Raw genomic sequence first — 60948 nt, forward strand, 5'->3', positions numbered from 1 at the left:
TATGGCTGCTGGAAATGAGCTCTTCAGACTTGTTCTTGGACAGACAATAAGCAGATGAAGTGGGGAATGTCACTGATGTAGTTTTATGAGGAGAGTTATACACAACACACTATTAGCAAGAGGTTCTATGAGACTGTATGTCTTGCATGGATGAATAAGTTTTACAGTAATTGCATATTGAGTCATTTGCCTGCAAAGATCAAGTGTTTTCTCAACCAACGCCATCACCATCAGTGTAGCACGGTCATAAAATAGCTTCACACACACAGAAGGGAGGAGGATCATTTCCAGAGAGCAACAGTATTTGGGCGCCATTCAATTTTCACTTTCAACCCCACCTTCTTATGCTGTTACATCGCAGCAAGCCTCCAGGTTCACTGACTGCATAAACTAGACAACACAATTTATTTTCACATCGGACTTCAAAAGAATCTTCCACTAAGGTGTTTATTTTTCTCTTGTTCAGGATTTCCTGCCAGTATTATGAGGCAGATCTTACCAGGTACAAATAATTCTGCCTTTGATGCTTGTTTCACCTTAATGTACTCTGGTGCTATCATTCCTACACTTCACTCTTAAAAATGTAACTGATTGTAAGTAAGTTAGACAGCAATATGGGGAGGGACCGAAAGAGAAAGGAGCAGAGAGGAAAGAAAAGGAGACAAGAAAGTGATAAAGGAACTTAATGAGCCTTTCTGTAGAAGACAGAAGGTCTACACATAAGCAGTGAGAGAATGAGGATAAGCTTCTGAACAGGAGGACCTTTAACTATATGCAAATGATTAATGCTCGGAAAGAAGAAAATGAAAACCTTTCGTGGCTGCTTACAGACATTGTCTTTCCATTGGATGATGTGGAATGTTACTGTAGCTTTGCTGCCTTCAGGATGTATTCAAAAACCTTATCGAGTTACACCAGGACTCAGATTTGCAGTAAAGCACATTTGGCTGCCAAATACAGTTTCCCTGGATACGTCTCTCATCTAGGCACATTTACAGTTCCTTAGTCTCCTTTGGAGAGTCACTGAGGCTCGGTCAAACTGGTTAAGTAATATTTTTGAACAGCTATCATTGTGATGATTGATTTTCAATGACTGCACAAGGGGAGTCTGAACTGCAGCGTGACCACTCAAGGACTTTAATAGCCTATGTCTTTATTGAGCTGTATGCTTTGGATCATTGTTCTAATATAGCATACATGTTTGCATCATTCAGTCTATCCTAATATAATAAATTCCCCATCCCCTGCTGCTGGAGAGAAATCTGCATGATGCTCTACAGAGATGATTGCTTTAGAGGGTGAGGAACTAACCCTCATACATATGTATGAGTCTCTCACGAAATACATGTGACTTGTCTCAGAGGGAAAAGCACCGGTTTAAATAAGAAAATGAATGATTACTGACATCCGTTTATCTGCTTCAGTTTCAGGGTCCTCGTATTGTGCATGTTGGCTTACTATCACAGCTTACTGGGACACTTGAATTGGACAGAGCCATCGTTAATGCTATTTGCAATAGGAAGTAGTCTTTCAGACATTCAAAGGAGGTTTTGTGCCCTAATGGAAGTTTGAGTGCAGAGAGTTTGAATAGGCTCTCAATAAAATCATTTTATCTTAATTTGATAAATGTATTTGACTTTTCTTTGTAGCCATACTAGCAGTATGGCTCTAGGGATGGCCATGGTGATTGCTCAGTCCACCACTTTGGTCCAGAGTGAAATATCTCAACAACAATCACACATTCTACTGACTTTAGTAATCCAGTGACCTTTCCTTAAGCACCATCAGTAGGTTGACATTTTTGGTTCAAACTGAAATATCTGAAATATCTATACTTTGGTGCAGACATTTGGTGCTTGTGAACTCTGGTGATCAGCCAGCTTTTCATTGATTAATTATAATCATAATAATTTCAGTGTGTCCAGTGATTTGGCTTATCTGACACTTTGGTTTTCTTTACAATGAGCATTTAAGCCTCAAAGAGACACTAGCACAAAGCAACAACCTTCAGGGCTGAAAAGTGATGTCAACACAGTGCTAAGTGCCAAAAACTGCAGTTCCTTGAATGGCCACTTGAGGCTGGTTCTAAATGTGAGTCAGTCCCTAGCAACACCCATGTTAAATGCCCGAATTTACAGCAGAAATAAACATGTTTACAGCCTGGTGAGGAAATTTCTTTTGTTCTCCATTGCTTATTTCCCTCTTCATGACAACTGTGTCAGAGGTGAATCTTTTTATAACTCACCAATCAAAATTTTATTAAGGCTTAAAGTCATGCATATTTAAGGATGTGGCTGCTATCAGTGACATGAGTCAGATCCACCCATCTCCCCTCCACAGCTCCACCCTCTCATCCAAATATGATCAACTTGGGTCACTTCTTGCTTAAAAACAAACCCAAGATGGTGACGGCCAAAATGTCATACTTGAGGCTTCAAAATGTGAGTCCACAAACCAGTAGGTGATGTTTTGTTGAATATGTTCACTATGTTTGTACAGTCTATACTTGAGACTCTTAATCTTGTTTTGGTTGGGGTCTATGTGTAAGCCATAACTTGTGTTGTTCCTAGTGTGTCCTAGTGTTTCCTTGTGTTTCACCGTACCTGTTTTCCTGTCTGCCTTTCTCCCCCTGTTTTGTCTGTGTGCTGGTGTGGGCATGGTTCCCTTCCATGGTTTCCCTGGCTCAGCTCATCATATTCACCTGCCTGCCATTAGCTCATTAAGTGGATCCGCCTCATCAGCTCATCAACATACAGTATTTCTATTTTGGCTCTTCAACCACTCTCAGTCAGAGTGTTATTCAACCAAGTGATAGATAACCTCAAGGCCAGCTAAGACATTTTTAGTAACTGCATTCCTTGTATGTTTTTTACGTGTTTGTAACCTGTTTTTTTTCATGTTCAGGATCATCACTCTCCTGCCATCCAGCTTCACATGCACACCATGCCAGCTTCATCCCAGCCGCCTCCACTCCATTCCAGGAACCCCGGACCCTGGATCACTGTCACTGTTAATTTCTTGTGACAATAAACCTTTTCATTATGTGTCCTGCGCTTGGGTTTCCTTTGAGTTTGTAACACTATGGTTCAATGACAGTGACAATGTTTTTGGTGGGCTAGTGTGGGTCACAAAAAAGTGACAGTTTTATTACCATATTGATAGAATAGATTTGAATTGAATCAAATTGCCAGTGTCTCCATCAAAGCAAACTTCAGGAGCCCTTGCTGTAAAGAGCTCGATATAGCAACGGCAGAAATGTGAGCAAAATTCGATTTTCTATAGTAAGCTAAATTTTTTCTGACATTGCAACCCGACCATCCTACATTCAGAAGCAGTAAAGCTCTGACAATGTTAAGATTTTCCTGTATATCCCTTAATAATATGCTGAAGCAACTGTCACAGAAGTCTTTCATGTCAGTGCAGGAATGAAAACATGGTTCTTTATAATGTCATCCGTTTCAGTAGAGTAGACGTGCTGGTGTAAGTCAGCCCAAGGAAAAGGTTTCGAGAGAGAGAGGAAGTCAGTAAGATAGACTTGGGGGACTGGGAGAGCAAGTGCATAAAGACAGAGATAAAGTCAGTCTGAGAACGTCCAAGCAGGGCTTTAATTTCCCAGGGGGAGCCTGCTGGAATCATGTGGTCCCCAGTACACCAGTCTGGGCTGAAGAGAACTCAGTCTGACCAAGCAGGCCAATTAAGGCTCAGCCGATGACCTCTGACAGGTCAGACTGTATATGGGAGGGGAGGGGAACCATGTTGGATGCTACAGCAAGACCCCGTAAAGCTGCATGGAACTATATGCATTTCTGTCCCAATTATAAATCCAGATTGAGAAAATTCTTTTCCATTTAGTGCAGTCAGTGATTATGCATAAAGCACTCTCCCTCTCAGGCCATATGTTTAATTGCAACATTTTGTAAAGAGTCTGAAGCCTGGTGATAAATATATATGTTGACTTGAATAAGCCTCTAAGCTTTAATTAAGCTCATGAAATGCTGTAAGGAGTCCGATCAGCACACAAGCTTTTCTTAATTAACATAATGCCCTGTGCAGAGGGTCCACCTCACATCTAAAGTTCAGCTCCTTTCATAAAGTCTAAAAGGCCGTCCACAGAGAGAGAGTGCAGGCCACTGATTAGTTTTCTTCAGCACCTCAATAAACTGGATAGATTGCCCGAGAAGCAAACACAGAACATATAAATTATCCCCCAAAATAGGACTACCGCTCCCTGTGATCTGTCTTCATTTTTCCTGCCTGGTTGGCAGGATTAATGAAGGGGTTTTAAGCAGATGCTATTGTTGTCTTCGTTTAAAGAAAACATCGGGATGAATTGCTGAGTTATGAAACTCGTAAAGTTTTATAAAAGCACCAATCACCATATGAGTGTCTAGGCACCATTTTTCTTGTTCTCTGTAAAGTGCAGTTTTATTTTTGTATCTTTAGACCGCGTCATAATGCTCAGTTCTGTGTCACTTTCATAAGCGAGAGATTGAAAAGTTGGCAAACACAAAACGCTTTCAGCGTGGTGATTCTGATGATTTAGTTCAGTTCTGCTTAGTAGCGCTAATGTTACAGTGTCTTGATTAACTGTGCCTGAATTTGTCACCTTCAACTCATGAGAAATGTTTAAGCCAAAAACAGTTAAAATGAGATGTAATCATTTCAGTCTTTCTTGAGCCATTTCGCTAATATTACAAACCACTGGAACGGAACCTTGTTTTAATTTAATGGCTAATTTAACAGTTTTATTTCAATACAGGGACAGTGCTCAGCATCTGTAAATCTGAAGATGTCCTGTCCCAAGCCAACTATTTTCCTTCAGTCACCAGGAATAAACAGACTAATCTGAACAAACTTAACAGGTAACATGAAAACGTGAGTCTACCATTCCACTTCACACGTTTGGAAGGTAATGTTGGTCTGTCATTTTACCAATTCGGTCTAAACTGAAATATATCAACTACTGGATGGATTGGAACTGAATTGTATGTAAAAATTGATGGTCCCATGAGAATAAGTCCCAGTGACTTTGGGCATCCTCTGATGCCATACATGACGCAAGTCATGTATGGCATGACGATGGGTCTCCTGTCAAGATATCTCTATGCATTAAAATTGCCATCAGTAAAATGCACCTAAGTTTGTTGTCTGTAAGATATACTTTATTGATTCCCCAGGGGGGAAATTCAAGCCAGCCTACAGCATAACCCCACCACAACCAAGAGGCACACTCAAAGGTGAGTAGTTGCCCACTCAAGTCGTATACAATGAGCTTCCCTGAGATGGTTGTTGACACTGTGGTCAAGTAAGTAATTATTTCATCAGCTGTTCAGTTGGCTGGTCTCAGGTGATCTTGCAAGTGAAGACACTGTATGTGGAGGTCCTAAGTTGGTGTGGTTAAGTGTGGTATGCGGTTGTGTGGCCAGTAGGAAGTACTGTCAAATTCTCAAAAATGATATTGGCGACAGTTTATGTTAATGAAATGAACATTCAGTTCACAAGCAACAGCTTTGGTAGGACGTCCTCCAGTCAGCACGCCGATGGCACGCTCCCTAAAAACTTGCAACATTTGTGCCGTTATGTTGTGTGATCAAACTTACACATTTTAGAGTGGCATTTTATCATGACTAGCCGGAATGTTCTTATTCCAAAGTCGTCAAAAACTGCTGCTTTGTAAGTGATTTTGGCGTCAGACACCTGACACCAAAAGCCACCTTTCGCGGTGAGATGATCCGCAGCCAGTCGGCTGGATGGCACACATCACGGCAGTATGACACGTGAACAGGTGGCATTGGTGCATAACGTGGCCAGACGGTACCTGTTGCGGTGGTATGATACGCCACTGGACGGTGTCAGGTTGAAAAGCTGCCGGTAACGATGTAGTACAAGTTGCTTGACCTATAGGGCAGCTGGTAGGGATGATGGATGGGTCCAACAAACCCCAGATTTTCACCTGGTGGCCCAGTGTTTGCTTCCCGTATGGTTGTAGAGACAAACCTTGATGTTTTTTTTTTAAACCTACCTATGTGCTTTTGTTGACGTCCTGGCGTTGGTAGTGGCATCCCAAAACATCAGCAGCAGACGCAGGAGGATACCTAGCGGGTACTATAAACATGTGAAAGACCACTGGCAATGCAATGTGTGACAACTTAGAATGAGAACGTATTGGACTAGCCCAAGACACACCTGAGCAGTAACTATGCTGATGATATGCCGTAACTATCATGTGAATGTGCTTACAAACACAGATTTCAACGTATCTGTGCACAAATTTAAGACTGAATAAGTCTTAAATAAGAAAGTCTTAGACTTTAACTTCAACTTTTAAGAAATGGGAGAAAAAGTGTGGAAAAAGTGTGGCATTAGAAGTTTAGTTTAGTTTAGTTGCAGACACTTTGGTTTAAGGACAGCATCCACCTTTGCAGTCAAGAAACCATTCTGCAGTGAGACGGAACAAGAAACTCACATATGATCATATAACCTTGAAAGCCAAAGCCAATTGTCTGGCTGATCGGCATCAACCAGACAATTGGTTTGTTGTCAAATGAGACAGATTTATTCTCACTCTATCTGTCTTCACTACATCCAATCACAGTGTCATGTCATAGGGCATCATGAGGAGGACACCATTAGCAGATTTAAAGGGAAACCCATGAATCACAGCATGTTTGTGATCTAACCATCCTCAGCTACATTCCTGAGATTGCATCATCATTACTACACACGTGCAACCGTGTCCAATAACTGTATTCAGGGAGTATGACACATGGCTTCAGGAGTTCACAGAGAGTGAACAGCTAATGTGTTTGCACATTTGTTGTTGTTTAATGTTGTGCTAAACAACGGTTGATGATTAATATTAATAACTTGTCTAACATGTTGCTGAAAGTCATCAGTTACTGTGTGAAGGCTGTTATTTATTATCCTGATTCATTAAGCTGCCAGACTCTCGCCGGCTTTGCTGATTTTGGCTTCTTTTCAAACTGCAGAGGAATGACAAGCGTTGAGCTCCTAAATTAAGAGTCGTGGCTGCATGAATTAAAAGAAAAATTCAGCGAGGAACGGCAATCCATGGAGATGTTTTTCTTTGTTAACTTTTAAGAGACTGTTGACAAGCAGGTGGATTAGTAGTAAATTTGTGCTTGTGGTTTAGGTAAGTTAAAATATGTCTTGTAAACACCTGGCAGTATAAGCTACACCTGTGGTTTGGTTTGTCTCTGTTCTCTATTGGCTTCCCTTTTTTTCTCACAGCCTATGTTTAAACCCTTTATGGATTCATATCTTTCTGTGTTTTCTTATCTTATGTTATTTTGTATTTTTTGTTTGTTTTCCATCTGTCATGTTGTTATCTGGGTCATGGGGTTGCCTCCTGTTGGTTCCTGCTGTAAACAGGTGAGGCCACATCTTTGTTACCTGTTTTTAAAGCCCGAGTGAAGACCACCAATGGTCAAAACATGTTTGCTTTTTCAATGACTAAGGTCCCGTTTATACGACAACGATTTCAACTGAAAACAGTAAACTGTAGTTGCGTTTTGGCCCATCGTTTACACGACAGTGACGTTTTGGGTGCCTGAAAACATAATGTTTTGAAAACGGGTTCCAGAGTGCAATTTTTGGAAACGGCAGCGTCTCCATTGTCATGTAAACTTGCAATATGCAGTTCCTCTGAAAACGTAGACTTTTCGCACATGCTCATTACGGTTCCAGTCATTACGCATGCTGACCGTCACAACAACAATGCCAAGCTCTGTTTGTGCTGCTCACAAACAGTGAAGTGTAGATCTGTTACTGTAGCAACTCCACCTCGTCGTCCATCCAGACAAAGTTATCTGTGCATGCTTTCGCCATTGTGTCTTCTTTGTTTTGGTTTGTAATCACCGCGTTGTAGAGGAAGGCGCTTCAGCGCAGGCGCATGGCGTCATGCCGTGGTGTTGCTTTGCAGTTTTACACTGCCACCCATTGGCCTGGCGTGCATACTACAGCGTTTCCAGTAGATTTTGCGGCTCCGTGTGAACAGAGATCGTTTCAATAACGTTGTCATATAAACGCAGAAGTTTTTTAAAACGCAAAGGACAGACTTTTCTGTTTTTAGAGAAACCGTTGTCGTCTAAACAGGGCCTAAGACACTATAATAAAGGCCTTTTGATATTTCCTTTCTGGTTTGTGTGTTTTTGGAGTGCTTGGATTGCCTTCCTGTTAATTAGAGGTACATTTGTGTTGTTGTTTTGGTAAGTTTAATTCTGTCTCCTGTAATCACCTGGCCGTATAAGAGCATTGGTTTGATTCAGAGCATGCTATCAATATAATGTGAAGGATTTAGAGAGGAAAACGTTTTGTATTAATGCAGCTTACATTATCATTGGAGCTGCTACTCATGGACTCACATTAAAATTGATCACAAAAGTGGAAGACAGTAATGTTAAATCTTTCCGTGTGTGTCAAACGCTGATGTGAGACAAGCTGGAAATAAACATCTGCGGGTTCTCTGACCCTGCCAAAACACAATATTTAAAAAGGTCTCAACAACATGACCTGATGTTTTTTCTTTCTGTATAACATTTCAAAATCTGTTTCAACTTTCCTTTAAATTGTCTTATATCTGTGCCTACGTTTAACAAAATCAAAACATCTGAACTCTGACACTCTCTTTGGTTGTTTTTTTAAATTAAACCACACTCTAGAATAAAGAGAGGCCGCTTCATGAGATCATGAGATTCACGGGGGCAACTGAAAATGACTTGCTGTTCAATGAGCATTTTTGTTGTAGGGAGATATTCATAGCTAAAAGCATGTGCAATGACCCGCTGATATATGTAGACTCTTTTTAAATTCCACCAGTATTTACACCAGTTGACACCCGTTTCATCTGCCTAAACCTCACAGTACATTGATGTTTCAGACAGGTACTTAAAATCTAAAAAAAAATCTATAACGTCCTGTAAATTACTGAAATACATGTCAAATGTAGTAAAAGGACGATCAATTTCAGCATGTACAAACCTGAAACACCATCATTCAGTGAGAAATAGGTCACAGGAACTCGCTGACATGACATGCTGCCGTTATGCTTTCCTCTGAGCTCAGAAGGAGAACAACTAATATTTCAGCAGATGTACACGGATTGATGAGAAAAACGGCTAATCCAGGTCACAGGAGAGGAAAACATGTCATCTAGTTGATTAAGTGTGTTTTGTGTCTTCTGACCAGAAGTGATCTTGTTGCTCAGCTCTAGCGTCTGCACTGTATTTCAACCCATTTCTCATAATAACTATAGACATAAAGTAATGAATTCCAGTAAGAAATTAGAAGACACTGAGCAAGTTGTGACTGTATTGCTCACAAATCAATGAGCCACTTTACTGAGCAAACCTGAGATGGTCCATCCAATCAAATTTGTGCCCGTATGTCAAGGCCGTAACCACCTTTTCAACACTGGAGGGGGGTGGTTTTCATCAACACCTTCTGTGACCTAATTGTTCATGGGGATTGGGGGGTTATTGCCCTTAGGAGAAAATTTCAGAAGCTGAGCAGCTAAACTGACATTTAAGAGCATTTTGAAACAACATTTTAGATCAGGGGTTCTCAAAGTTTTGTTGACTGAGTGCCATTATAGGCCAGCACATAATTGAGGGCTTCACAGGAAAAGTGCACACTGACGTTTTTATGTCAAACTATAATTTGACCTTTTTAAATGGACATGCTGTGACTTTTCATGAGAGTTTTATGACACTTTTATGACGTATCACACTGACATTTTAAAAGATACCGCACTGTGACTTTTTAATAATTTTCTTACTACTATCATTGACAGTGATATAACTTATGTAGCACCCATCTTATATTTTAGTTTTCCACTTTTTAGCCAAGTAACTTTGAAAGTTAGGATTAGAGACAGCACAGTGTTTGACATTGATTATATCTCTCCACAGCAGTCGAACAACGGCTTCTCCTGCAGTAACACAATGCCACAACTGATGAAAATGACATTTGCATTTACATTTTTTCTTTCTTGACAGTGGCAAATAAAGAAAATCTTGGCTTTCAGAATAAAACATCCGCTGGTGACCCACTTGAGGCAGTTCAAAGCAGCTTGGCAATGCATATCACATGTTCATACTCGTAATCGTACTCGTACTCGTACTCGTCGTCCTCCGCTTATCCGGGTCTGGGTCGCGGGGGCAGCAGCCTCAGCAAAGAAGCCCAGACAGTCCCCTCCCCAGCCACTTCCGTCAGCTCTTCCGAGGGAACCACGAGGTGATGTAATCCCTCCAGTGTGTCCTGGGGCGACCCCGAGGTCTCCTCCTGGAAGGCATCCTTACCAGATGCCCGAACCACCTCAACTGGCTCCTCTCGATGTGGAGGAGCAGCGGCTCTACTCCGAGTCCCTCTCGGATGTCCGAGCTCCTCACCCTATCTCTAAGGCTGAGCCCAGCCACCCTGTGGAGGAAACTCATTTCAGCCACTTGTACTCGCGATCTCGTTCTTTCGGTCACTACCCAGAGCTCGTGACCATAGGTGAGGGTTGGAACGTAGATCGACCGGTAAATCGAGAGCATGTTAAATATTTTTTTAAAAATTGGCTAACACATTGTTTGCTCAGTTAGATTCCCTGTAATTTAATTTCTTTGATATATGATATATTTGATATATATCAATATATATGTATATATCAATAGAAACCATGAGCACCAAAGTACGTGGTATTATTAGTATTGTTCAGATTTATAGACATAGTGAACAAGATAGACGAAATGGTAAGTCCCTACTAAAGTCCGAATATTCATTCCTTGATTAACAGATACTTCTTCCTTTAAGGCTGTAAGGGTTCACCGGTCAAAAAATCAAAAGTTTTTTTTCATGAAAAATTGAATCCAACTTGTGAACATCGTCACATGAAGTCCATTGCTAACTGTGCATGTATGCTAACTTTGTTGGTCAAATATTTATCCATCTTCCTGCAGTGTTTTTTGAGTATGCTTGTTTTTGCCACCTGGCTGGCTACAAAATTAAAGTGTCCCAGAGCTTTTCAGTGTCTTTTTCACCAGGGGCAACCCCGGAGCACAGCATGCGCTCCCAGTATAGAAGGCCGATGGGCTCTGTTGTGTATCTTTGCAACTACCAGCCTTTGTCTCAAAACCATGGCTTGGTGAGACATTATATAACGTGACCCTTTTTTGCTTAATACTTGGACTACAAAATAATACTGATATCATTAGACAGCTAAGAATCTTCTCTTCCCTATAGTTGTAAACCTCCAGTTTTAATAGAACGTTTTAGTAGATATACTGGGGGGGACATATTTGAATATTAGGGGGGTGTATCCTCCCCAATACATGCTATAATTTATAATTATGGCCTACATATGTGATTAGAAAAAAAGGTTATTTTCAAATGGTTGCTTATCATCTTCACAACAAACAGAATTTAATTTGCGTCATTGAGAGCTGACCCCCTGTGGTGAGAGCTTAGTGATATTCATGAGCTGTGAATTCACAGTAAAGTAACATTATGGGCAAGTAGGTTAAGCTTGGTATGCACTCAACACATACTACCACATGAAAAATGCATGTATTGAAATACATTTGCATTAGCCTCAATGGGAAGCCTATAAAATGTCATTTATTATGCATGCAAGTTATTTCTATCAGCCTCTCTCCCTCTTGTCTTCAGAAAGCATACTGTCTGTTATCTTCAAGGGTAACAGACAGGTTATCGCTGCTATTATACATGAATGTTTCACAACAGCAGTCCATACTATTACATCTAGAGTAAACACAGAGGGTGGTCAGAGGTTGTAACAATTTGTGTGTGTGTATGTGTGTTTAGATAGACAGAGAGAAAATGAAGGACAGCATGGAAGGTAGAGACGGGGGAAGTTAAAAGCCCCAGGCGGCATACAGAGCGCACAGATGCTTGTCGACGTTTGAAAAATAAATTTCTCATCTGCCTGGTCTTTCTTGTAGGGCGGGATTGACTTTGCTTATTGATTTGCATGCCTGTTCACAAGAAGGCATAACTAAGAAAATTGACCTGAATAAAATAATGACTTTTTTTCTGGAAATTGTTTTAAAACAAGAGGGGATTTTCACAAGGTAGACATCCATGCTTGGATATGGTAGATATGATATAATGGGTGAGGGGGACACAGCCGCCCCCAGTTAGCTCAAAACGCCTCCCAAATATAATGAAAAGAAAAATACTGAAAAGAACAGCTATGCCCTAAAATGACAGTCATCAAAACTTTAAGAAACTCTGATCCAAAATTTTTGTTTCAAAATGCTCTAAAACAGTCAGTTTAGCTGTATCTCTGGAGGGTTGGGTCACAGCAAGTGTAAACTGAATGGTCTCCCCAATGTTAAATAGGTGATTATGGCCATGCATCGATGTGTGTAAGTGCTGTACTGTATTATGGATTGTTTACCATATAGTCTTAATGTTGCTGGGCTGGTTAACTTCAACCTGTCTGTCTAGATTTAGAAAGCAGACTGCTCATATGTTACATGTACATGCATATATCAACAGACCAGACTCATCTTTTGGGTCACTGTGTTATTTTCATAGAGAACGTCCTGTCCTGAACATAAATCAAGGTATGATTTGTGACAGAGAATACAACTGAAACCATAAAACACCCTGTCTGTCTACCTTCAAAGTGGTCTGGGGACTATGTCAATTTCTGTGACATGAATAGAGATGACTCATGACTTTTCTTGGACATTGGACTTTTGACTTAAAGTGACTTTATATAGTCTTGTAATTAAAAAATGTAACACGTTTTCTACTGTCCCCAGGACAAAGGGACACCATTAGTTTCAGGCCCTGCTTTTGTAGTGTACGCAAAATTGATGTGACACAACAGAAAAACATTGTCCACTGCCATCAGTCAGTGTCATCTTATTTGATGATAGGCTGATGGCAGCCAACAAGGCAAATATTGGCTGATGAATTGGTGCATCCCTACAAATTTTGCTATTGTATTTACTGTAGTTCTCACATGCATGTGTTGAATAGGTTTCTATTGTACTTTTTTTTTTTTTTTTTTTTTACACATAAGTATCAACAAATGCGTCATTTCAATTGTGTACTTACCTTCAAATGGGTTTGAAACAGTGAAAATGAGCTATATGGCTTATGGAAATAAGGAACTCCGGACGGCACTCCATCAGAAGACTCCACTCGCAAATATCCGCATGGGACTGAGCTCGATGCGATGATGCAGGTGTGTATTTCCAAAGCGCTGTCAATCACAAAGGGGTTCAGCCTTTTAGACAATTCCTCCAATCATCATACAGACACCGAGCATCCTCTCCTGCCTCCTGCTCCATTAGGTCCCAGGGAAGCTGAGCCTCCCTGGAAGTGACGATTTTGTCACATTTATCCAATGATCATCTCGCTTTGCTGCATGAAAAAAACCTGCTCAGCGCTGTCTCATAGGAATGCTTGGAGGCTCCGCGTCCACCGTGCTGACACGAGAACGTATGACAGGGAAGTCGTGTTTGAAAACTGGTGATAAACACGTTTGAACATCATAGTCATGATGTTCAAACGCATCCTAGCGCACATTTAATGCAATGTAAATTCTTACTGTAATGTAAATTCAATAGTGCATATTTGACCATTTCTTCTATGAAATTTTAGGGGAAGTTCAGCCTCCCTTGTTGTCTCAGAGCAGTCGCAAGACTCTGCCAGGTGTTAGCGTCACACGACACAGCAGGAAGCAATGCAGATACAGGTAGTTACTGCGCTCTGCTTCAGCTACAGGAGGCAGTGGGCCTCTCTTCCTAAATCAGGAGCAACTAACCCCTTGTCCATGTTGTCTTCTTAATCAGCTGCCATGGCAAAACTGCAAAACTGTGAACTTTGCATCCAAGATCGCTAATGTAAATGTTAACCAATAAATAAAAAAATAAATACATAAATAAATAATCTAAAAACATTGAAATACTGCGGGTGATTGCAATAACAGTCAAGCTGTATTTGCTGACCACACAGAAAGAGACATGCAGAAGGCACATGGATATGGATTGAAGATAACAACACACACAAACACACACACACACACACACAAAGGCTAATATCAGGAGGAGACAGAGCCAGACAAAGAGGAACAATGCACAAATCTACAGACAGAAAAACATCTTCATGCTTTTGTCAACAATTTGTATTTCGATGATAAATCATAACAATGAAAGATAATGTCAAACTAAGAGTGTGTAAGAAGGCGAACAGCAGCAAGCTTGATATGGTAATTATGTGAAGTTCTTTGTGAGACTGATCTGTAGACTGTAGTGATTGACAGCTTCACAGTCTCACTCAGTCGTCTTTGTTTAGTTTCACTGCTGAATGGGGATAAAGATGGATTTGAAGTCTTGAAGTTTTTTTTGTATCTAGTGCTGTGCAAATGTCAAAATAATCAGTTAGTTTGACAGTTACTATGCAAATAAGAAAAAACTTAATTAGCAATTGAACAATGGCTTTCAGACCTTTATAAACATTTAAAATAAATTCTGTCTTAATCGCCTCTGCATGAGAAAATCTGCCATCTTGCCCATCTTACTACATATTTCCTCCAGGCTTGATCTCACCTATAATTCTAAAAACCTAGCTTTCCAATTTCCCACCACTGCTGCTGGTGTGGACAAAACTGTTTTAGCTCTTTTGATAAGGCAACAGTGGCGGGTTAGAAATGTTTTTCAGCTCAATCTTTACTGATTATTTCCTCTCACAGCTCATATGTTGTGGTAATTGAATCAAGCGCAGCAAGAGCGCTGCTAGCTTAGCTCAGCCTCCCCCAGACTCCTAACAGTCTCATCAATCAAGCTTAATCACTTCCACTTAAACAAGCCTCTCCTTTATCCCCGTGCTTGGTAGCTCTATAATGCAGCGAGTAAAATAAATGACATCGATGGCGGGATGCTTAGTGATTTGTTTCTGTTTGCTTGATATCTGAAGAGCTTAGTTAAAGGTTTCATCTGTACTCTGTTTGCCAGGCTAGTGCAGGAAATCCATAAAGTGATTGAAGGTGGACAAGTGGTCTGCACAGGCATGAAACTGGTACAGCAGTTCCCAAGCTGATGTTTTAATCTAGTCTACTTCAGTGTGGAGGACACATGTTAGTTTCCATAGACACACTAAGAGGTTTTCTAAGTAACAAGCAAAGTTTATAAAACAATGTCTCAGTAAATTCAATAACCCCAAGTGGCTTAAAATAAACACAAAGATGCACAAGATGCTGTACATGTTAAAGGTCCAGAGTGTTGGATTTAGGGGGATACATCTGCAGAAATTGAATAAAATATTCACAACTATATTTTCATTAGTGTAATCCCATTTCTACCCCTTAAACCTTCCACTTGGTATTGAGTGCCCTCATTTGCGAGATAACCCTTGATGAGGGAAGTGAGAAATATAAGAAATGAGACACCACTTCATACAAATCGGCGTGGCTGTCACGAGTAGTAGCAACGCAAGATACCGGTAGTCATTCAGGTTTGAAAATGCCGGCTCCAGGGCTTGTGTTGTGGTGTGTGCTATGTTTATTCTTCATCTGATGAATCAACGGAGAAGAAATGCTGAAAACAGAAGGCGCCTACTATGTCTTCTAGTTCTGATCGATTTTGTTCGGGGAAGTCAATTTGTTTAAATATTTTGACACTGTGTTTAACTGAGTTACTGATGAGTTTACGCTAGTCCAACCATCTGTTGTTGTTTGTGTAGCCTACATTCCGATCGTACAGTAACAAATTGTTTTCCAAAACTTGCCCAAGTGGCTGATGTCACGAGGTGTTCTGGGAAATTTCATCTTCCACTTCGTTGAAAGTGTGGGTCGGGGCTCCCTTGGAATCTAGGGTGGGTTTGAAGTGTTGGAAACCACTTCCACTACCTCAATTCTGTTTTGGGACACCATAGGCCTAAACGTGAATGCGCACAACTAAGTGCATGTGGGTATTTCTAGGGGAAGTGTGGGTATTGGGACAGGGCCATTGATGTTGTCTAGCTTATCACTAGATGCCACTAAATCCTCTACAAGTCTTTAAGTGACAATAACACCACACAAATTGCTCTAGCAACCACCAGCATCACGCTAAAGACTTGTATAATTAAATATTTATATAATAAGTGATCTGCCTTACCTGTTTATTGATATATAATGCTGTTTGCCATTATAAGCCAGTTAAGTATGGTAACAATTTTTCCCATCTAAATTTGACACCGTCTAAGCCAGAATTATGTAAAAGCCTGTGAAATGGAGGGATTCTATTTAAGCTTGTGACGAAGTGGGTGAGAATGCACCTTCACTCACCACTTGTCTCTTCCATGCTCATTGTACACAGTATACCATGTTACTTTTACATACGTTTATTTTGCTATAATTTGCCATTGCTTTCGTAACATTACACCACTTATTATCCCGGGTTTGTTTGTGTTCTTGTTATGTTACAGTTAACATCAATGTATATGAGTAAATTAAAACAAACACACAGCCATAAGTTGGTTTCAGTTACCTTTATTGTGTTTCAGGTTTGAACTTAGTCGAATTGTTTGTTCCTTTGTCTGTACTTACCTCTGTTCCTTTGTTCAGACCCACCATGCAGGATTGTTTGAAAGGCTGCCACCCAGCACTTCCTGTCTTTTATCGTTTTAGTGATGTCATCAATGACATCATTTGGCTGATCTAAGTGGAGGGGTTTTCTTTTTGTAGGAATATTTCTTTTGTTTGTTTAGTGCAGTTTAAAGTAACCGGTTAGGATTATTTACTTTTAGTAGTTCATTTAGTGATGTAGATGTGCTTGTAAGTTAATCCTAGGTGTTTATTTGATTTCCTTGTGTTAAGGTTACTGTGTATTGCAAACTCCTTTTGTTCTGGTAGGGGCTGAGGCAGTCTAAGTGTGAATCAGTCCCTCTATATAAAGGCAGTTGAGGTTTGGGCTTGAGGCTGAGAGGAGAGGTTGTGCTGCCATGAACATGTGCCCTTATGTTTGATTTATTATGAGTTAATTTTCCTCAGTTATTTGCTTGGCTTTTTGTTTGTTTTTGCCTAATTTGCACATGTAATGGCGAGCACTGTAAATAAATTTACACTTTGGTGGAGTTAAGAAGTCTGCTGAGTCTGCCTACCTACCACCTTCCTTGACACTCGAGCTAAACTATTTCACAAAGCTCCATGCAGGAAATAATGGTGTTGAACACTCTAGACGAAGGTCCAGGAGGACCGAAACGCTGGTGTTGCTAATGAATTGTAAAGCTGAGCAAGAGCAGTGTGTGGGATTTTCAAAGATTCAAGTGATATTTTCCAACGCACCTACATCTGAGACAGTTTGATGTGCGAATACCTTTTCTTCAAACTAATGGTCATAGGTTATAAAAGGTCATGAGGTTCCCACAGTTATGGAGCCTTCCTTCAATCATTGAGCATTTTAAGAAGTTTGCCTTTAGTTATTTTTCCTGATTGGTAACTTTCTGAGCTAATGCAGTCTCAAGTATGAGTAAGGACACAGGCAGAGACAGGTAGGGAGCTTTGGGGTAAAATTGAAGAATTACAAACAATTCTTTATTTGCATTATTTGCTTATACAGATTCCAGCCACCTTAAGACATGTTTAAATCATCAGGAGCAATCCACCTTTTATATGAGGGCAGATATTACAATGGATTGTTGAATGCACAGGGCAAATAATCTGTATGGTAATCACTGAGTAAGTTATGTCTGTGGAGAGATGTTTTTATTGCAAGAAAACCCTGAACTGCCCATTACCATAATATGATGGATACCTTGGTGACAAACCTCCCAGTCTTTCAGTTGGCTGCAGCACTGAGCTGTCAGTGTTTCGACAGTCAAAGTCCTGTTGTTGTACCAAAGATGGTGGAGGCAGCACTCTCTAGTTAAGCTTCACCACACAGTGTGGTGTATGATTAATTTAAGCAACAAAATCATATCAAGAAGGCAACAATCTAGTCCAGGGTGATGAGTTAGAGGTTGATGTTTTGACAGGGGAGATGGATGGTTATAGGGAAGATGCTCAAGAAGTCCTGGCATGATGTCAATATAGCTCATTCTACCCATTTCTCCAATGTGTCATTCCACTGTAGCGCATGTCACGTGTCGCATCCGTCACACTGACATGTTTACATTAAACTACCTGCCCCTGTTTGTCTTTGTACGCATTCTGTCTTTAAGCCTCTGGATTATATTACTCTGAAGGAGAATATAAGATTTTACTGCATTTCTAAAAAATGATATTCAGTGTTGAAGCGCACTGGGAGCACAGTGGTTACAGTGCATGTCTGGTCCTGCCTTGGGACCTTTGTTGCATGTCATACTCTTCTCTCTCACTCCATTTCTACTTTGCATCAAATCTGTCCAAGGCAGAAATGAAAAAGAAGAAGAAGAAGATATTTAGTCTAGGGGGGAACTGCCCATTGGTCCGACAGCCCATTGGTCCGACAGCCCATTGTTCTGACCATATTAAACCCATTGTTCTGAAGTCCCGTTGTTCCGAAATCATCATGATGCCCTGTGGTTAAGGTCTGGTTAGGTTTAGACACAAAAAAACACTTGGTTAGGGTCAGGAAAAGATCATGGTGTGGGTTAAAATGAAAAAGAAAGTGACAAACACGAGCCGTGAGCCTGCTTCGCCTCAAGCCTTTCCCAGCTGACCCAGAGCCGGTCGTGGTGCACCATCAAGGCAGAAATACGCCCGCCGGGAGCCGTTCAGCAACGCGGACCGTCGGACTAATGGGCTGTCGGACCAATGACGTGGACCCGTCTAGGGCAGCAAGAAAACAACGTTTGTGAGAAACAGGTGCATTTACATAGTGTTACGGTTCAGTTCAATAGAGGACCCCAATGCAGAACAGTAGGCACGCAGGTAATTTCAACAAAAGCAAGCTTTAGTGCTGCTGGTAAAACACCACTAGATAGGCAGACAACAAAACTGAAAGATGAACTCCAAGTACAAAACAAAGAGGAACCAAAACTTAACTGAAAACAAACAAGGATTTAATGTTGAGCACAAGGATGAACTCAGGGAAGCAATCCAACTCAAGCAGGAAAAACAGAGTAGAGAATGACACTATGGACACAGATTAACTGACAGTGGACTAAGGTAAAGACTCAAGTATATATACACAGAAAACTAATCACAAGAACAAGACACAGCTGGAGTAGGTGAGTATGGATAAAAGGAGGGAAACATCGGGATTGGCTGACAACGAGGGTGATGAAGGAAAGAGACCATGGAGTATTTCAATGATGTTGGGGATTGTGGCTCCAGGAAAGCAGTGTGTGACCACATTAACAAAGTGGATATTTCTAACTGTGGAATCTCCAGCTATCAGCGTAGTGGGGGGGATGAGAGGAGGTAGAGTGGTTGAGCATGGAGAGTGCTGTGGTGGAGCAGCTGTACATGGGCTTCTAGGGTGGGTTGATTTCGCTAATGATGAAGCTATGGCCAATGGAGAGCACCTCACAGAAGGCAGCTGCGAGCCAGGTATTAGGGCAGGTGGGGAATGGGGCAGACCAACCACAGTTACAGCAGATGGAGGATGGGAAGGGGAGCCGGTCAGAGGGGGGAACTCATTCATCTCCCAGATGTTCAATCTATCCACAGGGGCCTGGGGGAATCAACCATCTAGGTCAAGGTGGACAGGGGAGAATGGACAGCCTGGTTCACCCAAAACCTGAAATTTGTTCCCAAGCTGGAGTACCTCCTGCTCGCAGCTGGGGGAGGTGTCTACGTACAGGTCAAACCTCCTCCCCCAGAATTCAGAGGCCAGAGGAGTAGATTGCCTCATCTCTCAACCATGGGATGGTGTCCTGGTTCGAGGCTAGTAACATTGTGGGGAGAAGTGCTCGTTGCCATGACCTGGTTCTCCTAGGAAGGAGAGATGCTCGGCCTTGGTGTGGCTACGGTTGAAAATTCTAGGATTAATCTGTCCTTCTCCATGAGCTCAGCCTTCAAGTAAGTGACTTCTTCCTTCACTTGTGAGAGGGTAGGAATAATGTAAACATGGAGATAACAGGGCACCTTTTCAGACAGTCTTTTATGGAAGGCATTCATAGTGTTGGACTTGTTTTTTACTTACAAAAAGTGACAGAAATGGTTGTGTAATGAAAGACAAAATAAGGGTTGAGAAGAAAGACAAGTTCAAACCCTGCTTATATTCTCACCTCTGCATACCTGCCCCATTGCAGCATGCTACAAAAATGTTTACACACTATTGCCCCAATTGGGGTGTCTGAAGGTATTCCACTAAGTACACGGGTCCCATAAATGGCCATCAGATCCTACCTGCTTTATACTTTTTAAAAACTGATGATGAGTACTATCTACCCTGCTACGACTGCTAGTAGCTGTAGCACAAAATTGATACAAGGAGGCTTTAAAAAATTATCATTATCCAGAACAAGTGGACACGGTGACCAGAAAAAGGTTGACTCTCAATATCAACATGACACCTTGTTAGAACCGTAAAGCACCTTCAGTAGCAGACTTTTACATCTGCTGTATTCTAAGGAGCACTTCGGGAAACTTTTTATACACGCATGCAGCTGTGAAACTGAATAATACCCCTATTGGGTGGCTACAGTATGTCTCTGGGACTGAACATGTGTAATTAATTAATGATAATATCGTTGTGGTGCTCTTGACGGAGTAAATGTGCTTTTGTTAGATTTTAAGAGGCAGGTTTATAGATCTGACAGAATGTAAATTAGCTTGAGAAAGTAAAATCAGCTTTGGGAGGGAAGTTGCTGCATGCTGAGGATAACGCAGGAGGGTATTCTGGCTGGCCACAGTCTGGCTGTCCAGAGAACCCATGAAGTTCTGCCTGAAAATAATATAAAGTAATGTATCAGAATTTGTATGTAACCCATGTAATTGTAAAAGCTGCAATGACGTGATCAATGTGTTGACAGGAATAAAGACGGACGTAGTCAAATTCAAAAGTCCACACAAGGATGTAATTTTGGATGTTGGATGGATCAAACAAACATGATTCTCACCCAAGAGGCTGATGTTGGTGTCCCATGTGAAACCAAGTGAATGTGGAAGTTACATTACGTTGAGTATGTAACTTGACATAAAGTACATAACATGACACCAAACCATGTCTCCTTTCCTAAACGTACCCACATAACTTTACTTTCATACCTGACCTATGTAGCTTTACGTTAAGTACGTAACTTCACATTAAATACAAGGAGGCTGAACTGTTTTGCAAAGTATACAAAGCACATCATCACAGCACAGAGCAGACTGTGTCTGTGCCATAGTCTCTATCAAATACGATCTTTATTGTCAGTGCCATACCACAATCTCTTTTTATGGAGAGTCAAGTAAATAACCTCATTGGGACCATCATCATACTGTATATACTTTGCTGGTGTGTGTGATTGCTGCACCTAGAAATCACTTGGCACATTTAACATTTTCCTCATTGTGGTGCTTAAGGTGTGTTTTCTTTTTGTCATTCAGTCAGTCTTTTGACTCCAAACAAAACTGTGATGATGTGCTTTCACAGTCTCTGCCCGGATACCTCCAATCATCTCTGTTCAACCCATCAATGCACCTTAAACCTCTGCAGCAATATGCCACAACCTGCAGAGACGGTGAACTTCTGACCCAAGCAGCAGGACGTACTGCATAAAGCAAAAGCAAGAGAGATCTCAGAATGAATTAGCAATGCAGGGTGTGTGCGTGCATGCATGTGATAGAGCGAGGGACAGTGTGAGAAAGGTCAGAAAGTCAGCATCTCGCAGGGTTTTAAACGCAGCATGCAAAATAAAAATGTCAGTCTTCTTTCCACGCATCCTTTCAACCTTCTTTTCTCCCTTTAATCAGCACCGTTCTAAGCCTACCTATGGTCCAGATTTTTTTATTCCTTCATTCTCTTGTATACTTCTTCCCTGTAATTGCCTCCCTCTCCTCTTCTACCAACACACCCCTCCTATCTCCTTTCCTTCTCTCTGCAGTGGTCAGCTGATGAGTGATTCACTTCTCCCCAATGACTGTGGCCACTCCTCAACCACGTCTGCATGTCAAATCTGTCTTTCAAGCAAACACACACACACACACACACACACACACACACACACACACACACACACACACACACACACACACACATAAAAGAGACAAAACAGAGGAGCCAGACAGATGACAGATAGACAAACATGGTCTTAGTCATTCGCATATGTCCTTGTGGGCTTTCATGCCCTTTTTAAGAGTCGTGTCTTGCTCTGATTAACATTCCAAACCCACTCTTAAATGTTTTTCTTTCCTTTGTGGAAAATGGGCAATCTGCACTCGCCAAGAATGATTTCTTCCTTTATTGAGATAGATATTGAGAAGGCACAGGAGAAAATGTCCTGACTGGATTCTTGGCTGGCATGTCTTTGTCATCTGGCACACCTCCTCTGGCTAGTTCCCCATTTCCAAGTTACAACTCTCAGAGTTCAGCCTCGTCTCTTGATACATTCACCTCGATTCTACATGTCTGATGTATTATTTTACTTGTGAACTGCTAATCCCTATTACCTGTTGTAGAGACACCACATGGTCACTCACCATAGATAATGATATTGACTCCACTAACTCAGACATCTGTCCATAGTCAGCATCCCAGACCGCATAAGGAAATCTCTGTTTCTTTGTAATGATTGCCATTCATCATGCGTGTTGCTGTCCAATGAGCTATCCTTCTGTGCTGTCAATAAACATAGTACAGCTGGCACTTGAGCCAGAAAGGAAATCCCATGATAGGGTTGATGTATTGGCTTACTTCACTGACTGAGGCTACAAATCAGCAAAGGCTTTGGCAGCTCCATTGTGTCTTGGGATTCATAAGGTCTACTGTAAAGACGAAGACAGAGTAAGTGGGTTAACATCAGGTAGGGAGGGACACTATGTGGAAATTTCTTACTGTTTAAGGCTCAATCAATGGCGAATCTTCCTACAGGCAACATAGGGAGCCGCTTAGGGCACCACGTAGAGGGGGTGCGCCAAAATTGCCTCACTTTTTTTTTCTTGTGACATTGAAAAAAAAGTAGGGCTGTCAAAATAACTCGTTGATTTTGATGAATTAATAACAGAAAAAACTAACGCATTAAAAAAAATTAACTGATTAATCGCGTTCCATGGTGCCCATGGTGCTCAGTGAAGACCACAATGGCTTTGTCACTTCGACACTTCAGTTCACTGCTGTTTCTGCAGTAAGGAATTTTCACACCATAGGAGTACTTAATTACCAGTGAACCCGGAGGTCCGAGCTAGCACAGCCTCTGATGCTAGTGCTGGCAGTCAGCCTCGTCAAGCCACACTCAGATATGTTCAGATACAAACTGAGTCAGTTTACCTGTGACTGACTAACTCCTTGCAAAATGGATTGCAATGGACTGCAGGCCAGGTTCGGTAGTAGTGGACAGGGGGACAATTGTGTCCAAAATCTAGTAGCTTTACGATGACACATTGCCAAATTTCATTTGAATTGCAATTTTTGAAATACTTTCACAGTAAAATTGATGCATGCGATTAATTTACATGAATAAATCACAGAGTATGTGATTAATTAATTAGAGGAAGCTTTCCTAGGGTGCCAAATGTGCCAGGTCCGGCACTGTATACAGTATGTACTGAAAGACGAAAACATAGCCCCTTTGGTCATTAGTGAACTTCATTATATCAGATCACATACTGTAGTGAATATAAGAACAATATAATATTATCCTGGCTATTTTCAGCCATATATCCCAGGAATTATGTTCATATAGAGAATATGAAGTTGATGTCGCGGCATGCCAAATTTTTGGGATGTGGGCGCCATCTTTGTGGAACATGCTCTCCACCTGTGCTAGCTGAAGTGGTCAGACAATGGTATTTGGACAAACTTATCACGTTAAGATCTGTGGAATCATCTTCCTGTTTCAGTCTGGGAGGCAGACACTGTCTCCGCATTTAAGACTGGACTTAAGACTTTACTCTTTGATAAAGCTTATAGTTAGGGCTGGCTCAGGCTTGCCTTGTACCAGCCCCTAGTTAGGCTGACTTAGGCCTAGTCTGCTGAGGGATCTTCTATAATACTCCGAGCCCCTTCTTTCCTCTCTCTCCTCAGTTTCTGAAAAGTTGGTTCTTCTTCACGTGCTAACATTCACATACTATTACTGCATATCACTAAGTTGATTTTACTGTTTGTCACTAACTCGTCTTCTTCTCCGGAGCCTTTGTGCTCCACTGTTTCGCAGGTTAACTCGTATTGCAGCTACGCCTGGATAGTGTGTCATGGATACGCTGTTGCCGTGGTCCTGCCTGATGCCTCCGACTGCTGCTGCTATTATTAGTCATACTTGTACTACTATAATACACATATGATTATGATTGTCACAGACATATACTATCATGTATTAATATATACTTACAACATATGGTACCACAACTACTGTTCTCTCTCTGTCTCTCTTTATGTATCATTTTGTCATATGGATTACTGCAAATTTATTATATTTATCTGTTCTGTACGACATCCACAGTATTGCATGTCTGTCTGTCCTGGAAGAGGGATCCCTCCTCAGTTGCTCTTCCTAAGGTTTCTACCGTTTTTTCCCCCATTAAAGGGTTTTTTTGGGGGAGTTTTTCCTTATCCGTTGTGAGGGTCCAAGGACATTTGTGATATTGGGCTTCATAAATAAAATTGAATTGAAATAACATAGATCCATTTGAACTAATGCACTACCTTCACTTACAAACCTAGACATTGTTTTGGACTCATTTCTGGACTGTGTGCAAACACTTTGGTAAGAGATTGCAAACCTCACAAGATGGTGCCGCTGTCCCACATGGCATGACATACCTTTATATTCTCTGTTGGATGATTTCACACCTCACAAGTGCAGTAAGTAATGTAACCTAGACGTGGCAAGGACCAAAATTAAGGATGTGTTGGTTAGGGGCATGTGCTGTGTCGTGACTACAGCTTTCATGTTGGAGACCAGAGTCTGCATCATGTTACTGACTTGCAATTGCCATTTGCCTTTTTTTTATTAGCCATAACTACAATTTCTCTCCAACATTAATACGTGCTTTAGTTGCCGTACTATTTGCGATATATATGCCAAGAGGAGAATTTTAAAAACATTGGCGTTGGACATGAAAAACATATCCAGGGTTGTGATGAATCATCCAATATTAATGTCTTGCCTGATGATAAGGTTGCTATTTTGTCCTTGGTTGTGTTGCAGTCTGCGCTCCTTAATTTCTTGTGCTTGTCATTTTCTGTTTGTTTATATTGACACAGGAAGGGAGAAATAAAGTTTGAGCTAAATCACCATCTGAAAAGCATCATTGGTTTTCAAGATAGGAGACAGAGTGAGTTCCCGCAGAGTGAAAGAGGCACAGCTGTACTTGGACATCATCATTTACCTGATGCACACTGGGACAACAGAATTAAAGATGGCAATCGGAGCTAACTGGTTACACAAAGCTGGGGTTATCAGCTTGTTCAGCCCAATTAGTCAAGCTAATTTAAAATCTTGTACTGCAATTTGGCCAATAAAACCTCGTCTGATTGGGATCTGTAAGTAAATTAAGCCTATGACTACCACATCATCAAGTTGCACTTTGCACTGATTTTGTTCATTAAGATGGCTCTAACTATAGCCACAAAAGTAATGAGGTAATAAAGTACCTGCTCTGCAAAGACGGGGTAAATGTCTTATAGTGAATGCACAGCTTTGGGAAGCCACATTAGCGATGTAAGACTCTTGAAGCTTGCAAAGGTAGGCCATTCCCTCTGCAGAGAAAATATGTCTCTGAGATAATAAATCATCCGGCAAATAAAAGGCGCTCTGACAGCAATATGAAGAGCCTTCTCGTCTGTGCATCTAAGTACAAAACAAAGTCCTGGGTTAAGTTGTTTTCGTGTGGCCGCAGCTCAGATATACTGAAGCTTTCAGTTTTACATGGAAGCATGTCCACCTCTGGAGACCAGGCGTAAAAATAGTACACAAGCAGGGTTGAGGTGGGAAAAGAGCATGAATTAAAAATAGACCCAAACAAAAACATTCTTAGAAAGAAAGTTTAGCAATGATCATTGATGAATACATTATCTAAATATTGCAATGTGAAACGAACAGGGGGCACCCTCGACATGCTCCGCTCAGAGCTGATAAACCTGTGAAAATATGTGTCAAAGCACTATTTTTTTGGTCGAACCTCAAAGCTGGAGAGTAAAGGTCAAGTGTGTGTTACAGAGAGCACAGACCCTTCAAGCATCTTCAATTATTCATATGAGAGTCATGTGCATCACCTTGTGAAGTAGTGTGCGGTAAGTGCCCATATACAGATCCATGCATGCATGCAAAAGAACCCAGGACCACTTTCTGTTGCTTTTTGTCTTTCACACTAGAGGTCAGCACGAGGTCTGAGATATAACATCACAAGGTCACAAACCACAAGGTCTGGGTCAGGTATATTCAAGGGCTTAAATGTAAATACATCATGCCTATGTTCTACCAATACTGCAGCTGGTGGAAACCTGGATCTGTTTGACTTTAAACCTTTTTCAGTTTTACAAGACATTTGACATTGACCACAGAAAGTCTGCAGGTTCAGACAATGAGGATCCTTGTCTCTTAAGGCCAGTTCAGACCAAAGATTCCAGATGCAACAAAATGTTATCAGGAAGCTGGAGAGAAAAGTTACAGTGGTCTGAATGACTCAGTTGCATATCGGCATAGGTCGGCTCATGCAGTTGCAAGGGACTCATCCTGTTCAACTGCGGGCAATGCGTCGCAGGCATCTCGAACCTTGTAACCAATTGGCCACAAGCTCATCCTTTTCATCATCGTTTTTTTGTACAGCTGGGTACCCACAACTGTTGCACACGCACAGTAGTAGTAGCCGTCACAGTCAGACATTTCGAAGACAATGCAATACAACGCACATAAAAGGTAACAGGTCGCGTACAAGAAGAGTTAAGTGCTCTGCTGATGCATCCATGTGCTCTCTAGGGTTTGTTGTGCTGTTCAGCTTTACGTTACGTCGTTAAGTACCAGTTGCTGTAGAAACAACAGCGGTTTACATGATGTCGAAAGAGCCAGTCTCAGCTTGGTGCCTTGGTGTGAACTGTACTGTTGCAAGATGTTGCAAGGCCATTTAGTTGCAAATGGGTGCACGTAGATGCAAGTCATTGCAAGGGGAATCTTTGGTCTGAAGGCTGCTTTAGAAGTAGCAGCAGACGTTATTGCTGAGCCCATTACTCATGTTTTCAATTAGTCTTCTCTCTAACTCCATACCTAAAATTTGGAAAGCTGCCTGTGTGCTCTTACTCAAAGTTGGAGACCAGTTGAGTTGAGTTGAACAATTACTGTCCAAAAAACTTTCAGTTTTGGCCAAGATCCTTGAATCTCAGGTAAACTCAATTAAAATTACTTTTTAAATGATTTTCAGTCTGGTTTTAGAGCTGGGCATAGCACCATTATTGCTGCTACCACGGTGACAAATAAGGGTTAAATAAAAAAGAACCCCGTCTGAATTATTGTGGATTTGGAGGAATTTTCTTGCTTTTATGCCTAATGTTTTTGTTTTTAAAAGTTTTAATTGTTTTTATATCCGTCCCTGGCACTTTGGTTCTAGGAAAATGCTTTACAGATAAAAATGTATAAAAATGTGATTTTGGGGAATCTGAAACTAATTTCGTATATTATATGCCTGCCACTTTGTTTGACAACTTTCTGGTTTTGATCCTCGTCTGCCTTGTGACTGAAAGTTTTGAAACTTCCCCATTAAATAACTGAACTGATCCTGTTTGTCTGCTGTTGTGTCTTTCCCATGTTGCAATAGTCTGTGATAAATAAAGTAGCTTCCCTCAAACGTTGAGTAAATGCAGTCACAAACCACAGGGTCCCATTACGGCCTGAGCTTAGTAGGTCAGGTTTGTGTAACAATAGATCATGATGGTGTGATTTATACCTGTGCGTGTGTGTACATTGTATGTATCTATTGCACTTTACCAGTATGTACTGTTATCAGTACGGAGTGCATCTCCGTTTAGCTGCTGCCATTTATCTGCTCCTGACCAGTGCTGTGTTTGCTGTGCTCTCTGCACCTGTCTTTGCTGCCTTTAATTTGTAATGTAATGATTTATGCCAGAACCTCCCAAGGCATAGCCGCTGTGCCCTACTTTAGACTACACAAAGACGTTAGCTGGAATTAAATAATAACTCATAGCACTCATTACTCCCTCAAATAAATCACTCGGCTGACCAGACTTTCCTCTTGACAATACCGCATACATTTACACTTGCATGCATTGTTTCTCCCTGAGATTACTGTATATAGTCAGACAAAAATACCTGATGTTTCACTTGGTTTTGTAATAAATCATTCAGACTATCCATTAGATTTAATCTCCCGGACATGTGTGTTAAAAGCCTGTTATGTAACCATGTATTAACAGACCAGGCGTGGATCTGAGTTTTATCCTGAACATGACATTGTCCCATTGCCCTGTAAAAGTTCATTTAAGTTTAATTCATTTTAGTTAGTTTACATTTGGACAGAGACAGAAAAAAACAATGGCAGATTCTTAACAAGTTGTTTTTCAGATATGGCTATCAGCAGCTATCAGTCTCCAGTTTATGTGATGCATTTACATTAAATTTTTGTGCTGCTCGCACAGCAGGCATCTCCATTATTAATTAGATCTTTCCACCACATAAAGATCTAATGGTATTTTGCCTTGTGCATTAGATAAATTCTCCAAACCCTATGTCCTCTGCATAATCGAAATAAATTGTCGTGTCAGCAAGGATATGATACTTATTATGACACATATGTACAGTAGAGGTAGCCGTAATGGTTTTCTAAAATAACTATATGCATGCTGACATGGGTCTCTCTTTGAATGTAAATTCAATATCATCCTCCTTTGAAACCATATTGAAGTGCTGTATGTTAATATGTCATATTCGGTGCAATTTTGCCTCCCAGACATGTTTCTCCCAGAAGGGGCCTGGACTCTCTGGCTCATTAAACCATTAAACTGCCAGCTGCCTTTAAAGGGTTAAAGCAGATGACAGATGCAATATATGTAAAATTTGCATCAGTTTTTGTTTTGCTTTTTTGGCAGGAGGCAAAATGTACAGCTGGAAGTTGGAAACAACAGCACAATTCCTTGATGAACAGAACATCAAAGAAACATACATGAAACATGGATGAAGCTGCTATTCCACTCATCTTGTTGTCATTGGCGCCTTTAGGCAAGGTCACCAAGCTCATCTGCCTGCCTTGAATTTTTCAACATATTCTTATCATAGTTTCCATCAGAAAATCCAAAGAAAATTGCTTTTTTCATGGAGGACTTCAAATCACGCTTTCTCACTGTTGAACTTATCACCGTTGCTTTCTTACCTTGCACAATGTTCCACCTGCATTTGATTGAATCACTGTCAGAAAGCGTGGGATTTTTCTCATTATAAGCTTGCTATTTACAGCAGCCGCCCTCTGTAAAGGCAGCATACTGGTGGTTCGGAGCAAGAGGCAGACATGTACAGAAATGAAGTTGATGAGTGGAAAAAGATGAACTCATGAAAAGGAATCTCTTGAAACACACGAGGAAGAAGCCACCTGGCCGGTCTAATCAGGTTAAATAAGCTAAATCAAGATCAAACAACTGGCACTTGTAAAAAGCCTCATCATGTTAATATTGCTTGACTAACTGCTGGTCTGCAGGGTCAACTAGCCAACAGGGAAAACTCCTGCTGTTCCAGATGGTGAGTTCAACCCTGCTGATGGACTAATGTATTTGTGACTAATTGGCGGCTAATTCAATAACTAGCAAAAATGAAAAGGTATCAACTGTCTTTTTTTACCGCACACATTCCATTGAAAGTGACAAATTATTACAGTGGGCCAAAACAGGCACCAGTTTTATAAAAGCCCATCCAGAGTCCTCTACAGCAGCCCAGTTACATACCAGTAATATTACAGTGGTAGTAAGTAATGCTGAGTAATAGCATTCAGGAGTTTTCAACAACACGTTCTCACTCCAACCTCATCATATATTAGGGCGTGGTCTTGCAACATATGACGTGCAATGTACCTTGGGTGCATTTGTTGCTGATGTTCTGGGATGCAGCCTGCTACATGCATTCTGTGTTTTCAAAATACACTTACGTATTCACAGGAAATGTACAGTTTGCATACAGTGTCTTTCAAAATAAATGCACTGTGTAGGTACAACACCGTGAATTGGCGTTTTTTTTTTCCTTCAACAGCAAATGCATGTAGTTATGATTAGCCAACACACACACATAGGTAAGGTTTAGGCAACAAAAGCAGATAGTTAGGTTTACGAAAAAAAAATAACAGGGTGGACAACAGCCTCCCGGGTGAAAGTTGGTGGTTGTTGGATCCATCCACCATCCATACTTGAACTTTTCTCACCCTTAACTTATGTTTTTGTCCAGCCATGTTTCCTCCTGATGCCACTTGCCGCCGAATAACACTGACCGGCCGCATATCATGCCAATGTGAACGCTGGAAATCACTGCCCAAGTGCCGCTATTTGACGACTTCGGAGTGAGACTGGGTTGCATAAAAACTTGGTTAGATTTAAGCAACAAAAGCATGTTGTTAGATTTATAAAAAATAACAGGGATTGGCTTTACATTCATATGGGTAGCATATCCTGGGTAAAGTCGGTGGTTGTCGGACCCCTCCACCACCTGTCCCAGCCACCCTACTTTACAGTATGTTTTGCTATTGTGACAAATATTCCCCGCCCAAATGACCCTTTGTATATCATTTACTCAGCCCAAGTCAAGCTGAATTTGTATGGAAAACTTTTTTCTCGCATGCCTCCACGGTGAACAAAGAATCCCAAAATGGAAAAAAAAAATGTGATAAATGAAAGTCATTGGTTTCCACGTTTACACAGACTCACACAACTTGTCCAGTATAACCCAAGTCTCATTTATCCAGTCATGTGTTCAGGCAGTGTTCAGAACTTCCCAAACAGACAGCCATTTTGGATGGGGAACTGAAAGTAAAGTGAAACTTATAGGAAGAAAAAATGAACTTCAGGCACTCATGCATGGAGCAGGAACTTATGCACTTTAATTAAGTTAAAAAGCCTTTAGCCTATTCAAAGAAATATGGCTGCTTACATTAAAACACCAACTGGTTTGGACCCTAAGGTCTTCATCAGGGTGCAAAGGGGTGAACAGGAGTCAAGCAATCATTTTATAAGCTTGGAAGGGGGTCTCACCCAATCCTGATTAATAAATGAATGCAGGTGGGTGACAGCAATGGATCACAATGAGAGACAGTCCTCGAGCACACCACTACCTTATTCTATAAAGTGAAACTTACATTATCTTCAAAGCCAGACTCCGAATGAAAACACGGCTATTTAAAGTACTGCAGGGCTGATGAGGAAATGAGGTGCAGGTAGGCAGATGGGAGTGGAACCTCAGGTGAGGGCGATGAGGTAATTACAGGGAGGATGGGAGTGGCTGTAGTAAAAAAGTCAAAACACACCACACACATCACCTTTAGACACTTAAAGCCTTTCTGATATTCCCATATTCACAGGTATTTTCAGATCTCTTGATGAACTTTATGTTTATCACAGCCATTAGCCATAAACTGTACGCCACAACAGTGAATATAGAGTGAGACTGGCTTCATCTTTAATTAAATTAGAGGAGTCTTTACCAGACATGGATATGAGGTGGAGGGTGGAATCTGGGTGGTAATGGGTGCCCCCAAGATGACACACAGTGAATAAATGAAAAGTGCCAGTTTCTGAATGTGCAGTAGGAGATCAGAGCCCCATCAATGATTACACAAATGAGCAGGAAGGCATGAAAATGGGGAATGAACTTGGCTCAGTGTCATTGTTGAACTACAGTAAACTTCTAATATCCTAACTGTGAAGACTGGAGATACTGATGCCTTCACTTCACATTTTCCATACCTGACACATCAATGACGTATCACCTTTTCATTTGACATGGTGAACGTGTTCGCAGACAGTCCCCATTTAGATCCAGCAGCAGGTACGGAGCAGTAAGAGTTCATTTGCAGATGTGTTTCTGGCAACCTGATGAAAAGCTATAATTATGCAAGCAGGCAAAGACTCACAGTCTGTCTTCGTTCTTCAAGTGCATGCTGGCAGCCACCAGTCTTGGCTACTGACTGCAAAATTGATTTATAGTAGAGAAATACTGCGCTGAAATTGATATCAGCATAATGATTTTGCAGAGTCAGAGCCACTGAATAAAACAGGCCCATGAATTAGCAGTACGTGCATATGCTCTCTGCTTTGCACAATTATTCATTTTTTAGGATTTGTTGTGTGTATATAAATATCTGTTGATGTATTATTGTAGGATTTCTTTTAAGTGCTGTATGTATTTGTTTGTGAATTGACTTTGATATCAATTTGCAATGACTTTATGGCCCACTAGCGGGCTGCAACATGAACTTGTAAGTGAAATTATACACTTAAAAAGTTCAAATACGAGTTTGTGTTTGAGCACTGGTTTTTTAATCAGGTAAAGTTTTATAGTTGTGCAGTGTAGTAAACAAAGAGAAAATATACGCGCGCACATACACACACACACACACACACACACACACTCCCTCTTACACACATTTCAAAAGCTGAGACCAAATTATTATTTTTCAGTGACTATGCAATAAAATATTCCACCAAAACAAAGATTTAAAGGAACAAAGAGAAAATAGCAAGCTGGTGTGACTTGAAAGACCGTATTAGCATTATGGCGGTGTAATGAGGAACGGAAAGGCACCTGGGCTCACCATGCGTACCAGTTTTATAGAGAGGGTACACCTTAGACGTGGCAGAGAAAGTCAGTGGCGTGTTTATGAATAAAACATAGAATCACAACAAGAGAGTAAAACTTTTCTTCTTGAAGCCTGAGTTTACGCAGACAGAGTGCTTTCTTCTATTCAGTTCTCAAGGACCTTGACGCTGAAGAGTCTTTGTTCGGACTCAATTGGTTTTACAACTGTGACGGTAAAGACAAAGACACTGGAGCTGCGCCCCAAACCATCAAAGTTTTTTTTCCCGCTTTACAGAAATAAGACTAATTTTTGTGCTCTGTACTCTGTTACCTATCTGTTGCAGCTTGTCTAAAATGCGACAGATAGTCTGATTTCACTAACTTTCTTGTCAAAAACTGCTACATATGTTTTATTATTTTATTGCTCAGGTGAATCAGTCTTATTGAGGTCATAAAAATACACAGTCTGATCCATTTCTTGATGAGATAAAGCACTTCACACCAGAGGGAGTGTGAGTCACCCCACTGCTTGGGGGGAAGAGAGGAAAGGAGAGGAGGGGAGTTCAAGAAAAGGATGAAGAGGATTTGGAAGGAGGGACGAGACGGGATTGAGTTAGTACTGTGGCTTTTAACATCGGCAGGAAGCCATAAAATTTAATTTAGCCTATAAATGTGATGCCATTGACAGATTTTTCAAAGTTTGTGTCTGCAACAGTTGAAATAAGGATAAAGTAACATTCCTTCAACTTTACAGAGTGGGTGTATAAGTGTTAACACTTTATAAGGACTTGTTTGGTTACCTTGACAATTTGAGCTTGTCATGCAGTTGATATAACAAGGTTAACAAGGTTTGTTTTATGCCTCCATGCCTGTGACAGCTGTGGCCTCACCTCTCCTTTTAGTCCTTCTTTATCCACCCTGAAACTGTGTTGATTGTTCAGATCTTATCTGCTGCCAGACTGTAGACGCGTGGGAAGCGTCCACATTTTAAAATTTGTAGCTTCTTTGCCGCAGCATCCATATTTTAAGCATTGCCTACTGTCATGGCTGCATGAGCCTGGACAGACATGTAAATTGCAGCGTGACAGGTTGGGGACAGGCTTACAAGGCAGTAATTTAAGCTGTTTGTCATTGTTTTTTACAAATTATATGTTCAAAAAGAGAAACAAGATGCCAGCAAAATATGCACAAGTCATGGCCAGCTCTGTGAAATCAAACAGTCCACTTCCTAAAGCTGTGGAGCCAAGAGCCATTTGGAAATGAAATCTGGGCAGACTGCTTGCAGCGTGTGATATATATATATATATGCAGATGGAGGTCTTCAAGCAAGACACCCTTGAACTAATGGCTTCTAAACAGCTCATCTCAGCCAAACAGCTAACAGTGACAGCAACAGTCCTGTCAGAGGGAGACAGTATTTTATTCACAGCTTCAAAACAGAGCGCTCAAACCTGAATCAATCAAATTAAAAACAAGGTGGTTCCTTAAAATAAAGTCTCTTAGATACTTATGACTCTATGATATTTCAGTGTTAAAAGTTTTAAAGCATTGTCATGGTGTGATCTATCCATAGCAGGGGTTTATTTCTTACATTTATTCCCCTTTTTTAATTCCTCAAGGGAGCAGAGGAGTCAAGCAGAGTGATCAAAAGCCCTACCCCCTCTGTGTCGAGCAGAGGCGCTTGAGTAATGTTGAATCTAGCTGTCAAAAAGGCCTCTGAGACTTTGCTGACAGAGACAGAGGTAAAGACGTTGCTCAAGGACATGTTCCTTTAAATGGATGCTCATCTGCATTGAATGGAATAAAAAGATGCGACGAGATGAATAAAGTCAAACCCAGGTCCCATGGGGTGGGTGGTAGACATGGCTGTTACAAATATGGAACTTAACATAATCAAGAGCAGAAGTTTAAGACCAGAGAGGTCTCGGTGTCTCTGGGGGACTGAGGAGGAACTCTGTGGAGTAAAAACAGCAGTGTCAAAGGATTTGAGATCAGTTCTATGGATAAACAGAGCACCACCACCCTATAAAACACAACGTTTTAGGTTGTTTAAGCCAAATATGGCAATGGCTCAGGAACCAGCGGAGAGATTGATAAAGCTTTCTCTTTAAATTTAGCTGTTAGCCTGCTGCTAATGCTCCCTGTGCTCCTTCCTAACAGATATTTAAGCATCTACAGCCTGTAACCTCGGCTCCCAATGATAAAATAACTGGACTATTTATTTGATGTAATTAATTTGGCCATTTGAGGATCAGAATTATTTATTTTTGAGGGTAGGAATAAATCATTTGTTCACACGAGTTATCAAATTCCTACACCCTGCCACTTGCCGGGCTCTGTAAACATGCTGGGCTGTACCCAAAGGGGCCTTTCTATTATAAAAATAAATGAATGGTATCTCAGTTTTAGACTCCAGTGATTTGGTCCATCTCTGTCAAATTTATCAGCAAATGTGGGCGGCTCTGAATTTTGGAAAGGATGCTGCCTGCCGCATCTGTTGGGAAGTTGGAAATGAGCAAAGGAGCCGAATGATTGCTGGTGGAGTTACATAAGCTCATTACAGCGGTGTGCATGCATGCACGCACTCTCTCTCGCTCTCTCTCTCTCTCTTTACACACACACACACACACATACACGGAAACAACACTATGTTGCATTTTGCCGCCTGCAGTCTGTCATTAACCTTGACTGTATTTCCACTGTGACCCCACTCCTGCTTCTGTCTCTCTCTCTCTCAGGCTGGATGAGGATAGGTTAAATATCAATACACAGGGCTGTGCCACTTTGGGATTTAAGGGGTAGATTCGTTGTTTTTTGCTGTGTTTGTGTGTATGTGTGTTAGTTCTCGAATCCAGGTTAACTCTGTTTCCCATTATTTGTGAATAGCATAACCTCAGGAGGAGCTTTGCCTCTCATACATGCTCCACTCGGCTGCAGCCTCTCACTGGGTTGAAACACAGTTTAATGGGAAACTGATTTGGCCTTCAGACACCAGGATACATTTTACTTTCTAATAGGAAGCTCAGGGGATAGTTGAGCATTTTTCTACAAGCTCTACAGTTTTAAATGATTGCCAACTTTTTTAATGTTTTGCTGTTTCTTGTCTTCATCATCACCAGAAGTTGTATTAAATTAAAGCATGCCTTGCAACTCTCTTTACAGAACATAAGCCCCGTTTCCACCGAGCAGTATGGCATGGTTCAGTTCAGTTCAGTTCAGTTAGGTATGCTTTTTTTCTGTTTCCACTGTGGAGAAGTTGTGGATGTTATCTATGGAACCGTTCTATGTCTTCTCCATGTTTGTTCCCCCCTGTGTTGGGGTACCTAACACACTGATGCAGTACTAAAAGGTGGAGCTGTGAACACTGCAGTCTGTTGATTGGTCAATAGAAGACTGTCACTGTCTCAGGGCTGAGTTGTGGCTGGTTTTGAGGCTCATGTAGCCGCTGTTCATACCATGGCAACTTTTATATACATTAGTAAACTATAAAATGAAAGGATGTTTTGCTGCCTCTTGCAGCAGCTGCAGTCTGAGAAAAAAAAAATTCACTGGGTCGACTACCGGCGACTTTTAAGGTGGAACGTAATCATTGCTAGATGCATGAGTTGACAACGTGAATTCATCATCACACCTTAAATTTCACTGTGACAACTTTGACCATTCCATTAGTTTTTATTGTCTCTCTTGGACGACATAGAATTTCAGTAATGAGTAGAAGAATATGAATTTCAACTGGATTACGTGATCCACATATATTCTAATCCTCACCCGCAGAAAAAAAGCATTGCAGATCGTCGTTCCTGTGGGCTACGGTAAAACTTGCGCTTGCCTGAGAAGGAGTGAATGCACATACCCGCTGTTTTTAAATATCCCATGGAGAGAGACTCTCACTTCAGTCCGTTCTTTTTGTTCAGAAAATGTTGGCCTAGGACCCCATTCTGTGCAGACTTCCCTCTTTGTCACGGTGATCAGCTAATCAAGCGGGTGCTGGATGGAGCGCTGAGTGACAACCACCCTGCCCACATTTAAGAGTACTGTCTACAGTGGAAACGTTAAATGGACCTAGGTCTAGGGTTACTTTTGGTGCCAAAGGTACTATACCGAAAATGTTTTGTTAAAAGGAGGCTTTGGTATTTGACAGCATCTTGTCTTCAGAAGGAGATTTATCCTGGTGTTTGAGAGCAAATTGATTGGCCCACAGCTCTGTGCTTGAGCCCAGTGAGAAACTGCAGCAGGGTAATGACTGTAGTCTTTATCTATCAAGAGGTGCTTCACAGTAGAATAATACTCTCACAGAAAAAGAGTCGGGTTTCAGGGTCATAATATTTCTGTCTTATCTTAAACTGTAAGTGTATTTTAACGTCTCTTGACTTGAATGGATTGAAAGTGCAATCTCAGACAACACAAGAAATTGAGTTTGGTACATTCCTGAAGTTAATTGAGAACTAAACAGGAGAAAGGTGCAACAAACTTCTGAATCAAATCTGAATCATGAAATGTCTGAGCAAATACCACCCAGGCTGTGTTTGGCAGCTGTGCAAAGATTTGACAACTTCAGCTTGAGAGCTGGGAATCACAGTGCCATTTTGTCTGTTCAAACACACCAAATATCATTCATTTGCAGTGCACTTCCAACTCTCACTGCTCCTGTAAGCAATGTGCATTGCTATCACTGAGAGTGTGCTCTTGGGAAAGAAGATTTCAAATTACTGGATGATGGTGTGTGTGTATCAAACAGATGTTAGTATGTTAGTTAAAGCAGCGCAGCTACAAAAGTGTCAGTGGAGGGGAAGCTGCAATTTTGCTTCAGTAATTTTCTCCCAACTTAATCAAACCACTCGGTAGACTGCCAGAAGAGAAAGATCATCAGAAGTGAGACTAATCCTGAAGTACATTTCCCAGTTATGATATTGACCCTTACTTGATGTGCAGAGCAGATACACAGACATGTGAAATGAGATAATGCACCAGACTAATCTGCTCAAACCTTGATTTTTACCTCGCTTAATTCACCAGGGATATGCAAAGCAATGCTTTGAAGTATCAGACAGTTAAAGTCTGAGGTCATGAGTTTTGTCAAGTCTTTCTGAGTAGGCAGACTGATTTAGATTTTTCTTTTTTTTTTTTTTACTTTTTTCTGCCTTCAGGTGAAAAGCTGATGAAACAAGCTCCAACCAAGTTAGCTGAAAAGAGATTATTGATCATTCCAGTCACTACAGGGGCTAAATAAAAAGCTGGGGACCTCATAGCTGTGGGCTGAATCCAATTCAGATGCTTATGTTGCAAATTACAAGTCCAAAGTTGTTTGGTAAACTGTTTACGGCATTTTACATCAAGATGTAGTGGAGAAAAATAAAACAAAAATGTGGTATAAATGTGTAATTTCATTGGGTTGTAGTTCCTAAAATGTTACTGTGTGTGCCTTTGAGTCCGGCTGTCTTTGTGTCCACTTTTATGTTAACAAATGAGGCGGGTGAGAGAGCGGAGCAAGAGGACGTGTCAGCTGTCAAGTGGCTGTCAGGTTATGTAAATGCGGGGCGAAGGCAGGAACACAGCGAGGACACCGTGCTCACGGAGCTGGAAAAAAATATGCGTCACCGTTCAAAATCAATCTCCATTGATCTTCTGCAGCGACATGATCTTCCAATAGCCACTCAGTGTCAAAGGCACAACACCACACCCATCCACACACACACACACACACCCTCTCAAATAAACACAACCCAGTGTGAGCAGATGAAAAAAAGAAATACATACATGTTTATTTTACAAGAAGGGCACATTTTTTTTGTACAAACTGTAAACTAAATACTGTAATTATTCTGAGGGTTATAATCTTTGACATCACGTTCATGAATGAACACCAGAAACATGTAAATAAATAAATATATAAATAGTCAGTGACTGCTGCATCTTACTGTAAATTATAATCCCACACTGGAGAAAACATACAGCATGTAAGTTTGCTACACACATTAAGGATTTTTGAAGATAAAAAGCACTTGTGTTCATCACAAAGTCTACATTTTGAACATCATTGTACAATACTCTATCCCTGCACTCACCAACCCTAAATACTGCAATTTATTTTTGAACATGAAGCTGTGTCACTGAATTGATGTCGAGGTAGGGACTCCTTCATTATCCTAGACGGTTTGAATAAGCTAAAGCATCATCACCACATTCCCAGGGCCTGGGAGTGCTGCTCGGCTCTTCGTCTGCTGCGTCCCTTGGCCCGCCATCGGAGGGAGAGGAGAGATTCTGCACTGTCAGATTTGCTTAAGCTGTCATACGTCATGTAGCTACACTGATTGAGAGACCGTGTACTGTCACCGTAGCTCCCCCAAAGCAACATGTAGGGCAGCCTGGAGGAAATGCTCCGGATCAAACAAAACATCTCGCTTGCGGGACTGTTGCCTGACATCACCCTTCTCCAAAATCAAAGCAGTGGCATCTGGAGAGATGACTCACCCAGTTGACAAGGTGAGGGCTCGGGGGGCTTTTACATGGAGCCAAAATACAGCAGAGATCATTTCAACTCACAGCTGGAGGTATGTTTCTATAAATGTGTACATACAGCATATACGAAAAAACATCTGGTAAGCCTGTAAATGCCAATGATGTCGCGACAAATGGCAGATTAATCTCTATATCAGTAAGAATACCCCTACCCACCCCCTCAAATTTCAGCTTATAAAACACTGGTTAAATCACAGCATAAGCTACAGTACAGCCACATTCAGCCAAAAATAACAATTTTGGCAACAGCAATAATAATAATAATAATAATAATAATCATCATCATCATCATAATCATAATCATAATAACCAGGTGGAGCTTTGATTCAGCGCCTTGACTCAAACTACAGAAGGGAAACAGTAGGCCCTGTCTGTTTAATAATAAATCCAATCTGTGTTAACATCGGGAACGCTCATCAAGTCGACAGAGGCAGCCAAGGGAAAAGAAAAAGAGATGGAGAAAAGGGAGGGTAGGGGGTGGGGGTGGACGTGGACGTGGACGTGGAGAGGGGGGGAAACCAAATCTTCCCTTAAGCAGTTCCCCTCCATGTCCAATGCTGACAGATTATGTGCAGTTCATGTTTTATCGCATGTTTGAGCTGGCTTGTGTTTGGAAATAATTAGGGAGTAAATTAAGAGGAACTGATGAAGAGAGAAAAGGCAGGGCCACTGAGCTGATATGGTTGAGAATTTGTAAAAGGCATGGGACTTAATGGGGGATGTTATTGTATATTGTTGCACTCAAATAGAATTTCATCTGGAAAATTATATCAATTCACAATGAAAGATGACTAATCCAAATCCCAGCGCGCCAACGTCCGTTTTAAAGTGATGGTGCAGCAGCAGTCAGCAGGAGCCGAGGACAGGCAGGCAGAGAGGACAATCAGTTGCTTTTATGTCACAAGCCAAGTCACATATTGAGCTAAAAGCCCCCCCTCCCTTTGTTGCCATCTAGATAGCATTGGATTTTCCAGAGCAGGAAAATCAAATGCTTCGTTCAAGACCAATTGCTTTCTATTGGATCAACTCTTCCTTTCTCTGATGTGCAACAGTTTCACGCCTTCATGGACACACACACAGCACACACTGGACGCTCAGCATACGATGTCAGAAAGCATGCTGTTGAGCATTCTTTCCACAGCAACGCTGAACGCAGCAGAAAACTAGCTGCACAGGGCTTCGACAAGAGAGCTAATTATGTCTGATAATTATGTGTGCCACGCAGAGACTTTGCATCTATTCAAACTTTTAAAATATATATAATTAAATCTAATTTAACGTTTGAAAAGAACAGTAAATTACATATATTTTTTAACTTTATGAAGCCTGTTAGGTGGAGATAATGAATAGGCCCTTTTCCCACCCTCTGCATTCATTATCATAACTTATGAATTCTTTTAAGTCAAAGTTAAAGACTTTCCTGTTTGCTGCTGCACTTTATTAAATTAGATACTTATTCATTTTTCACACTGCACAGTAACTTTCATTCTTGTATTTTACATCTGTCTTTGTATATATTAGCTTGTTTTTTTGTTCTATTCTGCAGCTCTTCAATTGTATTTAAATGTCCTTCTATAATGTGTCTCGTCTGCTCTGTCTTGATGCTTTCGGTGTTTTACCTAAAGCACTCTGCTTTGTTGCCAATATGTGCTGCATAAATAAACTTGCCTATGAAATGTTGAAAACACAAGCAATGAAACTGCTAAATAAAACACACAGAGGTTTGGCTGGTTATTTGTCCTGGTAAGACCCGCAGCTTATGGTGGCTAATGTTAGCTAATGTTAGCAAACCATGGAGCTGTAGCTGTATAATGGACATTGTGACATTGTGTTTTAGCATTTACCATTATCACAAACAGTACTTAAAATTTAAAGGTCCCGTGTGTGGGATTTAGTGGCATCTAGAGGTGAGGTTGCAGAACTGAAACCTCTGCTGTGTGTCCAGCATTTAGGAGAATGCGAATGGTCCTTTCTAGAGCCACTGTTTGGTTTGTCCATTCTGGGCTACTGTAGAACAACATGGCGGACTCCATGGGTGAGGATCAAGCCCCCGGGAACAGTGGCCAGCATGGGACCCAATTTCACATGGCCAAATGTGCAATTACAACTTCTGGGTTTGACACAGTACCATAGGTCCCAATAACACGTTTTCCCGTAGACATATAATGTGAAAGAGATCCCTGTGAATCAGTGGATACAATTTTCTGGATTGGGATTTGATCCATTCAGTCTGATAACATTTCTAGAAGTCTAGAAGAGCTGCAGGATTAAATAAGTTTTTTCCCTATTCAAGTTAGCAGAGGGCTGAACTGGAAGTTAGCCGCTCTGCCACACTCGGCCATTTTAAGTTTCTAGTGCGCTTGCTCCATGGGCCCCACAATGCTGCAGATCCAGGTAATTTCATGCCATGGAAATTAGCTTTTTTTGGCTTCATGCGCCACTAAGCAACTTTCATGACTTTCATGGCACCTTTCTAATGCTGTGTTCATTTGTCTTTTTACATCCATGGAAAGGTCTCGTTCTGTATGTAGATTTAAATGGCTCATTTTAAGCTCATGAAAACACGATTCGTAGATCAGGTAGTTATAAATTAATCATAGCATAGTTAAGAAGAAGTATATTAAGTATTTCTGCCAATCAATGCCTCTGAATGCTACACACAGGACCTTTAAACTCAAACTCAACCTTGAATGTGAAATTAACTGTAAAGTATCAGTACAATCAGTGCGAGGAGTGGAGCCAAGCACAAAAACCACAAATACAAAAAAAATTAAAAAGCTTGTTTGAGCACTGTCAAAAATATTTTAAATGTAGTTTTATAGCTTATCTGTGGTTATAAAAATCATTGTATCACAGGGACTAACTCACCCAAAACTGCCTTTTGTACTGGACTTTATTCTGACTAACTGCATCACTTAAAATGTAATTGCAGATATTTTAAATGCTACTTTGCAAAAATACATGGCAGAGAGGAGTGACAATAAAAATGTGTTCAGTATCTTGAAGGTAATCCACATCGTGGTGGTTTGTCTTGGACTCCACCCCTGCGAACAGAGCGACTGTCACACTGCATGCTCCGCATCGCCACTACAGCACAGCATGGCTCCCAGCATGAGCAATTTACAAAATCAGATATCTGCAAGTTTGCAAAAGGTCACAAAGTGTCACTTGCATTACGGCTGAATGAACTCCGATGCTGCTGCTGCTGCTGCTGCTGCTGCTACCTCCTCTGTCCAAGTGCGGGAGTTTTAGTTTACAGATTTACATTCTTTTTTAATCATGGACTGACAGCATTTGCCAAAAATAGAATCATAAGTACCACTTTGAGTGGGCAGGGTAAAGACTTAAAATGGAGGGCTGCCAGAGGAGATGGAGAGGCAGACAGGAAAAGAAAAATATAAATGGAAGGTATGGTGCAGGTGAGGAGGACTGTGCTGACTGAGAGAACAGTGGGGAGGAGAGAGGAGGGAAGAGGTTGACAACGCTGGAGAAATAAGGGCAGCGCGAGGGAGGAAGGGACTTTGCTAACTGAGGAAAGGGGAGCAGGAAAATGGAAAGGAGAGGAGACTATAGGGCCCTAGAGAGGGTTTGCTGAAGAGCAGCAGAGAGGGGAGACAAAGCTAATGAAAAGACGGAGTGAGGATAAGGAATGGAAGAAACTTCAGGTGAGCCAGTGTGATCGGTCCCAGTTGGGCATGACTGAGGATGGGTCAGAATAGGATACAAAGGAAGGAAAGTAGAGGGAGGACTTTTCACCGCAAGATAACATGTCTAAAGGGGTGTAAGAATGAAATCTTTAAAAATATATGGCTACTTGGCTTATGGTATTGAACTCTATCACCTGTCCCTGTCTGTTTTAAACTGAATATTCTTACTTTGGTGTCTGAAGCAGTTTAAACCCAAAAAAATCACCACTGCAATACAGGTGTTTTGATTCTGCAACAGAATTAGCATTAAGAAATGTACTGAAGAGAAATAACCGCAATAAACAACTTATTATACTGTACCAAAAACTGATTTACCCACATTGCTCTCTCTCCCATGAAACACATACAAAGCACCTATACCTACAAGACATTTTGCTAATAGTTACTACATCTTCCTCCACTGTATATACTGTGTTTAAGTCCTTCCGGGATTGTGTCAGTACTGTACAGTATACACATGCAGATGTATACATCTTTAAACATGTTAGAAAAATGTATACATGTGCACATAGCTAGTGTTCTGCGTTAATATTCACATTATCAACATTTATCATCAAATTTCAATTTCATCAATAAATGCTGAGAGTATTTTGCAGATAGTTATATCCAGGATAAAGTGCCTTTACTTTAAAACATTCTGTAGGTTTTTCCATGTAGATTTTTTTTGACAGTCTTAAGGTCCCGTATATCCCACTCACTGTCTCCCTGTCAGGCATGTTCATAAAGATATCTGTCTCTCTCGTTGCTTCTGCTGTCCTCCTGTGTAAGCTTTCCGTCCCTTTATGTGTACATATGTGCCTCGATGTACCCCTCTCCATCTTTTCTCAACATGACACGGTTTTATGCTGTCCATTCTGTGTTATGGGATTGATCTTTTCCAGTGTGACCTCAGTATCGCTGTCTAAATTCCCAGAGATGGCTGGCGAGAGTTTCTCCAGGGCGTTGTTTACCATGCCCACCTCGATCTCCCCTCCGCATCCGTCCTTCTTGTGTAACTCCTCCTCCTGACACAGGATGCTGTGGGGCATCACATAGCTGGCTGAATGGTTGCCCTCCTTTGGGATGTGACTCTTGGGCTGATACTGACAGTTGGGGTTCGAGGTAGGGGCGCCCATGTTGTTATTAATACTGACGATCTCAATGGCATTGCTCCCCGGGCAGAGCCGGTGGCAGCCCAGGAGGATGGAGAAGGCCTTGCGGAAGTCGGCGTTGAAGGCATAGATGATGGGGTTGAGCGAGGAGTTTGCCCAGCCAAACCACACGAACACATCGAAGGTGGTGGAGCTGATGCAGGGGAAGTCCGTGGCACCGTCCGGCAAGTTCGGCTCACAGAACGGAACCATGCAGTTAAGGATGAAGAAGGGCAACCAGCAGCACACAAACACTCCCATGATCACTGAGAGCGTCTTTAAGACTTTGGTTTCTCGTTTGAACGACATTTTGAACGAGCTCTCGCTCTCTATGCTCGAACTATTCCCCATGCTGCTGTGACGGTTTTTGGCACTCTCTGCCGCCCGCTCCAGGGCAGATATTCTCCGTATCTGTTTCTGGGCGATCCGGTAGATCCGGGTGTAGGTGACGATCATAATAGCCACGGGGATGTAGAAGCTGATAAGGGAGGAGGAGATGGCGTAGGTCCTGTTAAGGCTGGAGTCGCAGTTGTCAGGGGGCAGCTCACCGGGGTACGATCCGTTTAGCTCTGCGTAGCTGGTGGTCTGAGCTTTGTGCCAGTTAAGCTGAACAGGAATGAAGGAGATGAGGACTGACAGGGTCCACGCCACACTGATCATCAGACATGCCACTTTCGGGGTCATCTTGCGTTCATAGCGGAACGGGCTCGAGATGGCCCAGTAACGGTCTACACTAATCACACACAGGTTCAAGATGGAGGCGGTGGAGCACATGATGTCAAACGCCACCCAAACGTTGCAGAATGCACCAAACGGCCAAAACCCCACGATCTCAGTCGCCGCCTTCCATGGCATTACCAAGATAGCTACCAGAAGGTCAGAGATGGCCAGCGAGATGACAAAGAAGTTGGTGACCTTCGACCTCAGATGTCGAAACTTGGTGACGGCAGCACACACCAGCGTGTTGCCTAGCAGCGTGGTGAAGATGAGGAGGGAGAGGAAGCATCCTGTCAGCACGCGTTTGGAAGAGTCTTTCTCTGCTAGCAGCTGCTTTCCATCTCGAACTGTTGAGAAATTCTGATCCATTGTTTAAATTACACTGCTAATAAAGTGAGATAGGGGGTGGGTGAGGGGGGTGTCGACAGTCACCCCATCACATCCCCAGCCTGCAGCAGCTGTGCCTCTCTCGGGAGGAGTTTTAGACGGACGGCGTAGCTGGTGGAGAGGTCAACTGTCTCGGCACCAGCTCTCCAACAGACTGGGTCATCCATAGGCGCCTTGTCACAATCACCATCCTTGCACGAGAACTGCTATAAATATTTCAAAAAGATCTCTTCGGATATTTGCCCCCCCAAAAAGCCTGGTTCATAAATTCCTGCAACAGCAGCATGGGCAGCAGACATTCTAGTGTGAAGAGGAGGAGGAGTATTCCAGCTGTTGTTTGCAGTTTGTTTACCAATCAGCACTGTAGTCATAAAAAAGCAGCAGTAAAATTATATTGAAAGTAAAGTCCTTGGTCCTTTTTCTCCTCTCTGTGGTTGCCTCAGCTGTCAAGCGAAAGTTTCACACCATATTGTTGCCGAGCTGTTGAGTAAACAGAGGCTTGGCCAATCATTAGCCTTATATACCACCTCATCAATAACTTGTATTGATGGTTTTCGCGCTGCGTTTATCTGATTTGTTTAATGATCCTCTAGGCGTGTCCATGTGATTATATTGGTGCCTGCACCAGAGCTGATCCACCCCAGCTACAAGGTGTTTTATTTTTTTCTTAATTTCTTTGAATGCAGCTTCCTGTTAGTTCAGTCTCTTAACAACATTTCCACCTTAGTGACAAGTCAAAAAAATTTAGGCTGAAAACAGAATTCAGAGTCTCGACAGTCCATTTAGATATCAGAGGGATATTAAATGTCTAATTCATCACATGTAGGAAAGCACATCAATACCACAGCTTTGTTTATGCTGACATGTCGCTGTAATCCAGATGCGAGGTCGTTTTTTTTAATTTTTGGTTTAGTTCGCGTGCCCATTTGTGTGGACACAGCAAAACGACCGCTCAGCTTTCAAAAACATTCAAGAGTTATTTTTGGCCACCCACCTAAAGTCTCTCTGGCAGTGCAATCCCTGGGTTGACGTCTCTGTAAACAGGAGCGCAGTTTATTTTCTTATTTTCTAAATCTTCAGACAGCGCGCGCTCCTCTCCGTGGATGTGGGCAGTTCTGGACCGGCTGCACCGTCTTGGGTCAGCTTGAAAATAATTGAAACCCAAATCAATTTGCATTAATAAAATCACTCAGTCCCGCAAAAATCCACATCTCCTCGGCGTACATCCAACTTGTATCTTGGTACCAAGTGACGGAAAAGGAGCTCGCCGTCTCTGCGCGCTCCTCCATGGGAAGTCAGTCACGCTCCCCTGTTGCGACGGTCCTCAGGTGTTTTTTTTTTTCTTTTTTCCTCCTTATCAGTCCTTACGCTTCTCTTATTAGGGTCATCCTCTGTTGTGCAACATTCACTTACCCTGTGATGTGTCTGCGGTCTGACTGGCCGGCGGAGAGTGATGGGAATGACTCTCCAAGAGCCGTTTTCATGCGCGCTCCTCTCTCTCCGCTCAGCTGCAGTCTGCTGCTGTGCGCCACGGTCTTTGCCACAACTGCTCCATCTATCCAGGGAGGCTGTGAAAAGTAAAGCCACCCAAATTCACACTATAAAGCACCTTTTGTTTGCTTAAGAGTTTAGCCACATATTGTGTATAATGACAAAAACCTTTAAGGCCAAATTTGATGACAAAGAAGGTTAAATGGGGGAAACATAAAGAAAACATGACTTCATTTCTGTTTCTCAGATTATGTAAATTTCAGATTTTGGTGACTTTCTCATTCACAAACAGGCCACACCATAAACTCCCCACACTTTTTACATAAACAGTGATCATGGTAGCCCCTTCATCTGCTTGCACTTTATTTTACACTTGACCCACACTGTCAAAAAGTGGAATAACATCACTGCTGTAAAGTCACCAAAAGAAGAGAGGAGCTAAAAATGAAGGTGCCTTGATGCCCTGAGATGAACTTGTAGCCAGCAGGCATGCACACAGAGGCACAATGAGGCCATCTACTGGATGCAAGATCGTGGGAGATTATGTGAGAGTGGGGGAGTGAGGGAGTGAGCTGCAGTTGCATTAACGTCACCTCAATAAACATGACTGAACAAGTCTGAATTAGATTAGAGTCCCATGAGCCACTGCAGAAGGAAGACCCGTGAAGTCAGAGAGATAGTGAGTGCTGAGATATGAGTGTGTGTGTGTGTGTGTGTGTGTGTGTGTGTGTGTGTACGTGTATGTGGGGGTGTGGGAGGATGTGAATTACAGGAGCTAATGCTATCATGCCTTTAGCTGCCTGGTAGGCCTGGCCAGTTTGAATATTAACTATTTAGCAGGATGAAATCCTCAATGGACTCTGTCCCCATGTGTGTGTGTGTGTGTGTGTGTGTGTGTGTGTGTGTGTGTGCGTGTGTGAGTGCCTGACTGTTGTTACGCATGTGTGTGTGACTTTGTATGTGTGCATCTATGACTGAGCGTGTCTGCGAGTCTGTGGATGTGTACACATGTATTTTTGTGTGTGTGTGTGTGTGTGTGTGTGTGTGTGTGTGTGAGTAATGCATGTAGACAAGCCAAGTGTAAGAGGCCTGGCAGACACAACGCCCACATTTCCCTGTAGCACAGAGCCAGGGTGTGCGTGCAGCCGACAAAGTTCAAACCAAGACCACGTCACACACAAAAACACACACACGCGGACTCGCTCACTCACTCACTCACGCACGCACACACAACCAGCCATGCAGGGTAATTTATGTATGCTCCAGAAAGCAAACAAAATAGAATAGAACGGAATAGAATAGAAATGTCTTTTTGGGATGACTTTCTGCCACATATATATATGGGTCAGATGTTTGATTTGTCCTTCAATCTTTCGAAATATGACTTCATAGATGTGTCACTATTCCATTTGCGTCCTTTGTGCTTTCATATGTGGCAGCCTACAATTTAAAAAAGCCAAAAATTAAAACAAAAGCAGAGCCTTTCGTCATTAGGCTTTGTACATCAAAATTCAAATCATGTCTTGATGATGTATTGAATGTCCTTGATGCATTTGAAATGAGCTGCAAGAGTCCTCTGACACATGTCTGCTGGTTTAATTCAAATTAATGCCGCAAGTTTGCTAATGAACCGGTCTCTCAAAAACTTAGTGTAACTTTTCATGACGCTTAGAGAGTGTGGCAGCCCGCCTCCTGACAGGAAGTTAATCAAATGACTCTAATTGTCATTCTGCTGACCCTCCCTTCTTCATACAGGCAATGAATCGCAGGAGATAACCTGAAAACTCCCAGGAAAGGTTTCTCACTCTGCCTGTGTGGTACGAGTCGATCTCTGTGGGGGGAAAAGTGCCATCCTTTAATTTTCAAGGGTTCAGGCTAAACCAGACCAATTTTAAAATATTACCACAAGCAGAGTTCAGCATTCCAATCTGATATGAAAATACCAAAGATTTAAGGCTGTGAGGGGGGGCAAAATCTGCAGGGAACAGCGCAAAGATTAACTCTTAGCACTCACCACATGTTTTATAATACACTTTAATGTTGAATACGGTTCTGACAGCAATGATCTATATGTTACATACATTTATATTACCCCTAATATAAAAGATAACTGTAGCCAGAAGGGGTGTGTGAAACCAAGATGCATCATTCTGCGGCGCACAGATGAATGTAAATGAAAATTGGTACTTATGCTCTAAAGTTAGTTCCTTAAATCAAAACAAAGCTGGTTTTGTGTAACAGCATATTTAAGGGACGTTCCCCAGCGTGTCTACCAAATGTTAGGTGGCTGCTTCATTTGAAATTCAAATCTGGTGTGGTACATTTACAGCAGTTAATGTAAGAACCAATTAAAATTATAGCTTTTTTTATGACATTTACCAGGCGCTGCTGTCATTACTCATTAGCTGGAGCCTATTTGTTTTCTTCAACAATAAGTGGGGCAATTACCTAAAGAACAACAGTGAATACTGAATACTGAGCTCCCTGTGCTACAGATCTGTTTAGAAATTCTGTGTTAGGTTGGCCTGGGAAGTGTGAGAAAAGGCTGTGGTCCTGCTTCAAACCCATTCAACCTTTCATGTAAAGTATACGAGTAATCTTCAAGTGGTATCACAGTTGCTTTGTGTAATTTTCCAGTCAGCTGTATCGAATATATGGTTATGTAGATCACTTAGTGTTTGAAAGTTCTGAGGTGAAATTGCATCGTTAGGACAACCCCTTCTCACTCTGAAGTTGTCGAAATCTGGCGCTTGGTCAGTGACTTCCGGCGTCAGACACGAAACAAAAAAGCTGTCCTTTTATGTTGGCATGACACACGGCCAGTTGCTATTATTGTTTAACAGTGCCCTGTGGCATCGGTGGAAATGCAGCGGGACAACAACAAAAGTTAAGGCAGTGGAAGTCCAAGTAGGGTGGGCGGGTTCAACAACCACTGACTTTCACCTGGGAGGCGTGTGTTCGTGCTCCGCAAGATCGTAAAATCAAACCCTGTACTTTTTTTTTTTAAAACCCAACTACGAGCGTTTGTTGGCTAAACATATCCATGTGCACAAGTTGTTGAAGGAAAAAAATGCCAATTTGCATACACTCTCTCAAAATAAACGCACTACATTGGTACAGTGCACATTTCTTGTGAAAATGTATTTTGAAAACAGACAATACATATAGGTAAGTAGTATTACCCCCCTTATGGTTGTATGCCTCCACTAACCAGTCAAGTTGCAGTTTACATCCATGTCTGTCCAGACTCATATGAGGCCATGACAGTAGACAATGCTTCAAATATGGATGTTGAAGATCTACAATCAGCACAGTTTCAAGATGGACACCCAGAATTAGTGTCACAAATTCAGTTTCCCAGAAAATGTCTCTCCTTCTGTTCCACAGTTTTGGTGATGAATAATGGCCAGAATGATCCTGTCATATAATCCCTGCAGTGAAGCTGACCTTTGACCTTTTGGATATACAGTGTCATCACTTTATGATGACATTGTATATCCAATTTAAAATTTCACTGATTTTATTCTATTAGACATGTGTGTGAAATTTTGTCATAATTTCCACGTGAATTCTTCAGTCAGGGTCAAATACATTGTTTTGTGAGGTTACAATGACCTTCGACCTTAGACCACCAAATTTTAATCAATTCATCTCTGAGTCCAAGTGGACGTTTGTGCCAAATTGTAAGACACTCCTTTAAGGGGCTCTTGAGAGATAGCATTCACAAAAATGGGAAGGACAACCTGAAAAAACAATGCCTCTGGCCAACACATTCACACTCCAACCCTTTCGCATATCGACATTTGGTCATGGACTTTCCACGTCGAGATATGGTGTGAAAGGTACCCTGGGATGCCATGTCAACTTCTGCCTGTTACACGCATTGTGTGTTTTCAAAATACACCTCTGTTTTCTCAGGAAATGTACAGTTTGCATACAGTAACTTTCAAAATAAACTCACTACGTTGGTACAACACTGTAAATTGATGTTTTTTTCCTTCAACAACAAACACACGGGGTTACGTTTAGCCAAGACATGCACGTGGTTGGGTTTAGGGAAAAAGAACAGGGTTTGGCTTTACAGTCTTACGGGAAGCAAGCACCGGCCTACTGGGTGAAAGTCAGTTGTTGGACCCATCCAGCACCCCTTGTACCTGCCCTACTCGGACTTCCAACACCTTAACTTTCATTGTTGTCCCACTGCGTTTTCCCCATGTCATGGAAGGAGAGCTTTTTTGTCGGTGTCTGACACCAGAAGTCACTGACCAGTATTAGACAACCTCTGAGTGAGACCAGGTTGCTCTGGTCTCAACAAGGTTAACTCTTCCTCCAGCCTCATCACCAGAAGAAAGAGTTGGCATTGTACGTTTCTGCTAACCATGGATATGTAACATTTGTGTGTTTCATACATAATATATCAACATTTCTATGACATAGTTCAGATTACATAAACTGACTTTGTCATCAGGAGCTGGAGGGGATGGCGTGACACCTTGGCGAGACAGCTGACCACTGCAGATCAGCAAACAACAAAACTGGATGCTTTTTTAGTGAGACACTGAGGCTTTTTCAGTGGTGACTGCGGCATCAAAACCAGGTATTTTAAACCAAAACATGTTTTTTTCCTTGCCATAACCATATGCTGTTTGTGCTTGAACATAACCACATGTTAACCATAGTGTTGGTGAAACATAAAGAAATGTAAGGTTTAAACATATCCGCTACATAAAACGTACAAATGTTACACATTTGTGGTTTGCAGAAACACACATATCCATTTATTCTGGTGGTAAGTCGCCTTCTCTTAGACTTGATACTTGCTGTTGGGACAGATTGCTTTTTAAAGGCACATTGCTTTTCCTGTCTTACAAGAAATGTCATTTACAGTGAATGGCAATAATAAAACACCAGTGTGGACATTTATGAGACTTCTATCAAGGTGAGATGTCACCGTTTTTCAAAGCTGTCAACAGCATTAGATTATTCTCTGTAAAATAACCAAATAAAAACTATCATTATAAACAAGAGCTGTCAGACATTACTGAGTCATATTTGTCTAATATTTTACTGACATGTTACGGAGCGTGTCTATGCATGAGTGTGTGTGTGAGCGTGTGTGTGTGAGAGAGACTAATCCACAGCATAGATGTCCCCCCCCCACACACACACACACCTCTTCCAAATCCTCTTTGTCAGTGTGACATCCATCAGGTCCCAGGTTGTTGTTGCGGGGCCTCAAACCACCACACAGTAGCTGTGCCCTAATCCCACCACTGAGATTCACCATCTGACACACACAAAACAGCCTTCATGACATTGAACATAATTCTTCTCATTGCAATAATTCAGTGTAATCAAAACCGGCTGTGTGATCTGTGTGCGTGTGTGTGTGTCATCACATTCATCTGCTGCTGTTTGCAGTGTGTGGCAGCCCGTCGTGTGATAGAAGCTTATTGCTGCTTCCAGTAGGACCTCTGAGTGATCTCATTGAGCCATTAGGCTCTTAATTACCGTATTGCTTGAATTCCCTCAGAGCTAAAAGGATATTTATTTACACTATGTAAGATAATGGGGGCAGAGGAGATAGCGTGTAAAAGTAAAGAGACAACAGGCAGTGACCAGGATAGAAAGGACGTTTCATCATGAGTTGTAGCATTGAAACACCTCAGTCATGTCAGATCCTTGGGAATTAAAAAGTCTGCTTTATAAAATAAACATTTAGAGGCAGATGTTATGTTAAAAATTTCCACAACTTCTTAAAAAATGTCTTTACTTTTGTGTGACCGTTCAACCTGAGGTACCTTTATAACATTTATGTCTTTAATCTCTGCAGTTCCCAGTTATGCACGCACACACACGCGCTGGCAAGCACTTACGGTTTTATCTCCCTTTCTTCTTCTCATCCTCTTTTGTCTCTTCCCTTTGTCTCTGAGGATAATACATTTTGAGCAGCTGATGATATCTGGACCATCTGTTGGCAGTTTTATTTGATAAAGTAGGTTTTAAAAGGTCAATCTCTAAATATAATGCACACACACAAACAAACAAACATGCACACACACACACACACACACACACACTATCTATCTATCTATCTATCTATCTATCTAGACTACAATAAACTGGACTGCTTTCTGACAGAATTATATTGCATGTTTGAATTTAAATAATGTCATCATAGTTCATAATGTGTTTTTAATTATACAGTTCAGTATAGAAAACTGTGTGAGAAGCATGATTTGGAGTTAGTTTCAGTTTTAGTTTATTTTATTTACAAAAGGACAGTACACATTAATCAACAGTGTTACTGTAAATGTGCCAGTTTTAGCCAGCCGGCTAATTTGCAACTGCAGTCCTTTGGCAAGATGTTATGGAGAACCACAAACCTGAAAGATAAATATATTAAAAGTAGACAGCATCATAGTATAAAATTACAATGACATAACACAAAACAGAATCCAGTCCATCAATGCACTATAGCCATATTGGACGCACAACACAATGACAAATAAGTGAGTAGTAAGGTCACTTCAGGGTAACTCAGGATTTTCAGTACTACAAAGCTGGTTCTCTTTCTACCAGGATAAATCACCGTGGTTACTTATACTGAACAGCTAACCTGCTCCTATGCAGGTTAACTTCAAGGTCACAGCCTGTCAACACCCTGACCTCTGACCAATCAAATCACTGAAGAAAAAAGTATCAATGAACCTAAGTCCGGAGTGACAGGTAAAAAAAGGAGCCTATATGCTGTTATAGGTCAGTGGAATCATCTCATTCAACAGAGCTTCTAACAAACACAGAGATCGTTCACACACTAAACATATGATTTCAGCACTATTTGAAATTATGCAAAGTTTATTTTAGTCCACAGTGATAGCTGACAGTGCTGCTACTTTTTCACTCTGATTCCATCACTGCAACTCAAAATAACCTACATGATGAGAACTAGGATAATATATTTTTTAGTAAATAATCCACACGCTGTTAATTGGCTCCCGTTATAATAAATGCAACACTTCAGTCAGACAGACCTCATTAGTCATTAACTACTTTCTCACCCTTTACTTCAGCAGCAGAAACAGTCTGGCATCACTTTCAAGTGTTTTATGTGACATATTCAGAGTAGTATTGTCATCATCCAACTAAACAACAAAAAAATATTCTGTACTAATGTCACACAGGCCCATAGCTCAGTGATAATTTAAGGTAATTTAAGTCTCGGATGATGGTACATTTTTGGATAGTGTTTCTAGATTTTCCTTTTCAAGATTACAGATTGTCTTTTACATTCATGCCACTAACATTATACTGTCCTGCACTCGTAGACTCCGACGCCACCATTTCATCTAATATCATATGAAGATATTATTACCAGACTATTGCAGGGCTAACACATAGAGACAGACAACCATTCACACCTATGGACAATTTAGAGTAACCAATTATGCATGTTTTTGGACTGTGGGAGGAAGCCAGAGCACCCGGAGAAGACCCACACTGACACAGGGAGAGCACAATTTGAATTTGCTCAGCGAGTCACTCTGGCAATCAGTAATGATGCTCATTACCCATGCCCTTGGAGCCGAGCTGCACCAATCACATTGGTGTATCTGATATAGGCGGGCCAGAGGCGAGCTAAACAGATGACGACAGCGCTGCGAAGACGAAGTCCGGAATCAGTCAGTAAACATTGCAAGATGGCTACGCATGAACACCAGTTGTTTGAAACGGCTTTGGCCGCTACAGTGAACGAGTTAGACTTGGCTTTTTCTCTAAAAGAGGAACAGAAGACGGCGCTCGAGTCTTTCCTTTGCAAGAAGGATGTTTTTGCTGTTTTGCCGACTGGATACAGCGAGAGTCTAATCTACCAGTTAGCTCCGCTGGTAGCTAAGCGCTTAGTATTGTTCTGATTGGTCGTAGTGTTATCCCCCGATTTGGGCCATTTTCATTACTCATAGCCAGACCCTAAATCTTTCTAGGTTTGGGTCTGGATTTCCAGGCTAGGGAGAATATGCAAACTCCGCAAACCCTCCTGGGATCGAACCAGGATCCCTCTTGCTGTGAGGCAACAGTGCTAACCACTACACCACCGTGCCACCTGGTCCTGATGATGTCACCAGCAATTAACAACCTCACCTCTTTCACATGAACAAAGGCTGGATAGGAAAACCCAGAGTTGATTGAACTGGCTGATAGCCAGCTTTGAAGTACTGGTTATCCAGATGGCCAATGTTAGGGTTAGTCAAACCAGATAACAAGAAGATATCCTGGGTAAGTTGAACTGATCTCATAGTACAGGCTTCTGGAGTTTCTTCATCTGTTTTCCCATTTTTCATCCGGTGGCAGGTTCTACGTGTGCAGCATTGTAATGAGATCATTCGCTGCGGTGAGATTTAGTTAAGTTATTCTTTGACATAAGTTCCTGTGTTTTTTTAAAGAGATGGTCAATACAAAATGTGTCTTGCAAAAGTATTTGCAGCTTCAAATCCTCCGTGTTTTATTGCACTAACCTTTCAAAAGGTATTTTAATTTGAGCTTTAGCAAAGCACTGAGGAAGACAACCTGCATAAAAGCAATAAGGCAAAATAAGATTATACTGTACTTTCCAAACTCCTGCTCAGCATCCTGATTTTTTTTTAATTAAGTTGTGTAGGGGCAGAACATTTCCTCTCTTTGAAATGTCACATTTGATTGTGTTTAAGTTTGGAAAAGTTGCCTATTTTCTAAACCCTTTCACAATAATTGTCTCTTCTGCAAGCATATCTAGGAGAGTGGACCCTACTTTGATGGCTCCACTTTGTTCAGATGTAAGACATTTATGTCACACGCCTTAACACTTTGACTATTACATACATGCAACACACTTTTCATTTACTTTCTCATGATTGCCTACAAATTGGTTCTCACTTTGACAGAATTATGTCATTTCATTGGAACATATTCCCCCAAATTGTGACAGTGTCTGAATTTTAGTTTAAGTTGATACGTTTTGTGTCTTTATTAACACTCAGTGATGTCCTAAAGCAGGGGTCTTCAACGTTTTTTTGGCCAATGACCCCTTAGCTGAAGGGAGATGGAGCAGGGACCCCCGAACTACTGAAAATTGAGTTTCATTTTAAATTGGGCTGACAGTAATGTGTAGGGTGGCCTTAAGTGCCATGTAGAAACATAACTTTTTATGGTGCATGCATTGCTCAGCTATAGATATTTCTAAATAATGTTTATACATTGTCAAATAAATTCATAATGTATAAACATTATTTAGAAATATCTATAGCTGAGCAATGCATGCACCATAAAAAGTTATGTTTCTACATGCCTATTCAAAATAATAATAGTAATAATAATAATGTACAGTGCTGTGTACTGTACATTATTATTATTACTATTATTATTTTGAATAGGCCGATTTATCTTCGTTAACATTTTGGATTCATGTTAATGTGTTTTTTAAACTGTTTTTAATTTTAAAAATAAACAGTTTGGCGCCCCCCTGCAGTAACTCTAAGGACCACCTAAGGGTCATGGACCCCCTGTTGAAGACCCAGGCCCTAAAGCATACTGTATGCTGGTAGATGTTACTAAAGAACCGGACTATAAAGCAAGGAAAAAGCTTTTTTGTGTGTTGATCTTGCTGTGGCAGTCTGGCAAGACACCTCAAACTGTTTTGAGATTGTTTGAAAATTTCATTGTCCCCTTTATGAATTTTAATTGCTTAGGGGGATTCATTAATTTCCTTTTTGGCACATTTTATCTGTTTTTCTCAGTCTTTGTCTAACATACACACACACACACACACACACACACTCACACCACAGATTGCTCCCCACCAGACACTTTACTTCAGTGTTCCATCCTTTTTATCAAAAAGGCTTTGCAGCTCAGCTTTAGTCAGGCGAGTGCAGCTTACATTGTGCTGTGGAATGAGCACAAAAAGTTTAACCTCACTTACAGTAATTCCAAGCCAGGGATGTTCTGCTTTCGGTGGTGTGTGCGGGCGTCATTCGTTATAGCAGCAGTAATGAGGGCGACAAGTATGCAGTAGCGTGAAACACGGCATTACACAGAAAATGATGATGAATGAAACATCTTAACACTCGGGTCTGTTTAAACCGTTCATACTTGACAAGCTCAATATGTTTCTTTCTAATAAGGATCTCGCAGTGTGGCCTCTGGCTCTAAAACTAAAATGTATGAAATCTGTGCCTCTCAGGGGCGAAGCAGCCACAGGGTATGACCACCAGTGAGCTGTCAGAGGAGAAAAGGCAACACTGGGAAGTCATTACAAAGAAAAATGCTGACCTGGAAATGGCACAGGGTGAATGTAACTTTTCCAAAGATGATTATCTCAGATGATGGTTTATTACAATAAGAAAATGGAAGTTACTTGTGCCATTAAGAGCTGGAGGTCTATCAGAGGGAGAGTGATTGCTCCATTTGAGAGTTTGGGCTTGTAGCTGAATGAAACTTTACTTGGAGACCTTTACTGGAGAAATCTCCTCCAAGACCAGCTTGTCTACAGAAATGGCAGCCTTTAACATTGGAAATTATTAATTAAGCTAAATGTTTCAGGGGAAATTTGGATTATGTACCTGATATCAAATCAGATGCTCTCTCCTGCTAATTGTATCCATAATTAAAGTTAATGGAGGAAATAAATCATTATAATAAATGAGGAAAGTTGTTTGGGGTCTTTTTTTGTTCAGACCTATAATTAACACAGATTATTAACTGTGGAGAATCTGAAAACAAATAAAATATAAAACTTGGGAGCGATACACTGGAGTTTAATCTCTTATCTGGTACAAAACTCCAGTCTTGTTGTGATCTATCAGACCAGTCCAAATAGCTGCAGCATGCATCCAGTCAATAACGGATATCTAGTAAGTGTCAAGCACAAAGTAAAAGTTCATGGTCTTTAATCAAGCTCGGTGAGTACACAGGAGATCAGGAACACAAGCAAAAGTATCCAAATTGACAGGCAAAAAGGGGCAGTCAAACGGCAAAAACACACTCACAAGAAACACCAGGGAAAACAATGGAACGCTCACTCAAAGGTAAAGATGATCTGACAACAAATGAGGGGAAGACAGGGACTTAAATTTTCTAAGACAAAGGAGACAATGAGCGACAGGTGAGACATATTAGGGTGGGGCCAATGGGGCAAGTAATCCCAAAGGAGGGTAACTTGACAGGATGTGGGGTCTGAAACGAGATAGCGGTTACCAACATAAAACAGGAAACACAGGGATGACAAATAACTTTAACTTAGCTATGAGACAGTCTTCAAGACAGTGGACCAGAGCGACTTCTGGCGAGGAAATATCAAATAAGAGACTTACCATTATGACACATTAACACTTCCTGTGTAGACAGGAAGTTAAAGCTCAGAACAATGGAGTAGAACCATTTCTTTGTTATTTAATTACAGAACCTCATAGTAAATTTAATTTTCAGTGCAGGTTAACATCAGCATAATACCTTTTGTCCAGAGCATGTGAGCGGAGCAGAGCGGGGAGCGGGAGGATTTTGTGTTGAGCAAGGAGCGGCTATTTTTTTTAAAAGGTGGAGCGGAGCCTTATCTCTCGCTCCAATTTCGCTCCGGTCACTCATGCCCCACCCAGAATGCATCTTTGCACCTGCGCACACCCACACTATTTTCTTAACTGTGGAGTTTACTGTGTACTTCAGAAAAGAAACTGAGAAGAGAAGCAGCGGTACCTGACACCAGCATTGTCTTACCTGAGGACAGCTTACTCGTCAATTTATTTTTCTTGCAGAGAAGCTTGGAGGTGGTAAACTGTTTCTCCAGCATTTCATAGAGCAGTGCGCCCAGCTGCCAGACTGTGGTGGGACCGGTGACATATGCCCCCTGTCTGTAAAAGGAGGCACTCGAGAGCTAGTTTCAAGAGAGGCATTTTTCTGTTTTAATGTCCTGATTGAAGACTCCCACCAGGTGCATCTTGATGGAGGCTTCCACCAGCTTCTTCTCCACGATGTTCTGAGACAGAGACAAAGACAAACAGATGAGTCATAGATGAGTGAAGAAGGGAGTGTAGGGCAAACACAACCATGATAGACACAAGCGTCAATGGTTGTGTTTGAATCACTTAACACATGTTAATACCAGGCGTAAACAGGCTCACTTAACTCCTCTGTGTTGAAAGCAAAGCAGTTGTTGTTGGCAAAGTCTTCCTCTACTGTTTCTTTACATTTTATAACACACAAAATTCAAAACTTTTGGCTTTAATTACAGTTTTCTTTAATGAGAGGAATATTGTGACATTTTGGGAAATGCAACTAATTGCTCTCTTGCTGAGAGTTAGAGGCGTGAAGTTACCACCCTTGTGTGTGCATGGTACATATGAGGCTACCACCACTAGCTTAGTTTAACACTGGACTCAGGGGGGAATGAGCCATCCTGCCACTGTCCACAGCACCTCTAAAGCTCACAGATTAACATGTTACATCTTGTTTGTTTGATCAATACAAAAACCAAAGTGTAAAAACTGCATGTTGTAGTTTTACACAGGGTAATGTGCTAGATTATTTCAGGAGTGGTATACGTGCACATATCTAATTTTCTTTCCCACCATCACCTTACCTCTGCTGATATTGAATGCGTTGTATGTGCTCCTGTAGTTTTTTTGGGAGGTTGAAGGGCTGCTGGAGCTCAGGGAGACTTCACCGGGTATCTCCCTGGCCTCCGTACTCCCGGTCTCTTGGACGGGACATCCTCCACTGACACCCTGGTGGGTTCATTAGTGTTGGTGTTACTGTTTTTACTCCTCTGCCTTTTGCTAGGTGTCTCTCTTTTGGTGCTGACCTTCGTCTTAGTGCCTTTGGTGGTCACAGTCTGCACTGCCACTCCTGGGGACTCTCTGGAGCCCCACTGCCTTTTTCTGGCTGACCTCTTGTTTTTACTTTTCACCCTGGCCTCTTCCCCCAGGCACTTGTTGGGGTCAGTGGTGCCACGGTTCTCTACAAATAAGATAAATCCATTTTACATCAACTCAGTGATATAGGATGATTTGTCAAAAGTCTGTATTAAGTTAAGCAACATTGTTTTGTAACGTTCAATCCCACCAGTTTTAACTTCATTTTTTTTCTATAACATTTGTACATAGAAAATACTGTATGATAAGGTCAAGTAAAGACTGTTAAGGTTCATTTATGCTCAATGTTAAATACGGATCCGGATCCAGACAGAGCCTTCTGTCCGTGCTCCGTGTTCATTTCGTCCATATTTCTGCACGTTTCCATAAAGCTGACAGATATGGGCCAAACGGAGCAGTACCACCGAAAACTGTGTGGGCAGTGTTGCTGTCACTACCTGATACGTAGCTTTAGTGAGACACGAAGAAGAAATAAGCTAGAAACATCTCTATGATGTTACTTCTCCTGGACACCAGGATAAGCACATGCTACAGAACAGCTGGGAGGAGATCGGAAGGGAATTAAATGTGAGTTGGTCGGTAGCGAAGGAGAAATGGAGGTCTGTGCAAGTTATCGAAAGCCCCGGCAGACATCTGGAAATGACACTCGTCGTCAATTTCTCTCATCGGCAGTACTAGAGAAAAGAATTCTTCGTCCTCCAGTCGCAATGTATTTAACTGCCTCACCGACCACCGCCTCCTACAACGCTGCCTCTGTTTTTGTCTTTTATGCAAGAGGTACATTATCAATATCTCCTCCACAGTCGCCATGTTTGTTTTTGAGTTTGTTGTTGTCATAAACTTTTGACTCTGGGTTGCCTCCTGGTGGATATATTGGTTAACATCCATGCCAACGTAAAGGACGCATGGAAGTATGTGGCCAGTGACGGTAACATTGTTTGAAACGGATGTATCCATTTTTCATACGTAAAGGGAGCATAAATGGGCCTTTAGAAGGTCACAGTTTACAAAAATGAATGTCAGGTCTGTGACAAGACAAGTTTGATCTCCTGCAAGTCAAATGCTCTACATACCTATCCACCACCTCAATACATCCTTACCAGTGTTCGGGAGTAACTAAGTGCATTTAAGTAGCCTACCCTTTGTAAATCAATTAATTGTACCTTGTTACCCGGAATTTGTGAAGAACATGACAAACATGTTGGTTTTCTGACTGAGACCTCATTAAACAACAACACAGCTGTATCAAAACATTCAGAAGAAAATATTGTACTTAAAATGAAATTATTTGCT

General features: G+C 41.4%; 1 protein-coding gene across 1 annotated transcript; it reads right to left on the minus strand.

Moving 5' to 3' along the window:
- Positions 1 to 38639: 38639 nt before the first annotated feature.
- On the minus strand, positions 38640 to 46755 carry drd1b (dopamine receptor D1b). The gene has a single exon (XM_049592291.1). The coding sequence runs from the start codon at positions 45245 to 45247 to the stop codon at positions 43856 to 43858; it is 1392 nt and encodes a 463-aa protein (XP_049448248.1). The 5' UTR covers positions 45248 to 46755; the 3' UTR covers positions 38640 to 43855.
- Between the last annotated feature and the right edge of the window lie 14193 nt (positions 46756 to 60948).

Source organism: Epinephelus fuscoguttatus, linkage group LG12 (genome assembly GCF_011397635.1).
Source record: "Epinephelus fuscoguttatus linkage group LG12, E.fuscoguttatus.final_Chr_v1".
In the NCBI taxonomy this organism is placed as follows: Eukaryota; Metazoa; Chordata; class Actinopteri; order Perciformes; family Serranidae; genus Epinephelus; species Epinephelus fuscoguttatus.

Excerpts from the sequence above, each read along its gene's own strand:
- drd1b (XM_049592291.1), bottom strand. The coding sequence starts at position 45,247 with ATGGATCAGAATTTCTCAACAGTTCGAGATGGAAAGCAGCTGCTAGCA.